This window comes from Electrona antarctica (assembly GCF_951216825.1).
Source record: "Electrona antarctica genome assembly, chromosome: 8".
NCBI classification, from domain to species: Eukaryota; Metazoa; Chordata; class Actinopteri; order Myctophiformes; family Myctophidae; genus Electrona; species Electrona antarctica.
The window spans coordinates 50,585,985-50,647,736 of NC_136789.1; the positions used below are offsets into that span (position 1 = coordinate 50,585,985).

The following is a 61,752-nucleotide window of genomic DNA, read 5'->3' on the forward strand; positions in this document are numbered from 1 at the left end:
TTGCAAAGCATTTATCTCTTGGAAAGATTAGATTAGAATGGCAATGGTTAATGGTCTCATTAGGGGAAAACATAGAAGTCACATCTTGGTCAACTAACCTACAAAAAGTATTCACAGAAGGATTAAATACAGGAGGAACTAGAAAAAGTGCCCTTCTGGGCACAGGTCTCCACCAGGAGGATAGGACTGTGTGAGATGTTTGGCAAAATGTTTAGGAGTAATATAAACATGTTTGCCTTTTATGGCAATTGGATGATTTGAGGCATTTTGTTCCAAAAATGTGTTTTGCAAAAATCAACCTGTTGGTGGCGCTATAACAGGCCAATGTGAAAAGGGTGGGACATATTCCTCAGCCTAGTAAGAAAATGTGTGAAAGATTTCACGTAAATTGCATGCTGCGTTCATGATTTGAGGCTTTTGTTCAAAACGGGGCAATCTTGCAAACTGTGAAAGCCAATTATAGCCAATTAGGATGGAATATGAAATATCGGACAGATCCGACTTGAGCACATGACCATAAGATACTGTGTAACGATTTGTGAGATTTTTGGACAGAATCTGGAGGAGTAATATCAAAAAATGTGTTTTACAAAAGTCGGCCTCCTGGTGGCGCTATAAAAGGCAGATGGGGAAAATGCAGGTCAAAGGTTTGTCCTTGGCCTCTAGGGAGTGTGCATGCAACGTTTCACGCAGATCGGTGCAGTTTTAGGTAAAGAATGTGAAAAGCTGCCTCATGGTGGCGCTATAACAGGCCGTTCTGGAAAATGCGGGGCAGAGGTTCATCGTTGGCATCCAGGGAGTGTGTGTGCAAAGTTTGGCATCGACCGGGTTAACGGTGCCGGAGATTAGCTGGTAACAGACGGACGGAAGGAAGGAAGGACGGACGGACACACACACGGACGGAGTGAAAAACATACTCTCTCCCCATGCCTTCGGCCTGGTGGAGACAAAAACGCACTTTTGGGCTTGAACTTCTTAGACGTGTAACCGTCTGTTGCAGGTTCCTCTGCTCTCCTTAGTTGTGGAGAGAGAGGTGGAATGTCTGTAGTACTATCTTTGTTGAAAAAAGCTTTAAGTTTAATCGTTCTGAACATTTTAAACAGTTCAACTTTAGTAGTGAAAGGGTTAGCCTTTTGTGACGGTACAAATGACAGCCCTTTTGAAAGGACAGACATTTCTTCGGCATTTAATTGCCTAGTAGATAAGTTAATAACGTTGGAGACAGTTAGGCTGTTTTTTTGGACCCGCCTGTGTCTCTTACCTCCCCGACGGGTCGGTCTTTTGTCTTTGATCTCGTTGTGTGTAGCGTTGACCAAAAGGACGCGGCCGGGTGGCTGCGCTCTCGGCTCCCGATTCTTCTGAAGATGTACCGCTAGGTGTGAATCCATCATTCTTGTAGTCGAATGTGTCACGCCGATATTTTCGGCAGTTTGATTTCCAATAGTTCTTTGTGGTAGCTCTCAAGTAAAGTCTGCTATTAATAGTTGCAAATGCGATTTGTGGCAGCGGTGGCCGAACGGATAGCGGAGCGGTCTTGATACCGGAAGGTCGCAAGTTCGAATCAGCTGTCCGACACGTTACAATTACCACCGCTGAAGTGCCCTTGAACAAGGCATTGAACCACTACGATGAAATGTGTTCTATGAGCAGGGCCTGGCTGGAAACAAGTTCTTGAGCTTAGCCCAGATACCCTGGGTAAATATAGTAATCATTTCATTTCATTTCAATGAAGAAATAACCACCACCCGAGAAGAAATTGTAAAAGTGGAGAAAGACATCAAGGCAAAGTATATGGAGCCCAACAACTAAAAGAAATAGACCAGAGGTGCGTCACTTTACTTGAGAGCTACCACAGAGAACTATTGGAAATCAAACTGAGAAAATATCGGCGTGACACATTCGACTATACAAGAATGACAAAGTGTACAAGTGGATGTCTGGAGGAGAATCAAATCATTCAGATCACAGCAGCGAGGAGCAGATGGATTCACACCTAGCGGTACATCTTCAGAAGAATCGGGAGCCGAGAGCGCACCCACCCGGCCGCGTCCTTTTGGTCAACGCTACACATAACGAGATCAAAGACAAAAGACCGACCCGTCGGGGAGGTAAGAGACACAGGCGGGTCCAAAAAAACAGCCAATTTAGACTCTAAATGAAGAATTGGTGTTAAACTGTTTTCTATGAATAACTGTTTTTGTAATGTGGATTCTGAAATGAGACATTGATTTCTTATAATAATATGTATGTTCACTACTATGTATGTCTTTCACTCATTCTTGAGATAAGGGACAAAACCTTTTTCAAATCAGATTTCTTTTAATTTTAAGAACCATTAAATGGATGAAATGGATGTATTTGTAGACACAGGTCTCAACTACCAATCTTGAGAAGGAACAGGTTTTTCGCATAACATTTATTTCTAAAATGGGACATTTATGCACTTTATAACTGATTTATGTCAACTCCATCAGACACACTAAAATCCCTTTATTTTAATTTGATAATTTCAACAATACTATAAAGTCCTCAGTTATCTTATAATGGCTTTTAGTAGTCAAGTTAAGTAATACAATTAATTTAATATTGTTTTATTCCAATATCACACTATTATGAAATATCCCATTTCTCAAATCCTTCATTTTCAACCTTTACTTTCAATATTATAGCATAAAAACCATGTTAAAGAAAATAAAAAGCATCATTAAGTAGTATTTCAGTTGGTGTTTCAATACATAAGCACAAAATATTTGACATTGAATCATCTATTTCTTTGGAAATTAACAAAAACATCATGTGACCAACGTCTGACAGAGTTGACGGACATCTGACGGAGTTGACAAGTTGAACTGATTTAGGTTCTAGTCCACCTAGGATCTTGATTCTGGTAACTAATCCCACATTTTCAAGGATGAGGAATACAGTGGTACTATTTAGATTTGCCCTGTGACCATGGCAGCCATTTTTCAAAATGGCCGCCACCTGCTGTTACTTTACAATAACTCAAGTTCTACACCACCTAGGATCTTGATTCTGGTGACTAATCATACATTTTCAAGGATGTGGGATACATTGGTACTATTTAGATTTGTCCTGTGACCATGGTAGACATTTTTTAAAATGGCCGCCAACTTTCTGTTATTTCCCAATAACTCAAGTTCTACACCACCTAGGATCTTGATTCTGGTGACTAATACTACATTGTCAAGGATGAGGAATACAGTAGTACTATTTAGATTTATCCTGTGACAATGGCAGCCATTTTCAAAAATGGCGGACCTGCTATTATTTTACCAATTAGCTCTTCGCTAAGTCCCACCCAAGCCCGTTCTTGGCCAATGCCACGTTAGCGACGGTTACTATGTTAGGATCCTGGTCACGCTTTCAATATGCTGGTCAAAATGTTTAAGCAGTGTCAATAAATATATTTGCTGTAGGCCTACGGCATGTGTGGACCTCAGAAAGAGGGTTTGTTTTCTTACCTTGTTGTGAGCAAACTAGTCCATTCCATGAATTATTTCGCTCCGTTGTGCAGTTTAATAGTACATATTAGAAATAAAAATAGGCTCTCATTGACTTCCATTGTAACGGGGAAACAGCTCTCAAAGTCACTCTTTTAGAACACTAAGCTGATTCTGACCGTTTATGACATCAGGAAAACTCATGCGGTTATATTTTTAATAAAAAATGTCAAGGTTGTCTTGTTTTTGTTTTGACTTCAGTGTTGCCACATTGTGTGAGAGAAATAAGCCAACCCACCTCCAAAAACAAGCCAACTCTTAAAGCCAAATCAAGAAAAACAAGCCAAAACAAACACAATATGACCATATATAATCATAATAAAAAGATTGTATGCATTTATCATTATAAATACTATGTAGGCATATGTCTATGATAATTCATGTTTTGGTAATGTATTACATACACTAATTATTAGCCTTAAGCCAAAAGTAGCGGGAAATAAGCAGACCTGGCAACCCTGACAAGTTTGTGTGGTAAGAAGTTCCGGTTTGCCTACAAAACGATCTGATTGGTCCAAATCTGTACACCCACTTCTGAAGTAGCCTCGGTCTCAGGCCGTTGGATGTAAACATTAAACAAATGTATTTGATCTCGTCCACTTGTCGCAAACACCATACACAATTTTGGACGTGTTTGAGGGAGACACTTTAGGAGAAATGTCTGGGACTGCAGCTGGGTGCATCTCAAACAGCATGGCGACTTGTTTACAAACGAGAGTTGGGAACACCAGAACCGCTTCACACCAAAATAGTTACTTTATAAATCTATCAAAAGACGAAAATAAAACGAGTTTTCCTGATGTCATAAACTGATTCATGGAATGGACTAGTTTGCTCATAACAAGGTAAGAAAACAAACCATCTTTCTGAGGTCCACACATGCTGTACAGCAAATATATTTATTGACACTGCTGAAACATTTTGACCAGCATTGAAAGCGTGACCAGGATCCTAACATAGTAACCGTCGCTAACGTGGTATTGGCCAAGAACGGGCTTGGGTGGGACTTAGCGAAGAGTGAATTAGTCAGGGAATATTGTCAGAATGTCATCTGGGAATACATTTCTTACCAAGAATTTTCTTGTTTGTAAAGGTGTCTACTAACATATCCCACATTGGTTTCTATTGAACCACCCTAGGGGAATTTTTGACAGCTGCTGAAAGTTGGGTACCATCAACAACCAATATAAGGCTAAATGTTCTAATTTTCATTGTGCTTTAAGTAGCATGTGGCATGTCAAACGAGGGGGTTTTCATGATTCTGAATCCATTCCAAGCATTAGTTTTGCACGAAAAACACTCCTTGGGCTAAAAACGGCCATAGCCATCATCACAGATGTGATGAGGTAAGCACATTTGGGCACATTTGGGCAAGTGGCTATGGCCAAACTAGGGGGTCTATGGCCAAACTAGGGGTCAAACTCCTTGGGCTAAATTCGGCCATATCCACTTGCCCAAATGTGCCCAAATGTGCTGACCTAATCACATTTGTGATGACGGCTATGGCCGTTTTCAGCCCAATGAGTGTTTTTCGTGCATAGCTAATGCTTGGAATGCATTCAGAATCATGAAAACCCCCTAGTTTGACATGTCACATGCTATAAGCATAATGAACATTTTGCCTTATATTGGTTGTTGATGGTACCCCAACTTTCAGCAGCTGTCAAAAGTTCCCCTAGGGTGGTTGAATATAAAGCAATGTGGGATATGTTAGTAGACACCCTTCCAAACACATTGGTGAAAATTCTTGGTAAGAAATTTATTACCAGATTTTATTAATATCCCCATACTAAATAACGTTCTAATAATGTTCTAGACCACCACCGGGTGACACATAAACAACAAGTTTGGACAGTCCCACGAATTAGTGTTACGGAAAATAGCAAGTGTCTTGGAGGCAGCCAACATCTGTCGAGGCGATGGGGTGGCCTTTGAGAAGTTTGCGCTTCAAGTACAGTCGCTGGTAGGCATGCTAACAACCCTAGGCCCAGAGGGAGACACAGCACTTAGATGCGGCTCACAAGTTGCACGACTCCTCAACAAGCTGCCACCAGAGATAAGAGTTGAATTCCGCCGCACAATGCTCTGCGGCCCAGGAGCAACCAACACCCTGTTGGAGTTCTCGGAGTGGTTGAAGCACGAGTCCTAGCCATATAGCCTGTGCAAAGGCAAACACCTTGAAGTCCTGCTTGAGGTGAACAGTGAGCGAAAGACTCTGCCTCAACGGAAAACCTGAAGATCTGCCTTCAGAACTATCAGGCAGGATGTGCAGACACTGAAGGCATCAGTGTCGTTCTGTGTCCCCAGCATGTCAACCAAAGCAATGTTACCAAATCAAAGGAGCCTTCACCTCAAGTCACCTGGGGCTGGGTGAGCAATCGTATCCTGTATCTAGCCTCACAACTAAATACAGACACTTGGCCAGACTGCCGCTTTGAAAGGGTCAAACCCCTCATCCTGATTGGGGAAGACCACCCCACCTAATCACACCAACCGAACAATTGAGGTTGGGGCCTCGAGGTGGGCCAGCAGCCATCTGCACAAGACTGGGCTGGACCCTGCAAGAAAGCAATCTCCAGCCAAGACAATGTAAGAGCCCCAGAACACAGAGCTCATGAGGACGGAGAAACACAGGCAGGAGGCCACCAAGATACAACGCCCAAGAGACCCAGAGTGTGCCACCGCTCGCAGTAAGGAGATCAACTGCTGCAGCAACGATGTCATGAAAGGCAAGTCTCTACCAAAAAAACCCTGAACCTAATCGGGGTGTCAAGAGACCAAAGTTTCTCCCCCACAGTTCCCTGCAGTGGCCAGTGAAGTCAAACTGTGCGTCTGTGCCTGAAAGGGACAAGTCAAAGGCCATAAAGCCCACCTACTGTAATGTCCTGTCAGTAGCAACTCAACCTGCACCTGAAATAAGCCCTGACCCCTCCCAGAGAAAGTTCATCCTTGAAAATGTAATGATTAGTCGCCAGATCCAAGATCCTTGGAGGTCTAAAACTTGAGTTATTGGTAAAATAACAGCAGGTTGGTGGCCATTTTGAGAAGGGAAAATCTAAATTGTACCACTGTATCCCTCATCCTTGAAAATGTAATATTAGTCACCAGAATCAAGATCCTAGGTGGTGTAGAACTTGAGTTATTGTAAAATAACATCAGGTGGCGGCCATTTTGGAAGATGGCTGCCATGGTCACCACGAGACAAATCTGTGATGGCCCTATAGCCAAAAATGTTCCTTAAGGCATGCTCTAACTGTCTGCCAAATTAGAATACTTCCCAAATTGAACTGGGGACCAACCAAATTGAACTGGGGACCAACCAAATTGAACTGGGGACCACCCAAATTGAACTAGGGACCACCCAAATTGAACTGGGGACCAACCAAATTGAACTGGGGACCACCCAAATTGAACTGGGGACCAACCAAATTGAACTGGGGAACACCCAAATTGAACTGGGGACCAACCAAATTGAACTGGGGACCACCCAAATTGAACTGGGGACCACCCAAATTGAACCGGGGACCACTCAAATTGAGAGCTCTACAGTGTTAACTACCTCCACACTCTCCTATCTAACATTAGGGTCTAGAGCTCTACTAGTGTTGTTAACTAAGCTGTCACACCTCAGTGCGTCTACATAGTCTACATATTTGGTGCATAGGTGGAGCCCCTCCTGGCTTTGCCCTGGGTTGGCTCCCATAGTGTCCATTTGCTTGCCTCTAGTTCTGTGTGCCTGACGCAGTGCCCTGCCTCATCCTTCTCTCTCTGACTTTGTCCGTGACCCGTGGTATGTCCCCATAGAGATCCACATTTCTGATGCGGTCCGTCCATGTGACACCTAGTGCCATTCGTAGCATTCTTGTATAGACTCCATCCAGGGCTCTTGTGCTGAAGGTCCATGTCTCGGCCCCACACAGCAGTACTGACTCCACTGTGAGGGTCCATGTCTCAGCCCCATACAGCAGTACTGACTCCACTGTGAGGGTCCATGTCTCAGCCCCATACAGCAGTACTGACTCCACTGTGAGGGTCCATGTCTCGGCCCCATACAGCAGTACTGACTCCACTGTGAGGGTCCATGTCTCGGCCCCATACAGCAGTACTGACTCCACTGTGAGGGCCCATGTCTCAGCCCCATACAGCAGTACTGACTCCACTGTGAGGGTCCATGTCTCAGCCCCATACAGCAGTACTGACTCCACTGTGAGGGTCCATGTCTCGGCCCCACACAGCAGTACTGACTCCACAGTGAGGGTCCATGTCTCAGCCCCATACAGCAGTACTGACTCCACTGTGAGGGTCCATGTCTCGGCCCCATACAGCAGTACTGACTCCACTGTGAGGGTCCATGTCTCGGCCCCATACAGCAGTACTGACTCCACTGTGAGGGTCCATGTCTCGGCCCCATACAGCAGTACTGACTCCACTGTGAGGGTCCATGTCTCGGCCCCATACAGCAGTACTGACTCCACTGTGAGGGTCCATGTCCCCGGCCCATACAGCAGTACTGACTCCACTGTGAGGGTCCATGTCTCGGCCCCATACAGCAGTACTGACTCCACTGTGAGGGTCCATGTCTCACCCCCATACAGCAGTACTGACTCCACTGTGAGGGTCCATGTCTCGGCCCCATACAGCAGTACTGACTCCACTGTGAGGGTCCATGTCTCAGCCCCATACAGCAGTACTGACTCCACTGTGAGGGTCCATGTCTCGGCCCCATACAGCAGTACTGACTCCACTGTGAGGGTCCATGTCTCGGCCCCATACAGCAGTACTGACTCCACTGTGAGGGTCCATGTCTCGGCCCCATACAGCAGTACTGACTCCACTGTGAGGGTCCATGTCTCTGCCCCATACAGCAGTACTGACTCCACTGTGAGGGTCCATGTCTCCGGCCCCATACAGCAGTACTGACTCCACTGTGAGGGTCCATGTCTCGGCCCCATACAGCAGTACTGACTCCACTGTGAGGGTCCATGTCTCACCCCCATACAGCAGTACTGACTCCACTGTGAGGGTCCATGTCTCAGCCCCATACAGCAGTACTGACTCCACTGTGAGGGTCCATGTCTCGGCCCCATACAGCAGTACTGACTCCACTGTGAGGGTCCATGTCTCGGCCCCATACAGCAGTACTGACTCCACTGTGAGGGTCCATGTCTGTTGTTCAACGCAAAATGCTGAGTTCAAGTTCAGGAGACTTCGGGGGAAAAAAAGCAATTCTCCTGAATGCTGCTTTACAATTTACAATTTAGGCATTTAGCAGACGCTCTTAATCCAGAGCGATTTACATTAAGCAAGAACAAAAAAGCATGGGAATACATCACACAAAGCATTTATCATGTGAAACATGCGTAAGCTAAGAACGTAACAGTGGAATATCTATGTAATGAAACTATACATATAAACTACTATGCTATACATTATGTACTATGACGTGCTATGACTACATACAATGCAATTATAGTGCTGTCTACATAACATGCTATAAGTCTGTATCAAATGCTGTCTAAGTCTACAAAAGTGCTATCTAAGGGGGTAGGGTAAGTGCTATGGGCCATGATGGAGTCTGAAAAGGTGGGTTTTCAGTATGCGGCGGAAGATTGGGAGTGATGCCGCAGTTCTGACTGCAACGGGAAGTGCATTCCACAGTTTTGGAGCCAGAAGGGAGAAGAGTTTGGGACGTGTGGAGCGTTGTCCACACGTCCCAAAACGCCTTCCGGCGTGGCATGGAAAGGAGTGGCATTTTGCATTTCTTTCACCATGTAGTAAGTGCTGCATCCGTGGATGCATCATGGAGAGGGCAGTTGTTTTACAGACGGGTAAAAGGGCAGGGGCTGAAGCCCCCTTTCAGTGGCGTGCACAGACATTTAGAGGGGCAGGTGCTCAAGTTAAAAAAGGGCACCTTGTGCAGCGCGTGGAACCGGCCGGTTGCCTTAATCTATTTTGGGCGGGAACCCCTTTTGGTGTTAGCATTATGTTATGCTTTAGCTATTGAAAAATAGCAGATCTACAAGCTCATAGCGCGCCACCGAGTGGCGCGCTATGAGCTTGTAGGTCTGCTATTTTTGAAAAATCAAAAAAAAAAAGAGAAAAAAATGTTTTTTTTTGTTTTTTTTTCAAAAGGGCACATTGCCAAAAGGGCAGGGGGTGCTCTAGCACCCCCTAGTGTCTATCTGTGCACGCCACTGGAAGCCCCCTTTGATGTCAATGTGTGCACGTCACTGGCACTGTGGTTCCCAAAAGTTTCAGGTGGAGACCCAAAAGAGAGAGTAGACGTTAACCCAAACTAAGTGAAAATAGCAGATCTACAAGCTCACTTTGCGGCGTATTGTGCGCTTGCAGATAGATGACTTGTGCTATTTTGAACTGAACTTTGTTTTTCTTCAGATCTACAAGCTCACAACGTGTCACTACTCCCTGTGTATGGCTGCTACTGTCGTACCAAAAGTGTGAAATAGCCAGAGTAGTAGTTACATTTGTATCAGCAGGGGGTGCACATGTATATGCAACCCATTCGACATGGCCAGTCGACCTATATTTGACGTGAAAATTAAGGTTTACTTGGCCTTTTTTTTTTTACTGTCTGACTACAAGACTGCACTGAAAATGACTGATTTAAGCCAGTTCTCAACCTTTTCAGGCTGTCTGTGATCCCTCAAAATATTCACATTTGAACTGGGGACCCCACCAAAATAATCATTTTTGAACTCAGGGACCACCCCAAAATAATCATATTTGAACTGCATATTTGAACTGGGGACCCCCAAAATGTATCATATTTGAACTGGGGACCACCCAAAAGGATAATATTTGAACTGGGGACCACCCAAATTGAACTGGGGACCACCCAAATTGAACTGGGGACCAACCAAATTGAACTGGGGACCACCCAAATTGAACTAGGGACCACCCAAATTGAACTGGGGACCAACCAAATTGAACTGGGGACCACCCAAATTGAACTGGGGACCAACCAAATTGAACTGGGGAACACCCAAATTGAACTGGGGACCAACCAAATTGAACTGGGGACCACCCAAATTGAACTGGGGACCACCCAAATTGAACCGGGGACCACCCAAATTGGGAGCTCTACAGTGTTAACTACCTCCACACTCTCCTATCTAACATTAGGGTCTAGAGCTCTACTAGTGTTGTTAACTAAGCTGTCACACCTCAGTGCGTCTACATAGTCTACATATTTGGTGCATAGGTGGAGCCCCTCCTGGCTTTGCCCTGGGTTGGCTCCCATAGTGTCCATTTGCTTGCCTCTAGTTCTGTGTGCCTGACGCAGTGCCCTGCCTCATCCTTCTCTCTCTGACTTTGTCCGTGACCCGTGGTATGTCCCCATAGAGATCCACATTTCTGATGCGGTCCGTCCATGTGACACCTAGTGCCATTCGTAGCATTCTTGTATAGACTCCATCCAGGGCTCTTGTGCTGAAGGTCCATGTCTCGGCCCCACACAGCAGTACTGACTCCACTGTGAGGGTCCATGTCTCAGCCCCATACAGCAGTACTGACTCCACTGTGAGGGTCCATGTCTCAGCCCCATACAGCAGTACTGACTCCACTGTGAGGGTCCATGTCTCGGCCCCATACAGCAGTACTGACTCCACTGTGAGGGTCCATGTCTCGGCCCCATACAGCAGTACTGACTCCACTGTGAGGGCCCATGTCTCAGCCCCATACAGCAGTACTGACTCCACTGTGAGGGTCCATGTCTCAGCCCCATACAGCAGTACTGACTCCACTGTGAGGGTCCATGTCTCGGCCCCACACAGCAGTACTGACTCCACAGTGAGGGTCCATGTCTCAGCCCCATACAGCAGTACTGACTCCACTGTGAGGGTCCATGTCTCGGCCCCATACAGCAGTACTGACTCCACTGTGAGGGTCCATGTCTCGGCCCCATACAGCAGTACTGACTCCACTGTGAGGGTCCATGTCTCGGCCCCATACAGCAGTACTGACTCCACTGTGAGGGTCCATGTCTCGGCCCCATACAGCAGTACTGACTCCACTGTGAGGGTCCATGTCCCCGGCCCATACAGCAGTACTGACTCCACTGTGAGGGTCCATGTATCGGCCCCATACAGCAGTACTGACTCCACTGTGAGGGTCCATGTCTCACCCCCATACAGCAGTACTGACTCCACTGTGAGGGTCCATGTCTCGGCCCCATACAGCAGTACTGACTCCACTGTGAGGGTCCATGTCTCAGCCCCATACAGCAGTACTGACTCCACTGTGAGGGTCCATGTCTCGGCCCCATACAGCAGTACTGACTCCACTGTGAGGGTCCATGTCTCGGCCCCATACAGCAGTACTGACTCCACTGTGAGGGTCCATGTCTCGGCCCCATACAGCAGTACTGACTCCACTGTGAGGGTCCATGTCTCGGCCCCCTACAGCAGTACTGACTCCACTGTGAGGGTCCATGTCTCCGGCCCCATACAGCAGTACTGACTCCACTGTGAGGGTCCATGTCTCGGCCCCATACAGCAGTACTGACTCCACTGTGAGGGTCCATGTCTCACCCCCATACAGCAGTACTGACTCCACTGTGAGGGTCCATGTCTCAGCCCCATACAGCAGTACTGACTCCACTGTGAGGGTCCATGTCTCGGCCCCATACAGCAGTACTGACTCCACTGTGAGGGTCCATGTCTCGGCCCCATACAGCAGTACTGACTCCACTGTGAGGGTCCATGTCTCGGCCCCATACAGCAGTACTGACTCCACTGTGAGGGTCCATGTCTCGGGCCCCATACAGCAGTACTGACTCCACTGTGAGGGTCCATGTCTCGGCCCCACACAGCAGTACTGACTCCACAGTGAGGGTCCATGTCTCAGCCCCATACAGCAGTACTGACTCCACTGTGAGGGTCCATGTCTCGGCCCCATACAGCAGTACTGACTCCACTGTGAGGGTCCATGTCTCGGCCCCATACAGCAGTACTGACTCCACTGTGAGGGTCCATGTCTCGGCCCCATACAGCAGTACTGACTCCACTGTGAGGGTCCATGTCTCGGGCCCCATACAGCAGTACTGACTCCACTGTGAGGGTCCATGTCTCGGCCCCATACAGCAGTACTGACTCCACTGTGAGGGTCCATGTCTCGGCCCCATACAGCAGTACTGACTCCACTGTGAGGGTCCATGTCTCGGCCCCATACAGCAGTACTGACTCCACTGTGAGGGTCCATGTCTCGGCCCCATACAGCAGTACTGACTCCACTGTGAGGGTCCATGTCTCGGGCCCCATACAGCAGTACTGACTCCACTGTGAGGGTCCATGTCTCGGCCCCATACAGCAGTACTGACTCCACTGTGAGGGTCCATGTCTCGGCCCTACACAGCAGTACTGACTCCACTGTGAGGGTCCATGTCTCGGCCCCACACAGCAGTACTGACTCCACTGTGAGGGTCCATGTCTCGGCCCCATACAGCAGTACTGACTCCACTGTGAGGGTCCATGTCTCGGCCCCATACAGCAGTACTGACTCCACTGTGAGGGTCCATGTCTCGGGCCCCATACAGCAGTACTGACTCCACTGTGAGGGTCCATGTCTCGGCCCCATACAGCAGTACTGACTCCACTGTGAGGGTCCATGTCTCGGCCCCACACAGCAGTACTGACTCCACTGTGAGGGTCCATGTCTCGGCCCCATACAGCAGTACTGACTCCACTGTGAGGGTCCATGTCTCGGCCCCATACAGCAGTACTGACTCCACTGTGAGGGTCCATGTCTCGGGCCCCATACAGCAGTACTGACTCCACTGTGAGGGTCCATGTCTCGGCCCCATACAGCAGTACTGACTCCACTGTGAGGGTCCATGTCTCGGCCCCATACAGCAGTACTGACTCCACTGTGAGGGTCCATGTCTCGGCCCCATACAGCAGTACTGACTCCACTGTGAGGGTCCATGTCTCTGGCCCCATACAGCAGTACTGACTCCACTGTGAGGGTCCATGTCTCTGCCCCATACAGCAGTACTGACTCCACTGTGAGGGTCCATGTCTCGGCCCCATACAGCAGTACTGACTCCACTGTGAGGGTCCATGTCTCGGCCCCACACAGCAGTACTGACTCCACTGTGAGGGTCCATGTCTCGGCCCCACACAGCAGTACTGACTCCACTGTGAGGGTCCATGTCTCGGCCTCATACAGCAGTACTGACTCCACTGTGAGGGTCCATGTCTCGGCCCCATACAGCAGTACTGACTCCACTGTGAGTGTCCATGTCTCGGCCCCATACAGCAGTACTGACTCCACTGTGAGGGTCCATGTCTCGGCCCCATACAGCAGTACTGACTCCACTGTGAGGGTCCATGTCTCGGCCCCATACAGCAGTACTGACTCCACTGTGAGGGTCCATGTCTCAGCCCCATACAGCAGTACTGACTCCACAGTGAGGGTCCATGTCTCAGCCCCATACAGCAGTACTGACTCCACTGTCACGTCACAATCTTCGCTCACTTTCCTCCACTGATCTTTCCTCTTCTGTTCTCTCTGCTCTCCCTGCCCCTGAATCCTTTGCTCTTCTATCCCCTGATACCGCCACAGATCTTCTTTTCTCTACTCTATCCTCTTCTCTCGACCATCTCTGTCCCCTCACCACCAGGCCTACACGCCAAACTCCACCTGCCCCCTGGTTGTCGGACTCAGTGCGGACTGAGAGACGGAGCCTGAGAGCGGCTGAGCGCAAATAGAGAAATGGCAACCTCCTGGAGGACCTTCTCACCTTCCAATCTCTCATTTCTACTTTTTCCTCCTCTCTATCAGCTGCTAAAGCTGCTTTTTTCTGCAATAAAATTCAGGCTTCTGCTTCCAACCCTAAAAAACTCTTTGAAACTTTCTCCTCTCTCCTACAACCACCACCCCCTCCTCCCTCCTCGTCCCTCCTCCCTGACGATTTCGCCAACTTCTTTGACAAGAAGGTGAACGATATCCGATCCTCCTTCCCTCCTCTCCCGGCTGGTGCCCTGCGCACTACCCACACCCGTCTGCCTGCCACCCCCCCCTCTCTACCTTCATCTACTCCTCTCCCCCCCCCCATCCCCTCTCTATCCCACTTCTCTCCCCTCTCCCCTAACGAGGTCCTTCTCCTTGTTACCTCTAGTCGCCCCACCTCATGCTCTCTGGACCCGGTCCCATCCACTCTGTTGCAGTCTATTGCACCTGAACTTCTTCCCTTCTTAACCCACCTTATTAACACCTCTCTGACATCTGGCTACTTTCCCTCTACTTTCAAGACTGCCAGAGTCACCCCCCTCCTGAAGAAACCGACACTTGACCCCTCTGAGATCAAGAACTACAGACCGGTTTCCCTTCTATCCTTCCTATCTAAAACTCTCGAACGTGCTGTCTTTAAACAACTGTCCTCCTATCTCCACCAGAACAACCTCCTGGACTCCAACCAGTCTGGGTTCAAAGTGGGTCACTCGACAGAGACTGCCCTGCTGGCAGTGACGGAGTCGCTCCATGCCGCTAGAGCGAACTCTCTCTCCTCCGTCCTGATACTCCTGGACCTGTCTGCAGCGTTCGACACGGTGAACCATCAGATCCTCCTCTCCACCCTCGAGGGGATGGGTGTCTCAGGCTCTGCACTCTCCCTGTTTGCATCCTACCTGACGGGTCGCTCCTACCAGGTGATGCTGAGAGGGTCTGTGTCAGAACCACACAGGCTCACAACTGGGGTTCCCCAAGGCTCGGTTCTGGGTCCTCTTCTTTTCTCTCTCTACACTACATCTCTGGGTGCTGTCATCCACTCCCATGGCTTTTCCTACCACTGCTATGCCGATGACACCCAGCTGATCCTCTCATTCCCCCCCTCTGATACCCAAGTGGAGGCACGCATTGCTGCTTGTCTGGCTGACATCTCGGCGTGGATGTCGACAAACCACCTGAAGCTCAACCTGGACAAGACCGAGCTGATGTTCCTCCCGGGGAAGGGCTGTCCGCACCGAGACATGGCCATCACCATTGATAATGCTGTGGTGACCTCAACTCGGACTGCGAAGAATCTGGGTGTGACCCTGGACGATCAACTGACGTTCTCGGCAAACATCGCATCAGTGACAAGGTCCTGCAGATTCCTCCTCTACAACATCAGGAGGATTCGCCCCTTCCTCACGGAGAAGGCAGCCCAGGTGCTCATCCAGGCTCTCGTCATCTTCCGCCTGGACTACTGCAACTCCCTCCTTGCTGGTGCTCCGGCATCTGCCATCAGACCTCTGGAGCTTGTTCAGAAAGCTGCGGCTCGTCTGGTGTTCAACCGCCCCAAGTTCTCCCACACAACCATCCTTCTCCGTTCTCTACACTGGCTCCCCGTAGCGGCTCGCATCCAGTTCAAAACCCTGGTGTTAGCCTATAGGGCAGTGAAAGGAACAGCTCCTTCCTACCTCCGGGCTATGGTCGATGCCTACACCCCTGCCCGACCACTTCGGTCTGCCACCTCGGGGCGACTGATTGCCTCGTCACTCAAGGGTCCTTCTGGCCGATCCACACGGTCACGACTCTTTTCTGTTCTGGCCCCACAGTGGTGGAATGAACTTCCCACTGATGTTAGGACAGCAGAGTCACTGCCCATATTTCGCCGCAGGTTGAAAACCCACCTCTTCAGGAAACACTACCCTTCCTCTCTGCCTGACCTACTTGTTGTTAACTAGTTGTACGAACGCTTGTTTTCTATTGTTGTATTGTTTATTGGATCTTGTTTAGTCGATACACTTAATTGTTTTAGCTCATGCTCATTTGATTTAGCTATTTTGTCTCATCTGTTTAAGGAAATAGGTAGCTGATATATTGCACTTTTACCTTAGCGCTAGGTATACTCTTGGTTGCTTGTTTTTGCAGAAAATGCACTAAAGACTTCTGGTGATTAGTAGTTTTTGTTCCCTACCTATGTTGAATACACTTATTGTAAGTCGCTTTGGATAAAAGCGTCTGCTAAATGACTGTAATGTAATGTAATGTGAGGGTCCATGTCTCGGCCCCATACAGCAGTACTGACTCCACTGTGAGGGTCCATGTCTCGGCCCCATACAGCAGTACTGACTCCACTGTGAGGGTCCATGTCTCGGGCCCCATACAGCAGTACTGACTCCACTGTGAGGGTCCATGTCTCGGCCCCATACAGCAGTACTGACTCCACTGTGAGGGTCCACACAGCAGTACTGTGTACTAGCTAGCTATGAACAGCCACGTACGTATTATTCCAAGTACTCTCCGGACCTTCAGGTCTTGTTCTGTTGTAGCAGTCGAGGCCCTGACGTGGCAATGGTTTTGTCCTCTGTGTTGACTGTCAGTATACCTTTTGTTTTCTTGAGGAATTATATTATAAAGGTCTTGAAAGTCTTTAAATTGTCACTCACAAAATAAATGTGACACTCAAACAAGAGGTGGATGCTGGCAAATACTGCGGCATGGTCATGCTGGACCTCCAAAAGGCTTTTGACACCGTGAACCACTCCATACTGGTTAACAAGCTAAAAGCAATTGGTTTCGATAGCACATCAGTGAGCTGGATGCAATCCTACCTGGAGGGGAGAGAACAGATGGTGGAAGTGAACGGAACACTGTCCCCCCCCCTCCCAGTGAGCTGTGGCGTTCCACAAGGAAGCATACTAGGGCCTCTACTGTTCCTAATATATGTAAACGACATGACTTCAGCTTGTGACTGCAACTTGTTCCTGTTCGCAGATGACTCGGCACTGCTGGTCTCGGACAGGGACAAACTGCAGGTTGAAAATGCCCTCAGCTCTGAACTCGGTAGAATCTGCACCTGGCTCGCTGATAACAAACTATCTTTACACCTGGGAAAAACTGAATCCATTCTCTTTGGATCTGATAGTAATCTCAGCAAGGCAAATGGCTTCTTGGTTAGAGTGGGTGACAATGTTATCACACGTAAAGATTACCTACCTAGGTTCCATCCTGGAGGTTAATCTTTCCGGTGATAAAATGGCCACCAACGTAATCAAAAAAGTCAACCAAAGAACAAGATTCCTTTACAGGATCTCCTCACTGGTCGACAAAAACACCTTGAAGACCTTAGCAGGAGCCCTCGTACAAGGCTTCTTTGACTATGCATGCACCTCCTGGTACCACAGCACCTCAAAGGCCCTTAAAACTAGGCTCCAGACTTCCCAAAACAAACTGGTCAGGCTCCTACTTGGCCTCACCCCCCGAACCCACCGAACCCCTGCCCACTTTGACAGACTGGCATGGCTCAGGGTCGACGACAGAGTACAGCATCTTGCAATGGGTCTGGTCCACAAGATTCGATACTCCACCAAGATACCCATGTACCTGTCTAGATACTTCCTTAATGTTAACGAAGTCCACACCCACAACACCAGAGGGAGTGCAACGAACCATGTACAACCCAGATTCGGCACAAACAAAGGACTAAATTATTTTCGCTCCTATGCCACCAAAATGTCATTAAGACATGCGAATCCCTTGACTCCTTCAAAACCGCTCTCAAAGGGCACCTACGGATGGCTGCAATTCGAAACTGGCCCCCGTAAAATCTGATTCCCCCCCCACCGACCCCCCCCCCCCCCCCCTTTTCCCCCTCACTGTATATGTTTCTTTTCCCTTTTTACCTCCATTATGATGAATTCCTGTTCTGTTCTTTGTCTATATAGAAGTGTCTATTTGTACGTCTCTAAATGTTTTGATGAATTGAACATGGTGGACCCTGTTGTAAACAAGTGTAATGCTTAATTGGGTCGTCCACTCACAGTTAACAGCCTTTGTATTGAGTTTGTGCTTGAAATGTACTGTAATTCTGCAAACTGTTAATACAATTTTCAATCAATCAATCAATCAATCAATCAATCAATCAATCAATCAATCAATGTTGCACATTCATCATCTGTGGATCCCTCTGAGCGTCCCGACCCACAGGGGGAGAACCAATGATTTGAGCTCCTTTGCAATGCTAATATTTAATTCAATTCGATAAATAATATAGTCTCCGTTCAGTTTTCCGTATTGGGTTATTGTTGGCGTATTAGTCACTGGCACGTTTGTAGGATCAGCTATTTTTTGCAACTTGTGTGCAACAATTTACAATTTAGGCATTTAGCAGACGCCCTTAATCCAGAGCGATTTACATTAAGCAAGAACAAAAAGCATGGCAATACATCATATAGGCTACATACAAAGTAATTACCATGAATCATACGTAAGCTAAGAAGATAACACAGTGGAATATACCTATAAAATGAAACTATGCATATATACTATATAGTGCTATGTTAACATAAAATGCTATAAGTCTACATAAACTGCCATCTAAGTCTACATAAAATGCTGTCTAAGTTACATAAGTTGAGCCTTTGCATACGCCTGTAGGAGGTTGAGGCTAGGGCAAGTACTACGGTTTTGATTGATTGATTGATTTATTAACAGTTTGCAGAATTACAGTACATTTCAAGTACAACTCAATACAAAAACTGTTAACAGTGAGTGGACGACACCATAAAGCATTACACTTGTTTAAAATAGGGCCCACCATTTTCAATTCATCAAAGGAACGGAAAGTGCTATGGGCTAAGATGGAGTCTGAAGAGGTGCGTTTTCAGACTGCGGTGGAAGACTGGGAGTGAATCTGTAGTTCTGATTGCAACGGGAAACTCTTGTACGGACAAAGTAGGACATTAAATGTATGAAAAATAGAGATGTCCCGATACTGATACCGGATCGGCCCTTATTTGTCATATCGGGTCATATCAGTATCAGCGAATATACCAGTCTAACCACAGATCCGACACAGGGGTAAGGGGTTGACACTATGGCAGGTAAATAAAATGTTGGGACATGTGGAGTTTGCTTTGGAGTTGCTAAAAATGCAAGTGGACATTTGAGTGAGGAATCTGCTATAAACACAACACAAGATATAGCTATAAACACAACATGAGATCACTACACTGGTATCGGTATTCGGTATCGGTATCGGCTAACACAGAAATGGAGGTATCGGAATTGGATCGGAAGTGAAAAAAGTGTATCCGGTCATCCCTAATGAAAAACAACAAAACAAACAAACAAAAACATGAAGAGCTGAAATGTGGAGATACAAGGTTTTTCTGCGCGACAGCAACCATAATGCTTTCTCAACAGGAAGCTCTTGGAACATCTTGTGATGTGCGTGTGAAACATTTGTGGCCTGCTGTTGCCTTACTGTAAGTTCCTTCTTAGGGAAGGAACTTGTTTGTGCTTTAGGTCAGGGGTTCTCAACCCGTGGGTCGCGACCCCTCGGGGGGTCGCCAAATAATTTTAGGGGGTCCCCAAATTATTTTCCAAAAACAAAAACAAAAAAAAAGATTTTTTTTAAATTTTATTTTCACGATTTTTCAAAAATAGCAGACCTACAAGCTCGTAGCGCGCCACTCGGTGGCGCGCTATGAGCTTGTAGATCTGCTATTTTTCAATAGCTAAATTATAACAATGCTTAAAACACCAAAAGGGGTTCCCGCCCAAAATGGTTTAAGGTTATTGTAGCAGTCAATTTATATTGGGGGTCGGGAGGGGGCGGGGCGGGGGTCCCGAGACATTGCCAAAGCATTTCCGGGGGTCCCTGGCCAAAAACGTTGAGAACCCCTGCTTTAGGTCAGAACTGCATGTGACTATTCTAGTGACATACCCTGCAGTTGTGGTTCGATTGATTGATTTGAAGTAGTATTGAATCTGGAGGCCCGTTTCAAGACCAAATATGAGGCCCCCCATAAACCTATGACATAATTATTCTGTTGATACAAATAGTTTGACAGTTCAATATCACACGCAACCATTACTCTCGACAATTATCAACAACAACACCTCTTCTCATTCTGTCGTCCCTTCACAATTTAAGTGTCTCCCCTTTACCTCCCAATGCTGCACATTTTACCCAGGTTATTAACATAAAATAGGTGTAACTTAACATTGTGGGAGAGAGCAAGGCAATGAATGAGCGAGATAGAGAGAGAGGGCCAAGAGTGGCGGGGGGTTTGACTGACGCCTGACGTTCAGTTGGAGCTTGGAGGCCCCCCTGAGGGTGGACGCCCGTTTCAATTGAAAACCATGCAAGGCACCAACCTCAAGGACACTTCGACACTGGCCCGGGTTCGAACTGGCAACCTTGCGGATCCGGTCACTCTATACCGACCACTCTACCCCTGAGCCACTGCCACACAAATGGAATCCATGTTGCACACCCTCCGATTTAAATTAACCTCAAATTAATCTTGGTCGGTGACCAACCAAGAGTCATTCAGTTTTTTCTTTTTTTTCATACAATGTTGGCAACAATGTCACTAGTAAAGAAGGAAAACGATATGCACGTCCCAGCTGGACCAAAAAAGTGACTAAATAAAGAAAAAAGTGGAATGTCCGCACACCATATAATTCTTGAGAAAGCCTGGCGGGGCGAAACGTTGTTGTATTGAAATAAAAAGGACGGGGAGCTGAATTATATCGTAGTGCGGTCATTCCACTTTTTTCTTCATTTAACAATGTCACTAACCATTGTCAAGCTGCCATCCCTATTTGGGGTATTTTTGCAAATGTTTTTTGGGGGATTTTAGAGTGTCTGAGTGTCTTTTGCTTTCACCCTGCCCCTCTGCATGTTTCCTGCCTTCACATGAACTCAAAGGACTCTCCTAGCGAGGGCATCTGATCAAAAGACAATCCTATCAAACAAGGAAATCAACGGGCTTTCTGCATGTACTGTACGTGTCATCGTTCCTGTTTAGACCACAAAGTGGTTCTCAAACCTTGTCATGTCGAGGACACTGGAGTACCGAGGAACTCTGTTGAGAATCCTCTCCTTTTGAGAGTTATTGAGAGGTTTCAACCAGTGTTGTTTTTGACGGAACATTTTGTTTTTTTGTCATCGTCTCTTGAATAGTTTTCATTTAGTTTTAGTCACATTTTAGTCACTCTGAATGTTTTAGAATGTTTCTGTTGTGACGAAAAGAGAGTTGAGCCAGAAGGCAAAGCTCTCTGTCTATACCGAGCAATCTTCGTTCCTACTCTCACCTATGGTCATGAAGTGTGGGTCATGACCGAAAGAATTAGGTCGCGAATACAAGTGGCCGAAATGAGTTTTCTTCGACGGGTGGCTGGCATCTCCCTTAGAGATAGGTTGAGAAGTTCAGTCACACGAGAGAGACTCGGAGTAGAGTCACTGCTTCTTCGCCTGGAGCCAGGTGGTTCGGGACATCTGGTTAGGATGCCTCTCGGGCGTCTCCCTAGGGAGGTCCTTAATGCTCGTCCCACTGGGAGGAGACCCCCGGGGCAGACCAAGGCGCAGTTGGAGGAAACACATCGACTCACTGGCCTTGGAACGTCTCGGGATCCCCCAGGAGGAAGTCACTAATGTTGCTCTGGAGAGGGAAGTCTGGACTCTGGAGCTCTCTGGTGGGGCTGTTGCCCCTGCGACCCGACTACGGATAAGCGGTTGAAGATGGATGGATGGATGAATGTTTTAGTGTTAGTCTAGTTTTAGTCGACTAATCTAATCTAATATCATGAGATTTTTGTAGATTTATTTTCTACAGGTGATTTAGTCGACTAAAATGTATTTCGGTGGGCCTTGATGCCGTCATAAAGGCTGATTTTACACTTGCTGAAAATAGCCGATCTACAAGCTCACAACGCGTCGCAGTGCGCGTCCCTTCCTAACATTTGAGTCTAGTTTTTATTTGTTGGCAAAATTGACAGCATGTGTAGTCATAGTTTTAGTCATCATGGCTTATAGTTTTCATTTAGTTTTCATGTAGTTTTTGTCAGTGAAAAAAGGTAGTCGACGAACATTTTTCGTCATAGTATAATTAGTCGACGAAATGAACACTGGTTTCAACTCGTTCTGGTTTGAACTCCATGAGCACCGAATAGAGTCAATAGACACACCTGAACGGAATTGATTAGCAATTTGATGGGGCACAGTGGGGCTTTAAAAGCAGTTTAGTGTGGTGGTTACCTATTGTGTTTAGAGTTTAGTTCCTTTTAACCCATTCCGGACGGGAACCCCTTTTGGTGTTTTAATGATCTTTAGAAGATGCCGAACACTTTCCTGTGGGTCTTTATGTGTGTAATATGTGGTTTATAGATATTTTAGATTTGAGCAGTGAGCCCAGTGTCTCTGATGTCATGGATACTGGACCCACTTACTTCCTGGACTACATGTTGTCTCAGTAAAGCCAAATTCCAATACCCAAAATCTCGGCCACTCGCTCACTCCCACTCGATCACTCGGGGTCATTCCAGCTTGACCCGGAAATGGTTAACGTTCCGATTGTTAAAGTGCTCCATCGAGGAGGAGAGTGGAGTCGAGTGGAGGAGCCGAGTGGGCTCTCCGAGACCACATAGAGCGAGTGTACATCAGGTGCAGGCTCGGTGGGGTATGTTGTCTCCTCGCTGCGGATTTCCGCATCACGTGTACATGTTTTTTTCCTTCTCCAGTGACATAAGTCCGCCTCCTCCACATGTGGCACAGAAAACACTGCTTGAAACCCGATACTATGCACCCCCCACCCCCCATCCACTAGCTGCCGGCCGCTGCGGCTGATGAGACACTGTCGCTGACCCAACACACACATGCACACACACACACACACACGCACACACATTAAACTAAAAAGCTTTGCTGTTTGTTGAAGAGACACATTTTCGCTGAATTAATAGAGCTTCAGAATGATACAGTAGCCTATAGCCTATGTGAAAGTGAAAGGACCACAACAAGCCACTGGCTTTATTGCGTTGTGTGATATAAGCATAATAAAAGTAGGCTATATTGTGCGCACCTCAAAAGCTATAGTTAATTTCTCTCTGTGCATGCCTGAATGCACAGACTGCTATGAATGACGGTGACAAAAATGTATTTATTTATATGTGGACTGAACTGAACTGAATATGTAAGTCAGAGAGACTACCTATAATTCCTGTTATAGTGTCCGTTATTTGCAAAGACCGTCGGAGGGACTGTCCGAGGAGGGGGGTTATTTATACGAGCAAAAAGGAACGCGGGCTGCGGGCAGGTCAGGAATTCCCTTCACATTCACAATCATATAATATAAAAGTGTGCGCATCCTGGCGCTTATTCACTATTTCAGGAATAAATAGCCTTGTTGCACATGTTACCAATACATACACATTGGCCTCGGTTACATGCACAAAAATGAATTGTCTATTCTGTAGACTGTACGGCTCTGGGTTCAGAGTTCCAGTGATCCAGCTGTGTGACACTGTATTGTTCCACCACTTTTGCTTTGGCAATGTAAACGTATGTTTTCCCATGCCAATAAAGCCCTTTGAATTGAATTGAATTGATTCACGTCATAAGTGATCGCGGAATGTGCCGTCGAAATGACAGCAGAGTACATTCCGATTCTAGAGGCAAATCCACTCCACCACTCTGTCCTCGCATCGAATCCTCTCCTCCTCCACTCCTCCTCGCTGGGGGCGGAGCCGAGGAGCGAGTGGAGGACGCGAGGGGAGTGAGCGAGTGTGAAAGTTGCGGTATTGGAATTTGGCTTAAGACAGCCCTCCCCCTATCCACAAGGATCCGGAGCAGTGCACCAAAGCATTATGGGAATTGTAGTCCAGGAAGGAAGTGAAGTGGCAACACCACCATGTAGAAAATCCTGTCAAACATCGACTGATGCATGAACTGAGGACACATCATCAGTGTTGTAAACCTGGTATCATTGGGTGTGTCATTGTGGGTCTTACAACAGACCTCCTCCAGGCGACCCGATCAAGGCTGATCAGACCCCGTCCTGTGTCCTAGTGACATGCTACACTACAGCCCCCACTGTCTCTGTCCTGTGTCCAAGTGGCATGCTACACAACAGCCCCCACTGTCTCTGTCCTGTGTCCTAGTGACATGATACACTACAGCCCCCACTGTCTCTGTCCTGTGTCCTAGTGGCATGCTACACTACAGCCCCCACTGTCTCCTTCCCTGTGTCCTAGTGGCATGCTACACTACAGCCCCCACTGTCTCTGTCCTGTGTCCAAGTGGCATGCTACACAACAGCCCCCACTGTCTCTGTCCTGTGTCCTAGTGACATGCTACACTACAGCCCCCACTGTCTCTGTCCTGTGTCCAAGTGGCATGCTACACTACAGCCCCCCACTGTCTCTGTCCTGTGTCCAAGTGGCATGCTACACTACAGCCCCCACTGTCTCTGTCCTGTGTCCAAGTGACATCCTACACTACAGCCCCCACTGTCTCCGTCCTGTGTCCAAGTGGCATGCTACACTACAGCCCCCACTGTCTCTGTCCTGTACCCTAGTGGCATGCTACAGCCCGCATTTAAATTGCATTGGCAGCTGAGCCTATAATAATACATCATAATAAATATCACCATACTGTAATTAACGATTTGTTTTATAAAAACTTAAATCTGCATAATAACTATAGTAGCTACAGCTGTCAAATTATTGTAGTGGATTTAGTAAGTGCAATATTTTTTTGTCTCCAAACTGCACTTACTGCAGTACAGTGCTTGAGTAAAGGTATACTTAGGTATACCAACGTGTGTGTGTGTGTATGTGCGTGCATGCGTGCGCGTGTGCGTGCGTGCGCTCATGTGGCCCATAGTCACTTCTTTCGGGCTTGTTTTCATATAGACCTGGGTTGCTTGTTGTAAATGTACTATTACTCAAGTACATTTAGATTTCCAGACTTTTACTTTTGTAACGGGTGTATTTCTACAATGCAGTATTCATGTGCGTGTACTTTTCCGACCATGCTGCTGCTAGCGAGGGTCTTATAGAGAGTATGCACATGCATGATTTTCCCATCAGGACACGCCCCCCTCATCTAGACTGAGCGGCAAAACATTGAGCAGCATGGAGTGTTGGAGTTTGGAAGCGCTCGTTGGAAATCACTCAACCGTCCTGCGTAACACCTGTTTCTAAATGTCACATAATGCAGGAGGCAGCAAAATGTTGTGTTATTGAAAACAAGCACTTCCAAACTCTGACACTTAGAAAAATAATCAAATGCAGGGCATTTCTTGACAGAAAGAAGCTCATAACGTTTCTATGGTGGATTTTTATGAAACAAAAACTTTGCAGATAGAAAGAGGATAATTCAAGCTTTTCGTACATGCTGCAATGTTGGTGAGTTTAACATTGTTTCATGCAATCAGACAGGACGTTTCTGTTTGGATGAATGGGCTGTCAAGGCCAGAAAGTAGCTTTTTGCCACTCAGTGGGCGTTCCCGCATGACTTCCAGGTACGATGATGTCACGCGCATACCCTCTATTCCTGTGAGCGAGGCGATGAGGAGGGGGGGAGGAGGAGGAGGAGGAGGGCGGATGTGGGCGGATGTGGTGAGGGCTTCAGTTTGAAAGAGGAAGCGTGTTAACCTCTTCCGTCTGCAGCACAAAGCTCTGTGTCGAACGACACTATTGTCTTACTGGTCACACTGTGAGACTGAGCTGAGAGGAGAGGAGAGGAGGAGAGGGGCCTTCACTGGAGGTAAAAAACAAAAACCACACACACACATGTCAAAATGTCATTCTCCTTGTGTGCTTCTTGCTTTTTGGTGGAGAGTTGAAAATGATGTAATAATTGCTTTCTATGGGGGGTGTCTATTGTGGTGTCGAAAGCAATATTTGTGTTTTATTTATTTTTTTATTTCTTATGATGTTGCTGAACTGTATGTTCCGGCTATAAGGAATGGAACATGAGGCTTAATTGGGGCGGTTTGAGTTGGGTGAGGCCGCAGACATTGAAGAACACTGAACAAATCCATTTCAAGAAGTATATAGTTCTATATAGACATGTCATGCCGTTGCAAGGCCTTCATCAGAGACGATGAATTGACCAGTGGTGGAAAAAGTACTCAATTGCTTTACTTAAAGTACCAATACTGCAATTTAGAAGTACTTCGTTAGAAGTAAAAGTACGGAATTGAAAATGTACTTGGGTGAAAGTACAAAAGCATCGGCATCAAAATTTACTTAAAGTAATAAAAGTAAAAGTACTCATATTGCAGAATGTCCCATTTCACAAGTTCAAAATGCGTTGCGACGCATTGTGAGCTTGTAGATCGGCTATTTTCAAATGGCCGAAATGTGTAGGGTTGAAGTGGTTAATGTATGTTTTCTAATCTAAATTAAAATCTCCAAAGTGACTAGTAACTAAGGTTTTCAAATGATTGTAGTGGAGTAGAAGTAAAAGTACTGGAAATTGGAAGTACTCAAGTAAAGTACAAATACCTCAAAATTGTACTTAAATACAGTACTTAAGTAAAAGTACTTAGTTACTTTCCACCACTGAAATTGACTGAAAGAGTGGTATCCAGTGGTCTGGTCTGTTCAAGCATAGATATTATAAGAAATAGATGCCCCATTTGCCGCTGCAGTTCATTGGAGCGACGTGTACCCCAATGAAGGCGGAAGTGCAGTGCTGAAGGCTTTTTTTTTTTTTAAACAAATCTTTATAACAGTCATGACAATATACATTACAATACAAAACAAGACAAACAAACAAACAAACACAAACAACAAAGTTATTAACAATACAACATCAGAGCCAGGGGGGGATTAGATTACTAACAGAAAACATTAAAGAGTGAACACAGAGCAACAGTTCTCCGCAGCTTTCTTATTTATAAGTGCTGAAGGCATTTGCTGAAGGCGACTGCATGCGTCGCTGCCCCAGTGACGTCACTCATGTGACTCCTCCATGTCTCTCGCTGTCGCTCAAGTGACTACTGGCCAATCACAGCGCGTCTTTTCCGGGACTTATGTTACGCACGCGGAAGCTTCCGCTAATGCTTTGCAAGGAATGTCGGGAAAATTGTGCCTTCAATGGTGACATATATGATATGATATAGTACTTTATTGTCAGTTCACACTGAAATTTGTCTTGCGACACAGCAGCCAAGTATGCAGAACACATATACGTACACACATTTGACATAACACAAAGAACAAGACAATTTACATACATAAAGACATGAAGACAAGAGCAATATCCACCGCTTAGATTATCCTGTGGCTACTACGACTCTTGATTAAGCCTCAAGGTCGACTGGTGGACAAAGGACCTCTTTAGTCTGACCTTATTGTATGCTGGTACACCATATCTCCTTCCTGAAGGTATAGCAACCTATATTCTCCATACAACACATGCTTAGTATTAGAGGTGATATTCCTTGCTAACCTTAGGATGCTGTTATCATACGTGGATGTATAAAGTTTCTGAAGTTGTTGTCCAACAATCTTTGAACAAATGTTCAGTTGTGTTCAAGTATATCACTGCTGCTGAAGTCATGTGACTATTAGTCATGTGACTAATGACAATTCATTAGTGTGACAACATTAAAACCACATTATACTTAGTTGGCCGCGTCCCACAGGGCTCTGTACTTGGTCAGCTGTAATTTTCCATCTCTACGTCAAATCTCGAAATAGTCTAAAATCTATACACGCTTCTACATGTGTTGTGAGCTTGTAGAACAGGCTATTGTCACTGAATGTTTCCCCCAGAGTAAAGTGTCACAGTCCCGCCCACCAGAATAATTAGGAAGGCAAAAAAAATCATTGCAGACAACTCTCACCCTGCACATTACCTCTTCAATCTCCTCCCATCAGGCAGGAGATATAGAAGCATCAAGAGCTCAACATCTCGCTTCAGAGATAGCACTTACCTCGTAGCCATTAGACATCTGAACTAGATGTATGTATATGTAGCAATATGCATAGTGCACTTTAAAAACAATGTAATTCCCTATGCTGCTGGTTTTTGTATTGTATTGTCCTTTTTGTTTTTGTATCTATGGTTGTCTGTATATGTTGAGTATGAACCAAGACAAATTCCTATCAACTTGTTGACATGGCAAATAAATTCTTGAATCTTCTTGAATCTTGAATCTTGAATCTATACTAGGACCCAGGAAATAATTCCCCGTTCATTTTCCCCATAGACATTTCAAAGAGTATTTATTGAAAGACCTTTTAAGCCTCGTACAAAGCCAACACAATGTTTTTGGGGCCGAACAAATAATTAGAAAGAAGGAAAAAAAACGGCAGGTTACGACACTTTTTTTGTTTTTGTTTTTCTTCTTTGTAATTATTTGTTCGGCATGATTTGTCACGATCCAAGTTGGCTTTGTCCGCGGCTTAAACGTCTTTAAAGAAATACTTTTTTGGAAAGCCTATGGGGGAAAATGAACGGGGAATTCACTTCTGAATTTCTGGGTCTCTCGTCGTCATGAGCGTCATGAGGGTCTCTATGTGTGCGTGCGTGCGTGCGTGCGTGCGTGCGTGCGTGTGTGTGTGCGTGCGTGCGTGCGTGCGCGCGCGACCCAGGGTTATTATTTAACATATTTTGAAAAAAATAAAATGTTAAAGTTTGAAGGATAAAGTTCAATTATGTACTGTATGCTTCACTTTGAATTCACATTGAATTAAATTGAATTCAGTTCAATTTAACTAAATTCAACAACTTTATTAATCCCACTAGTGCAGAGAAACACAGTAACATAACCATTAACCAACAGGCATTATCCAAGGCGCCATTGTCAAAGTCGTACGATTTGTCAAACACGTTGCCGCAGCCAAGGAGCGGCGAGCTGCAGCCGTGCCGCGCTGCAGGACCCCCCGCTCCAACCCTTTGATGCTGAGTGCCAAGCAGGGAGGCATTGGGTCCCATTTTTACAATCTTTGGTATGACCCGGCCGGGGATCGAACCCTCGGCCTCCCAGTTTCAGGGCGGACACTCTAACCACAATAATGTAATGTCAAATTCAGGTCAAATAATACAAATAATGAATGAATAAAAAAATTATTAAGTATTTAAACATTGCAGAGAGTATTAACAATATTGAATGTTTATAGTTCAATATATTGGAAGTTTAGTTCATGTGAGTAAAACACATCGACCGCACTATTCCTGTAGCATGACAATGTTTTATTGTTTTAAAAATAAATTGTTTGAATGGAGCAAAGCATTTAATCTTCTCTCATTCTCCTGTCACTATGACAGCTGAGAGAATCTCCAAACGGACTCATGGATGGTAAACTTTATACCAGTGGTTCTCATAGAGTGGACCTCTAGAGTGGGCCTGGGGACCCCCAGGGGTGCTTGACCCTAGATGTGTGAGGACGATTCTACAAATGTCTTCTACATCCTGACAGTTTCCTGAAAAACCCCATGTTTCTATGTCAGTGGTGCTCAAACATTTTCATGTCAAGGAGCCCCAAGAATTATGTGTAATTGGCCGCCGACCCCCCCATCTCAAAATATGTTGTTCCACTTTAACCCTGTTAGTAGGCTACACATTGGCTATTTTTTTTCTCGCTCGGGGCGCTGTGGGTGCTTGCGGTGTGTTTCCTCCTCCGCGTCATCAGTGCCCATACCAGAGGCGGGGTTGGCGAAAGGGCCTTTCTGTGTGGAGTTTGTATGTTCTCCCCGTGTCCCCTAGGGTAGGTACCCTCACAAAAAACATGCAGTAATCCTGGTCTCTAAACTGCCTCCCCTGGCCAGCCGGGGCGCCTGATGGAGGGGAAAGGAACTGGTTGGAATAACATGCTCCTTTCCACGCGCTACGTCCGACCAGGGAAGCTCTCCCGTCAGGTGAAAAGGAGCAACTTGGACACTCAGGCATGAAGGAAGCATGAGTTCGGCCCTTTCCCAATTCCTTTTTTAACCCTACCCCTCAGCCCTTGCCCCTTCCCCTTGCCCCTACATAATGAGTGTCAAGGGGTAGGGAGATAAATCATCCCCCTAGGAATTGGAACGTCCCTAAATAAATATTGAACGTCCCTTGTAGATATGTGATATATTGATATACAACCTGTTCTCAGAAAATAGCTGATCTGCAAACTCACTATAGGCCAGTGGTTCCCAAACGTTTTCATGTCAAGGACCCCCAAATTGACACTAATTAGCCGGCAGACCCCCATTTGAAGAGATATGCCAGGGACCCCATATATTTTTACGGCTCTAGCAGTGTCAAGGACCGCCAGTGTGACATGCATTAGTCCATGGACCCCCATTTGATGGCATTTCTGTCTCTGGGACCCCCAATTTATATTGTAAAATCAATGTCTCTGAGATCGTACAAATGGACCCTTATGGGTCCATTTGGTTCCAAACTATAATTTAGCTGGGGACCCCCTGGAAGTCTCTCAAGGACCCCTGGGGGTCCCCATAACCCACTTTGGAAACCACTGCTATAAGCTGTAGATCGGCTATTTTGGGAGAAGAGATGGAACGTAAATATAACATGGCTGTGGTTATGATGAAATAAATATATTGTAATTTTGTCTCATCTTGGTAGCCCACCAGAATGTAATTCAGCTAGATATAGCTCATTCTGACACCTGCTCAACAGTTGTACCTGATTCATTGATTATTGTATTAACAGTTTGTATAGAATGGGTACAGTTATAGCCTATCATATGGGTTAGAAAAAGGAAAAACAATTTACAGTATAGAAAGAAGGGGCTGTGGTCACTGTGTTCATTGTTTTTAATATCATTAAGAACAGTCATTTTCTATCATGTCCTATGACGAAGTCGTGGTATACTACATATGATATGAATGACAATCTTTCAAATTCAACAACATTTAGGACAATGAAAATGCCATTGTGATTCATCTCCATCCAATGTACAGGCTGTACAGCAGCTTGCAGTCTGTTCCATAGCTGGTTTGCCTGCATGGGGAAAAAAACAACACCATTGCTAATTAGTTATGTAACTTTTGCAACTTGTGGGGATTAGCATAACATTGGTCATGATAAAACCATACCAGCTATCACTGCAGCGAGTAGCCAACGTTATGCAGCGACAGCGTTATGTAGGTACAGTAGGCTATTTCACGGCTTTTAAGAGCTCCAAAACTGCAGAATGTTGACATATCGGGGTCTGGGGGGTCGGACTGATGCCTGCTAATCCGAGTTGTTCCACCGGGGCACCGGCGGTAAATAAAAAAGAATAAAGCGCCGATGCCAAATTAATGGGTAACGTTGTATGAATGCAACGCCGTAGCATATCGTTAGTTCACGTGAGGTAACGTTAACCTTTGCTAGAGATTGCGATGTTTTTGGCGATGCAGATTGTTAATACATTCAAATAATATTGGTTATTATCATATTCTTCCATAATAAAGGACAAAAAAGACTTCTTACCTCGTCCGCCTTTCGCCCTCTGTGATGTCCCTCCGTTTTAAGTCTGGTCGCGAAGTCCCTTCGTTTGAAGGGGATCCTAACCCTAACCCTTGGCCCTAACCCTCGCTCCAAAGAGAATTGAGAAAACCCTTCCTCCTCACGTGAACGCGCATCAGCAAGGGGAAGGGCTAAGGGCCATGGAGAAGGGGGGAATTGAGAAAGGGCCAAAGTCCGTTGCTCTCCCCATGTCCCCCATATGGGGACTAGGTTGGCGGAGGGTGTGTAGAGCCCAGGATCACATTAGATAATTGACACGGGTGAAAAATGGGTTACAAAAATCGTGGGATAAAAATGATAAAGTAAAAAAAAAAGAGAACCACTCACTTAATTATTACACCATTATAGCATAATGGTAAAGGATATGCAAATGCAAGTTGAGGTCGCAGTGTACCTGAAAGTGTCGGAAACATTTCAGTTTGACTTTGTGTTTTGGACAAAATGAATGTGGTTAGCCATGGAGCGTTGACAGGGGGAAAAAACAAAACCTATGCGAGGTTTCTTTGCTTACGTTGTTAGTCCATGTCACTGATGTCAGTGACAAACACAGTGTCACATCATAGAGGCTCTCTCTTGTTGTTTTTTGGGTTACTTGTGTACTTTAAGGGTGTGTACTTGTAGGGCTCCATTTCCGTCTAAGCTGCACTATGTAACTTTCCTCTTTTACCCCAGATTTGAACCTGGTTTTCAGGGCGCAAGTACTGACATTTGTACCATTGAGCTAATAGAGCCTGCCTGCTTGCTCGGGGGATAAATTTAATCCTGACCATCAGGTCAGAATTAGTGTCAGATCCTGTGTCTATAGGTGAGACATGAAGGCCGACGAAGCGGGCCGCTTCGAGCGCCATGGGGGAGGGGGGCGCCAGATTGCTCAGGACCGGCCCTGGACATGACCTTTGACACCATCCAAATGTCTCAATAGAAGAACAGGGAGACAAAATACAACCACCCCAATTGTATGTTGAGTTATATTGTCGTTTCGAGGAAGCAATCTGATTGGTTGAAACAGCCTTCTAGCCGTGGTTCAAACGAGCACCACTCCACACCTAATCAAAACAAAGAATTCAGCTGCTCTGTTTTCCCAGAGCGCAGCAAAATAATAATAATATAGTGCCGGTTTTTCTGTATTTTCTGATAGTGATCATTGCAGTAGAGTGTTTGTTCAGACATAGGGGTGCTCTTTGGTAAACAGAAAAATACATTTCCAGGTCAGGAGACCAGTTATATCCAATATAGCACTCATATGATACAGGGCATACAGTACTGTGCTATAACTCATTCAGGACGGGAACCCCTTTATATATTTTATATTTTGGAGCCACTATATTACACTCACTCCAGAGGGGTGTATGTTACTGTCGTAGGAAAAAATAGCCGATCTACAAGCTCAAAACGCGTCACACTGCGACACGTTTCGAGCTTGTAGATCAGCTATTTTTTTTGCTAATATTTGAATTGAAATCCTGAATTATTATTTTTTGCTCTTTTTGAATTGGAATCCCGAAAAGTAACCTTTTTTATTTAATTTCAAATCTATTTAGATATAGTTATGTTAACTTGTTAGTAATGTTATATGAACTAAATAGGACATTAAAAAGACACGTTTTTAATACTGCTCATTAAGCTTCTCATTTAGACTTAAGTAATAAAAGCGGGTCATGTTTACATGTTTGGAATTGTAACAGCTGAAATCAATAATATATCAGTATTCCGATATTAACCCATTCTGGACGGGAACCCCTTTTGGTGTTTTAACTAAGCATTATGTTATACTTTAGCTATTGAAAAATAGCAGATCTACAAGCTCATGAGCTTGTAGGTCTGCTATTTTTGAAAAATCGTAAAAATGCGGCACAAATCTTTGAATATATATTCTTTCAGAGCGAACGTTTTTCTTATTTCGACGTCAGGCCGATTAACCTGTGGGCCACATTAAGTGAAGGTGGGGACCGCATGTGGCCCCCGGGCCGCCAGTTGCCCCATGTATGATCTACACTGCAGTGGTTCCCAAACTGTGGTGCGTGCCCCCCTTGTGGTGCGCAGGCGCCTTCTAGGGGGTGCGCCGCGTGCGCGACATGAAAAAGGCTAATGGTGGTTTTATTTTAAATATATAACATATGGGCTCCATCTTGTGCCACCCAATTATCCCTAAACTTATTTGCCTTTTTTTTTGCTATTTTGAATATCATTTTAAAATAGTTCAACTAGCCCCATCTACATCTACACGTTGTGAGCCTGTAGATCAGCTATTTGAACTATTTTAAAAGGTTTTTTTAAAATAGTAAAAAAATTGTAAATACGTTTAGGGATAAGGGTTAAAGGAGAATTCCATGCTAGAAGGCTTTCTTACCTTTATTTGTAGTCGTTACGTTCCCAACAAAGAGGTCCAGGTGTTATTTTGTGCAAAAGTGCATTATTGGCTATTTCCCCTATAACCATAAGCCCTCAATGGGGGTTGGGTTTTTGTGCTAATTCGGTTAGTTCCATCGAAATAAGTAGTAAAGTGTGCCGCTCGGGATACTATTTACATTATGAAGAGAGTAAAATATAGATTTTTGAGTGATGGAAATAAGCAAATTAGCATAACACCCCATAGCCCCATTCAATTCAATGCAATTCATTGAGGGCTTATGGTAGGGGAAATAGCCAATAATGCGCTTTTGCACAAAATAACACCTGGACCTCTTTGGTGGGGACGTAACGACTACAAATAAAGGTAAGAAAGCCTTCTAGCATGGAATTCTGGGGTGGCGCAAGATATATCCCATTATGCCAAGAATATAGCCTATATGCTGCATATATGCCATATTCAGGTTCATATATGTGCATATACAGTATGTGGATAAATAGGAAATGTATTTCTATATAGCTTATGCAATTTATATTTCCATGTGTGGGGTTAGCTACAGTAGGTCGAGAGGTAACAGGGGGTGCACGGCCAAAAAGGTTTGGGAACTAATTAGCCTCAGTCCTAAATGGGATAAAAAAAAAAGTGAGATTGGAAGTGATGAAACAAAAACAAACAAAAAAAGTACCACTAATAAAAGTCTGGGGTTCTCCCTTCTGTTTGTGTACAATAAATTGTTCTCCTGGCCTGAAAACGTGTTTTCTGTCTATTAAAGGACCACTTCACCACTTTTCAACCTATCTTCATATAATAGGTCCTCACTAATAATCATGATAAAATGGCACGATTTTTTCCCAAAAATGTTTAGATTTTCATTATCGTGAGAACGATGGCTTCCATTTTCGCATTGCGACTTTTCAGGACTAGAAAGCCTGCAGTTTTTATTAGCTTGTATTCCCCATCGATGATGTCACTGGAAGACGGTTTCTAAACTGCCCACAGCCCTCCTATGAGACACAGACCGAGTAGAAAAAGTTTTTTTCATGATTATTAGTGAGGACCTATTATATGAAGATAGGTTGAAAAGTGGTGAAGTGGTCCTTTAAAGAGCTGGAGAGACCCCTGTTACCTGAACAAACACTCTACAGAAGTGGTTTTCAACCATTTTCATATATAAGGCCCATTATTTATTCGGGAATTTGAGCCACTATACGGACCACCATTTGATGAGCCTCTCAGACCAGAAACTAAAGAATATGTGGTTGTCGTTGAATAACATTGTGTCCACTTTCCATGCGGCCTATATTGATGTTGATATACCATTAGGAGATACTACCAACAGGCAAGCGTTGGATCAAAATAACAATTCTCAATTTCTACATGATGACGTCTTGTAAATTAAGTAATGCAGATGTTCAACAATAATGTAATGTAAAATGAAACCAAATGGACCCTTATAGTTCAAGATCTATATAAGGGTCTATTTAGTTACCAATTAGCTCATTTAGCGTTATGGGGACCACCTGGAACCTCCTCCCTCCTCAAGGACCGCTGGTTGAAAACCACTATACTATCACAATGTAGAGAAAAAACTCTCTTCCTCCTGCTTTTGTAATGTCCCCTGTGTACCGTATAACCGTTGTAAATAATGACTCAACTTCCTCTTGTGTGTTGTTGTAGGCACGACAGTATGACGGGCAGCGACATCACCGTGACCGCCGTCCTGACGGTGGTGTCTGTGCTCTCGTTCAGCGCGCTCACATTTCTGTGTCTGCGATGCAGAAAGAAAAGCAGTAAGTTTGAAGCAAGAAAAACAAACGGAAAAGTGTGTGGGGAGGGGGGGGGGGGTGTTTCGGGGACCGCCAAGGGGTCCTGCACGCATGCATGCGCACACACACACACGCATAATGGGCGTTCCACTTCATGTGGATAAGGACATTTTTTTATCCCATTTTGGGGGCGGGAACCCTTTTTGGTGTTTTAAGCATTATGTTATAATTTAGCTATTTAAAAATAGCAGACCTACAAGCTCGTAGCGCGGCACTCTGTGCCGCGCTACGAGCTTGTAGGTCTGCTATTTTTGAAAAATCGTGAAAATGTGGCGCAAATCCCGACAGAAAACTATCAGGATTTAATCTGGCCTAAATGGGTTATTTTAAAGACCCTTTTAAATGTATAGAATAATAGCTTCATGCAAAATTGCACATTTATACCCAGGTCCACTTTTTTTGTTTTTTGTTTTGTTTGTTCCAAACAGCACGGTTTTTAACCCATTTATGAGGCCGTTTCTAGAAACGCCTTGTAAATCATTTTAATCCATTGTTTGGGCAGGAACCCCTTTTGGTGTTTTAAGCATTATGTTATGCTTTAGCTATTGAAAAATAGCAGATCTACAAGCTCGCCGTGCGGCACCGAGTGCCGCGCTATGAGCTATGTAGATCTGCTATTTTTTTCAAAAGCTATAACATAATGCTTAAAACACCAAAAGGGGTTCCCGTCCTGAGTTAACCTCTGGCCTGGTTTGTTGAGGTGAAATGTTTTCCACTTGACTGAATGTGTAACCGTGTGATATCATTAGGTCATCATGCTGTGAGTGTGTACAGTTGGGTGCCACCGATATTGTCCCTTATCATTTGACCCATTTAGGCCTGACCTCAACATTTAAAAAAAATCCTTCTAAATCCTCCAGTTTTCTGAAATAAATATTTTCACGATTTTTAAAAAATAGCAGACCTACAAGCTCGTAGCGCGCCACTCGGTGGCGCGCTATGAGCTTGTAGATCGGCTATTTTTCAATAGCTAAATTATAACATAATGTTTAAAACACCAAAAGGGGTTCCCGCCCAAAATGGGTTAACTGTCCTTTTGCGCAGATCACGCAAACCTCAGCAAAAAGAAAAGGACAATATCGACGGCCTCCAACTGTACCTCTCTGACTGAATGTGTAACATCATGCAGTGCCATGCACACATAGACATCAAAGGGGGCTTCAGCCCCAGCTGCCCTTATACCCGTCTGTAAAACAACTGCCCTCTCCGGACCACGAATGCAGCATTTACTACATGGTGAAAGAAATGCAAATGCAACTCCTTTCCATCATGCCATGCCGGAAAGGCAGCCATTCAGGAGAATTGCTTTTTTTTTTTCCTTCAAAGTCTCCTGAACTTGAACACAGCATTTTTTTTTGCATTGCACAAATTTGTTTAGAATTTAAATCCATGTCGTTACACACCGCATCTGCACTATAGCTAAAGAGTGCTGGGTTGCGCCCGTTGCGACGCGTTGTGAGCGTGTAGATCTGCTATTTTCGCTATATATACTTTTGTCCAAAGGTTTCCCTCTCTTACGGGATTTCAGCACCTGTCCTCATGCTGTGTATACCTCTCCTCTCCTCTCCTCTCCTCTCCTCTCCTCTCCTCTCCTCTCCTCTCCTCTCCTCTCCTCTCCTCTCCTCTCCTCTCCTCTCCTCTCCTCCTACAGAGATCATACATGAAGAGAACCGCCTGTATGACCAGCAGACATTGTGAGTATAGATATTTCATTCAGCCTGCTGAGCCAGTTGGTGGAACGTATATAACGACAAGTACAAATTCTCAAGTCCTGCGTTAAAACCCATTTAGTGCCGCGCACCGAGTGCCGCGCTACGAGCTTGTAGGTCTGCTATTTTTGAAAAATCATGAAAATGTGGCGCGAATCTTTGAATATATATATTATTTTAGAGTGAACGTTGTCCCTGGAACAATATTATTGTCAGATGGGGGTCGGCGGCCAATTACATATATTTTTGGGGGTCCTTGACATGAAAAAGTTTGAGAACGACTGACATAGAAACATGAGGAAACATTTGTAGAATCGTCCTCAGGTCTAAATGGGTTAAATAATGCAGAATAAATAGTTGGGACCCACTGCTGTAGAGTGTAGAGGTGCATTGTGCTGGTTGTGGTATACAGTAGGACCACAATGGAAACAAGTCCCTATAGGACTTATTTGTGTTATCCGTTTAGCCTTAATCCATTTAGACCTGAGGACGATTCTACAAATTTCTTCTAAATCCTGACAGTTTTCAGAAAAACCCTATGTTTCTATATGTCAGTGGTGCTCAAACATTTATATCAGTGGTTCTCAAACTATTTCATGTCAAGGACCCCTAGAATTATATGTAATTGGCCACCGACCCCCATCTGAAAATATGTTGTTCCAGGGACCCCCCCCCCCCCCCCCAGAAGCAAAGATTTAAAGAGTTAAAAATGTTCACTCTGAAAGAATATATATTCAAAGATTTGCGCTACATCCCGTTTTTTCAAAAATAGCAGACCTACGAGCTTGTAGATCTGCTATTTTTCAATAGCTAAAGCATAACATAATGCTTAAAACACCAAAAGGGGTTCCCGCCCAGAATGGGTTAATCTTGTGCATGTTTACATTTCTGACTAAAGTATTCAATCAATCAAAAGTTAACATATAGCCTATACCTATCTCCTTATTTTAAGTGAGAAATGTACAAATATCGTTTCCACTTCACCACTTTTCAACCTATCTTCATATAATAGGTCCTCACTAATAATCATGATAAAATGGCACCATCTTTTTCCACTCAGTTTAGTCTGTGTCTCATAGCAGGGCTGTGGGCAGTTCAGAAACCCGTGTCCACCAGTGACATCATCGTTAGGCAACATTTATTTTACTAAAATGTTTAGATTTGTATTATCGTGAGAACGATGGCTTCCATTTTCGCATTGCAACTTTTCAGGACTAGAAAGCCTGCAGTTTCTATTAGCTTGGATTCCCCATCGATGATGTCACTGGTGGACGGGTTTCTGAACTGCCCACAGCCCTCCTATGAGACACAGACTGATTAGAAAAAAATGGTGCCATTTTATCATGATTATTAGTGAGGACCTAGTATATCAAGATAGGTTGAAAAGTGGTGAAGTGGTCCTTTAAACATATTTGCCCGTAAATGCTATACTTGCCACTCCTACTTCAATTCCTTCAAACTCATCATTAGTATACAGTGTAAGGGATTCACTTTTGTTCTATTAGAATTAGATTAGATTTATGATGATCATATTACGTGTATTTTTCAACTGACTTGAAGCACTATATGTTGACAGCCAACGCGAGGGGAGCAGGTTCGCTGTGATGCGCTCAAAAACAGGTAAACGTACACAATTATCATTATTTAATAAAACATAATTATGCAATTACAGATTATGTTGATTTGATCGTGTTCAATATAGAAATAGAAAGGTGAGGAAGCAAGATCAATACTAGGGATGCTCCGATCAGGTTTTTTGTTACGACCCGGCCTAGGGGTCACCAGGTGTAACACAAAAGTGGTCTCCCTCCTACCTAGTTCCCAAATATAACCAGCCAACACCAGTTGAAAAGCCAAAGTACAGTGGTTTATTGCATAAGTTACAGTGAAATCAAATACATGGGATAAATTACCTCAGGGTGGGCACCTGTACAGAACATTACAACACTAAAATAAAGCCTATGCTTTCCTACACAAAACAAACACAGGTATCTTACCTAACATCAACTAAAGAAACACATTAACAAGGAAACCAAAGGAAAGAACACCCACCCCTACATTACCGGGAGTAAACCATGTTGACAGTGAAACGTCCTAAAATACTGGTAATGGCTAGCTAAAAGCACTCAAACACCAGGCTGGTGTTGTTGGGAGACTGGCATGGAGGAAGACCCCTGAAGGTCTGATGGTAGGCAGCTTTATACTCCAGACAGGAAGCCAGGAGCCAATCACCTGTGAGGTTCCACCACTCAGCCAGTCACACTCAGCAACCACTCATTCACCATTCACACAAGCTGGTAATCACTCAGTCACTCACTCAGTTAGTCACACCCACACACACACCAAGAGGGAAGAAACCTACACATATGACCCATGGTCATATAACACCTCCCCCCTTAAGATCAAACATTTCTTCTAAAAAATATACATCAATAAATGTTTGATTTCACATTATCACAAAGCAAACAAAATGTAGACATTTCTCCACAATGGACTTAGTGTGAATATGCTCGAACACTTCACAAAAACATCAAAAATTAAACTAATTCAATTTAGTACGTCAGGATATATTTAAAATACCCCTTCCCATGTGTGAATTATTCTAATCAGGCACACTGAACACCATGTTAAGAGCATATACCCACACATACTGTACCACCAATGAGAAAAACAAACAAACAACCATTTCCATTTCCCTCTGGCCTGTATACCTGCACCCTTTCCTCCACACCTCAGCAACTAGTACTTGGAAGCAAATTAAGAGGAGGGAAAAAGAACCCAGGAAGTACATGGCCCAAGACAAAGAAAATGTTAACCCTCTCACACATGAATTAAGATTTGACGAGAAGTCACAAACCAATTCATTTTTATTACAAACACACAAAACATGTGATATTCTCTTCCTTCCTCCTAACGTCTCTATCGAGACCTCACTCAAAGTAACCCCTTCCTCCTATCGTCTCTATCGAGACCTCACTCAAAGTAACCCCTTCCTCCTATCGTCTCTATCGAGACCTCACTCAAAGTAACCCCTTCCTCCTATCGTCTCTATCGAGACCTCACTCAAAGTAACCCCTTCCTCCTATCGTCTCTATCGAGACCTCACTCAAAGTAACCCCTTCCTCCTATCGTCTCTATCGAGACCTCTTCCTATCTCCACTGAGATTCCCTCTCTCCTAGTGTCTCCACTGAGACCTCTTTCCCTGCTCCTATTCCTCACCCGAATAGCTAAAGCATTGAATCACAAAATGTCTCTATTCATCACCCGAATAGCTAAAACATTTAATCACAAAACAGTTTAAAACACCCTATATCGAAAGCACATTTTGTTGTGTGGTAAATGCCTTGCCAACTAACAACGAAAACCCAAACTACATTCAACTTTTGGTACATAACATAAGGTTATAAAATAACCTGTCACACTTTCAGAGCTAGTTTGAATTACACACCAACGGACCAAGAACGAGGTATAAAACCCCACTTTGTTTAACTAACCTCTACGGTTGTATGCACAACCACTAAATGTACCTGAGTCCAACATAGGACAACTTGAAAAAAAAACCCAAAAAACGCTACGAGATTTGACTGCTGCCGTGGGTGCCAGCCTCCGGAGTTTGCACACACCACAACACGGCCAAATAACATTTCCCTGCATTTCTTATCCACCCTCGTCCGTATAAGGTTATGGATTACAGAAATACGAACGATCGCAGCACCACTGCATCATATCAAAATTAGTGCGCTACCAGCACAACTGAACGGAGGGCAAAAGCAGCTATATGACTCGACTTTCTGCACCATTATTTAGTATCACAAGCTCCTCACGGGTTAAGCCAATCTTCCCATGGCAGCAACACATTCAACATAAACGTTGAAAAGCAGAATCCACTCTCACCCTCTCTGCAGCAAACGGGACCAAGGCAATCTCTGGGTGGTGGCCTTAGAGCAGGAGCATCGCGCTCCGGACCGGCATTTCTCTCCCATGGCTGGGTCATCTCATCAGGCCGGGGAGCAGGCGTCGCAGCCGGCGCCCTATCTGGACTCACCCCCCAAAGGGTTATCCCTAGTTCCCCAGAACCCCCCCAGCCTTTTTTTGGCAGGCCAGCACTCCTGGCGGCACCCAGGGAAGAATCTTCAGCCTCCGCTTCATCCTCCCCCCCTATCCAACCAGTTGCACTGACCGTCCGTCTCTCAGATGCCCCACTCAGAAAACCACATCGAATTAACAGCTCCGCCACCAACCTGGTCTATTTCGCCTCCCAGCAGCCCCCCCACAGAGATTCTAAGAAATTTGGCAATCTAACAGCTTTTAGTTTGTCCAAAACACCTATAGTAAACTAACCAAATTTAAGGTGCAAAAAATACGAGCAACATACCTACCACTGCCACTCCAGCCGATCAGACAGGACCGAAAAAAAAGAAAAACATCATGTTACTTTCTTTTTAACGAATGCAGCTTAACCAAACATCACCAAAAAAAAATCACCATATTGCAGTATGGGCTCAGTTTTAGCACCAACCAAACAAGAGACCAAACTTAACACAGTACAAGCTAAACTATTTTGAAAGAAAAAAAAAAAAACTTTTGGTACAGAAAAAAAGAAATCCCAATATTAACGGGGTCACTTTTAACGACCAAAAGAACGGACGAGCCCCCAATTATGTTACGACCCGGCCTAGGGGTCACCAGGTGTAACACAAAAGTGGTCTCCCTCCTACCTAGTTCCCAAATATAACCAGCCAACACCAGTTGAAAAGCCAAAGTACAGTGGTTTATTGCATAAGTTACAGTGAAATCAAATACATGGGATAAATTACCTCAGGGTGGGCACCTGTACAGAACATTACAACACTAAAATAAAGCCTATGCTTTCCTACACAAAACAAACACAGGTATCTTACCTAACATCAACTAAAGAAACACATTAACAAGGAAACCAAAGGAAAGAACACCCACCCCTACATTACCGGGAGTAAACCATGTTGACAGTGAAACGTCCTAAAATACTGGTAATGGCTAGCTAAAAGCACTCAAACACCAGGCTGGTGTTGTTGGGAGACTGGCATGGAGGAAGACCCCTGAAGGTCTGATGGTAGGCAGCTTTATACTCCAGACAGGAAGCCAGGAGCCAATCACCTGTGAGGTTCCACCACTCAGCCAGTCACACTCAGCAACCACTCATTCACCATTCACACAAGCTGGTAATCACTCAGTCACTCACTCAGTTAGTCACACCCACACACACACCAAGAGGGAAGAAACCTACACATATGACCCATGGTCATATAACACCGATCCCGATCACCGATTGTTTTTTCTCACGATCGGTCCAATACCGATACCGATCTTGGCAAATTTGAATATTTCCAAAATTATTATTGTGTCAAAACCCACGTCGAAACTGTTCCTGTGTGTGTGGGGGGATCGAGGAAGGGGAGAATGTTTAGCCCTGTCACAAAGATGAAAAATGATATTATACTATCTGATTGACATTGTGGTTCCCAAAGTGGTCCTTCAGGGAGTTCCACTGGTAACTGTAAAAGATCGGTTTTCCAGATTGCCGATCACAGATATAAGGGTAAATTCTCTGTTCTGTCGTTCCAGTCACCAAGCCCAATCAGATTACAAGACAGCTACCCACAGCCCCGGGGTGAGTACAGTGTAATAATACTATAGCAGCCTGTCTATACTGTAGCCTATACTGTACAAGTAAGACGCGCGAACGCGGGAGGCGAACGCAGCTCGTAAATTGCAAAAACAACAATTAGAATAAATTACGTAATTTTGTAAGGTTTTTTTTAAGTTCTCTTTTTTTGTGTTTAAGTTTTTTTCTTAAGTTAAGTTTTTTTTAAGTTTTTCTTTCCTTTTAAAGTTTTTCCTTTTTAAGTTTTTTTTTAAGTTAAGTTTTTTTTAAGTTAAGTTTTTTTTAAAGTTTTTCTTTCCTTTTAAAGTTTTTCCTTTTTAAGTTTTTTTTTTAAGTTAAGTTTTTTTTAAGTTTTTCTTTCCTTTTAAAGTTTTTCCTTTTTAAGTTTTTTTTTAAGTTAAGTTTTTTTTTAAGTTAAGTTTTTTTTAAGTTTTCCTTTTTAAGTTTTTTTTTAAGTTAAGTTTTTTTTAAGTTAAGTTTTTTTTAAGTTTTTCTTTCCTTTTAAAGTTTTTCGTTTTTAAGTTTTTTTTTTAAGTTAAGTTTTTTTTAAGTTAAGTTTTTTGTGTGTGTGCGTTTTTCCTTTAAGTTTTTTTTTTAAGTTAAGTTTTTTTTTAAGTTAAGTTTTGTGTGTGTGTGCGTTTTTCCTTTTAAGTTTTTTTTTTAAGTTAATTTTTTTTTTAAGTTAAGTTTTTTGTGTGTGCGTGCGTGCGTGCGTGCGTGCGTGCGTGCGTGCGTGCGTGCGTGCGTGCGTGCGTGCGTGCGTGCGTGCGTGCGTGCGTGCGTGCGTGTGTGTGTGTGTGTGCATGTGTGTGTGTGTGTGTGTGTGTTTTTGTGTGTGATACAGCTGCGCCCTCTGGTGGTGGGCGGGTGGTGTTACAGCGTGACACACACACAGACACACACACACACACACAGACGTGATCTGCTGGGTCTCATAGTAAATGCTCACTGCGTTCGCAATAATACTGACAGCCTCTAACTTTTTAACACGGGAAAGACTGAGGTGCTGGTCTTTGATTCATGCCCCAAGCTATCCCACCGCTTGACCGTCTTTGGCCCACTCTCAGTGCCAATACCTGTGCTCTTTGACAAATTTGAATTTGAATAGCAGATTATTAGTGCCGTGGTCAAAGCTTTTTCCAACTAAGGCTGCGGGCCAAGATCAAGGCCTATATCTACCTCCCTCTGACCTAGAGAGAGTTGTCCATCAGTGGCGTGCACAGATAGACACTAGGGGGTGCTAGAGCACCCCCTGCCCTTTTGGCAATGTGCCCTTTTGAAAAAAAAAACAAAAAAAAAAACACTTTTTTTTCTTTTTTTTTTTTGATTTTTCAAAAATAGCAGACCTACAAGCTCGTAGCGCGCCACTCGGTGGCGCGCTATGAGCTTGTAGATCTGCTATTTTTCAATAGCTAAAGCATAACATAATGCTAACACCAAAAGGGGTTCCCGCCCAAAATAGATTAAGGCAACCGGCCGGTTCCACGCGCTGCACAAGGTGCCCTTTTTTAACTTGAGCACCTGCCCCTCTAAATGTCTGTGCACGCCACTGTTGTCCATGCCTTCATTTCCTCGCGGCTTGACTACTTTAATGCTCTGTGTCTATAGGAATCGATCTATCTGCTATCAGGCACCTACAACTCGTCCAAAATGCTGCTGCTGCTCGATATGTTCCAGCCTTTATTGATAGAATTACAGTAGGTAGACAGAAAACGGGGAGAGAGACACACAGTAAAGGTCGTCGGGATCGGGACTCGAACCCGCGACACGCTGTCATGCTGGTTTACCAGCCAAGGTGCCTGGACCGCTCGCTAAGCGCTGCACCTGTCAGAGGGTATAGCGTTGGGCGGGAGGTGTAGGACGAAGGCCCTGCGTCCTCCCGGTGGGGGCTCCTCACTGGCAGGCGAGTCAGTGGGATACACCTCCCGGTGGGGGCTCCTCACTGGCAGGCGAGTCAGTGGGATACACCTCCCGGTGGGGGCTCCTCACTGGCAGGCGAGTCAGTGGGATACACCTCCCGGTGGGGGCTCCTCACTGGCAGGCGAGTCAGTGGGATACACCTCCCGGTGGGGGCTCCTCACTGGCAGGTGCAGTCAGTAGGATACGACAGCAGTGACCATAGATATATATAAAGTCTAGATGGCTTAAGGCGGAGTTTCTGATGTCATACTTCGGGGCTACAGTACAGTATGTTCAATGGCAGCTAAAACAAAAATAACTCATAACTCGCTCAAATCTTGACGGATTTACAAACGGGTTGGTTTATTACAAACGTTGTCAACGTGGCTATGATTCAGGACGCTTATCTACTTAATTTTGTTTTTTTATATGAACGTCGTATAAAAGCATATAAGTATGCGGACGTCTCTGACGTTTATAACAAACCAAACCGTTTGAAAATCGGTTGAAAATTTAGCAAGTTGTGGTTATTTAAGAGTACATGCCCCATAGACACAATGTTATGTGGCCCCGAGGTAAGATGGCCGCCACGTAGCAACGTCGCTCTCCATTGGCCAGAGCGCGGGTGAGCCATCTAGCTTTCTTATATATATCTATGGCAGTGACGACACACAAGTATGTGTGGGGAGGATGGCATTACATTGGGGGGAGGGGGAAAGGGTGTAAAAATGCATGTGTCTTTGTGGTGCGAATTTGTTTAGATCTAACAGACCTTAAAAGAAAATCTCGTCATGGCAAAACTCTGAATTTAAACAATCACAACAACCTTGCAGGGACGCTCCAGCGGTGGAACCTGTGCAGAACTCACCAGGTGAGCCCAGTTATGCCTAATTTCAGTGGCGTGCACAGATAGACACTAGGGGGTGCTAGAGCACCCCCTGCCCTTTTGGCAATGTGCCCTTTTGAAAAAAGAAAAAAAAAAAAACTTTCAAGTTCATAGCGCGCCACTCGGTGGCGCGCTATGAGCTTGTAGATCTGCTATTTTTCAATAGCTAAAGCATAACATAATGCTAACACCAAAAGGGGTTCCCGCCCAAAATGGATTAAGGCAACCGGCCGGTTCCACGCGCTGCACAAGGTGCCCTTTTTTAACTTGAGCACCTGCCCCTCTAAATGTCTGTGCACGCCACTGCCTAATTTACTCATGCTACACTTTATGCTCCTGAAATCGGCAGACCCTCAAGCTCACCGATGCGTCTCGATGATGTGTCTCCGTTGTACAACAGAGGATAAACGAGACTTTAGTTTGTCGTACGTTTTCAGCCGCACACAAAACATGTCACTAGTCAGCTCAACATGACAGCCCAGTTAAAGATGGAGTGCCGTGATTTTTGTACTTTTTCTGTTTTGCATGTGTCTATGGAGTTAACATTACTCTAATAGACCCCCAGGTGTGGTTTTCAAATATGTCTTCCCTGTGTATTTTTGGTCTCTTCCTGAAAGCTGAAAGCCTTTGAATCAAAAAGCCCAATCAAAATAATTTTAGTGACATCATAACCCTAACCCCTCCCCATTATCATACAACAACCAGGCATAGCCTACTTAATAAACTGGTAGGTGTGGCCACAACATAAAAACATAATTTTAACACTTTTAAAAAAAAATCTTCCTCCTATAGTATAATCGTAGTACCTGATGATCATGTTTTAGGAGGGGGACAAAATCACGGCACACTTTAATTAAGATAATGACATGTTTCATTTAAATTATAGAGATGAAGATAATTGCATGTCTTTATGAAAATCATCAATCGTCAATGTCGATTACAGTCATCATAATGATGTATTTAAAAATGCCAATGTACATGTAATTTAAGTAAATATTCTTCATGTTGATTACAGTCACACATAACGAGGAGGAGCAGCCTAATTATGCGAATGTCTCACGTCGTGGTAAGTACGACCTCTGTAGTTATTACCGTATTCGTTGCTGTCGGGAGGAAACCTCATAACTCAATTTTTGAGGTTTTAGATATTTTTTTTTGGCAAAAATCTGTGGTATTGAACACCCTTTACGTCTGTGTGTTGTTTCTAAAATATTGAACCAATGGAAAGTAGTAAAAAGTGCTTTGGACAAAACCTCTTAACTCCATTGGACCCTCAAAATTTCGGCTAAAGCAACTAACTCCACCACCTCTCCCCCTCTCATGGAAGTAATTGACAATATATAAAGTTACAACACCAACTTTGATGATGCTGTATTGCTTTGTTTAAAAAAAATATGTGGTTTTCTTAATTTCCTGAAAAATGTATATTTTTAATTTCCTGAAGAATGAACATTTTGGAGTTATGAGGTTTCCTCCCGACAGCAGAGATATGCATGTTGTACGGGGAAGAGTACCCATGGTCTAAAACTCTCTTTTTGTCTGATTTTTGTATCATTGTAGCTCAGAGAGGAAGTACTATGGAGGCGATGTATGTGTAAGTATAAAAAACACATCTTGTGTCATTCGGTTTGCACACCGAAAGGCTTGGAAATCGGAAATCGTCACATTATCTATTACATTTATTTTTGCAAATAAATATATGTTAATGACGTTAAGAAGATTTAGAACACTTTACTGGGGGTCTTTATTTGTGTATCATGTGGTTTTAGATATTTTAGCAGTGAGCCCAGTGTCTCTGATGTCATGGACACTGGGCTCACTTACTTCCCGAACTACATGTTGTCGGCTGAGCTCACACGGTTAATGCAGTGATTTTTGTTGTGAGTGTCATGGCCGCCCCCAATGCATTTCCAATGGAGGTCACATGGTCTGTTGTATGGCTTTCAGCTGTGTTTCGACTGCGCCCCTCCCCCTCACACAACACAATGTTGTGTCAAACCATGTGACTCCCATTGGAAATGCATTGGGGCGGCCATGACACTACCCAACGAGCATAGAGCATTGCATTAACCGTGTGAGCTCAGACATGGTTTGACACAACATTGTGTTGTGTGAGGGGGAGGGGCGCAGTCGAAACACAGCTGAAAGCCATACAACAGACCATGTGACCTCCATTGGAAATGCATTGGGGGCGGCCATGACACTCACAACAAAAATCACTGCATTAACCGTGTGAGCTCAGCCTAAGGCTGAGCTCACACCTTTCATGCAATTCTCGTGCTCGTTGGATGCTTGTTGTGTTGTGTCATGGCCGCCCAATGTATTTCCAATGGAGGTCACATGGTTTGACACAACATTGTGTTGTGTGAGGGGGAGGGGTGTTTCGACTGCGCCCCTCCCCCTCACACAACACAATGTTGTGTCAAACCATTGGAAATACATTGGGCGGCCATGATACTACACAGTATTGCATTTCCAATGAAGGACACATGGTTTGACACAACATAGGGGGAGGGGTCTGTTGTATGGCTTTCAGCTGTGTTTCGACTGCGCCCCTCCCCCTCACACAACACAATGTTGTGTCAAACCATGTGACCTCCATTGGAAATGCATTGGGCGGCCATGACACAACACAGCATTGATCCAACGAGCACAGAGAATTGCATTAAAGGTGTGAGTGCACCCATAGGCCTCACTCAGACCTTTACTGCATTGCTGTATGCTTGTTGGATGAATGTTGTGTAGTGTCATGGCCGCCCCAATGCATTTCCAATGGGAGTCACATGGTTTGACACAACATTTGTGTTGTATGAGGGGGAGGGGCGCAGTCGAAACACAGCCGAAAGCCATACAACAGCTTGTAGTCCAAAATGTGGACTACAAACCATGTGACTCCCATTGGAAATGCTTTGGGGCGGCCATGACACTACACAACATTCATCCAACAAGCATACAGCAATGCAGTAAAGGTCTGAGTGAGGCCTAGGGCTGAGCTCACACCTTTCATGCAATTCTCTGTGCTCGTTGGGTGTTGTGTCATGGCCGTGTTGTGTGAGGGGGAGGGGCGCAGTCGTGCGCCCCTCCCCCTCACACAACACAATGTTGTTGCATTGGGCCGCTGGGCGGCCATGACACAACACCCAACGAGCACAGAGAATTGCATGAACCGTGTGAGTGCACCCTAAGGCTGAGCTCACACCTTTCATGCAATTCTCTGTGCTCGTTGGGTGTTGTGTCATGGCCGCCCAGCGGCCCAATGCATTTCCAATGGAGGTCACATGGTTTGACCCAACATTGTGTTGTGTGAGGGGGAGGGGTGCAGTCGTCCGCCCAGCGGCCCAAATGCATTGGGCCGCTGGGCGGCCATGACACAACACCCAACGAGCACAGAGAATTGCATGAAAGGTGTGAGCTCAGCCTAAGGCTGAGCTCACACCTTTCATGCAATTCTGTGCTCGTTGGATGCTCGTTGGATGCTCGTTGGGTAGTGTCATGGCCGTCCCTCCCTAGATGCATCCATTTCCCACAAGGTTTTGCGGGAAGTGGGCGGTGCGCTAGAGCGGAATGCGGAAAACAACAGACCCACGTTTATCTGCGTGTAGTTTTTGGTGACCAATACGGCGATATGTGGAGTTGTACACTGTCATAATAAAACGGATGGCTTTTTACATACAGAATGGGGCACTGGCTTGCTAAATGAATCAAACTTTCTTCGAAAGACGTCATCCTCTTCTGAACAAGCCAACACACAGAATCAGTGCCTTTAAATCTGGTACTGATTGTTGAAATGACTGGAGACAGCCTCATTTCATCATCATCAGAACCTTCATTTAAGCATGGAGTACAATTTAGGGGCAGGCCCTCATTTTCAATGTAGCCGAAATACAAAATAACTATAATAGATAGATGAGAATTAATTAAAACAGTTACATTGTTGAACAAAAGTGCTAGAAATCACGGACTGAGATGGCTTATTTGAGGTCTCCAAGTTGCGCACGGGTGACGAGGCAAAACGGATATTTTCGTCCTCCGTTTTAGAAAAAATCCCTGGCCGACAGAGATATCTATGTCCACACCCAAACGCAGAAACGCATTGAACACAGGATAAAATCACTGCAGTAGCAGGTTTCAATTGTAGGCTATATTATACTTGCTTTTATATTTACACTTATGAGGTGCCAATCATATTTTTTAATGAAGGAATAAGTACCGCATTTTAAAAGCCACCTAAATTGTGAGTGGAAGTGGAACATGTTTCTTTCATTGTCTGTCAGCATGTCACACTATGTGCGTAAATCTCCAAATCCCGACTCTCGACTTTTCTCAATTTAAAAATGATAGACACTTTACCATTGCTCTGGCGACTTGGCAAGTCCTGCACATAAATTAATAGCAGAGTCAGACCTATAGAAGTAACAAGTTGTGAGCTTGTAGAGTGGCTATATTTTCGAGCTGTATAATAAATGTCACGTTATAATGTGTAGGCTGGCTAATACAAGTTCACGCGCGCACATTGTCAGCATGTAGGCACAGTGACATGCATTCAATGGTGCGCCCTTAATTACCTAAACATGAGAGAGATGTGCCATATACGCACGATGCGATTCCGTTCACACCTCTCTCTCTCTCTGCACCCTCTCTCTCTCTCTCCTCGCATGACCATGACCATGAAATGGAGAGCAAAATACAGCACGATATAGTTTCACATGCGGCTATGCACACACCACGCATAGACTTGTTGGTGTAGGCTACTGCGCAATGGCATTTGGCCTTGGTCCTTATTGGTAGGTTAATATCCACAGTTTATCCGTAGCGGTCCGCAATGAACCTATTGTTCAAGCTTCGCACTCCAATACAAATGAAACTATTTGAATAAAGGTTGTACACATCAGTGAAATTAACCTCTGGGAAAATCCCTAATTGAGAGAGTGTATAGGCCTATAAAGCGCACCACAGATCATATAGGCTGCATGGCTAACAGGACTTGGGCACTACCCATCTCTCTATATCATTTGCTAAAGGCATATTAAAAACATGACTTGTACACCCAATGAAAATATAAACTTCACAGAATATATACCACTTCGAATTATAACAATCGGTTGAAGATTATCTGAATATCACACAAGTAAAATCTCAACTTCTTTGCGCAACGGGCCATTGCGCTGAGGACTGGCAGTGTTTTATATACTTGAGGACCTCTGCTTGGAACGCGCTGCATGTGGACGCAACACTTGGAGCTTGTAGATACACGGAATGACGATAAACATTTCACAGAATATATACCACTTTGAATTAAAACAATCGGTTGTGCTTCCCACTCGGCACCAATACAAATGAAATCACCAGTCCGCACTGGACTAGTAGGCTGATATATTTATTATTGGATGCAGCAGAGCAGAGCCTTTACTCACTGCAGTTGATGCAACATAATACGTTTTAAAGTTGTTAACAGTGATATATAAACATGAACAATTGGATAGATATCTGTGTAGTTTCCATGCAGGCACAAGCTGCATTTCTCACCTAATTATAGTAAAAATGATATGCGCTAATAAGCGGTGACATTTTGCAAGATCCAGAGTGGTGTGGCCTGTCTGTCACTCTCCAGTCGGACTTTTCTGCGGGACTCAGGACTCAGGAAACTACAACTAAACTCCGCCCATTGGGATACAAAACAGCCCTTCTCTCCTATTGGTTGGTGGTTAACCCCACCCTCTGTGTTGGGTGGACGTTGGGTGGATGTTGCGCCTACAAGCTGTTGTATGCATAGATATATGGTTGTATGGCTTTCGGCTGTGTGTTGACTGCCCCCCCTCCCCCTCATACAACACAATGTTGTGTCAAAGCACGTGACTCCCATTGGTAATACATTGGGCGGCCATGACACAACACAACATGCATCCAACGAGCATCCAACGAGCACAGAATTGCATGAAAGGTGTGGCTGAGCTCACACCTTTCATGCAATTCTCTGCTCGTTGGATGCTCGTTGGATGCTCGTTGGGTAGTGTCATGGCCGCCCAATGTATTACCAATGGGAGTCACGTGCTTTGACCCAACATTGTGTTGTATGAGGGGGAGGGGGGGCAGTCAACACACAGCCAACCATATATCTATGCATACAACAGCTTGTAGGCGCAACATCCACCCAACGTCCACCCAACACAGAGGGTGGGGTTAACCACCAACCAATAGGAGAGAAGGGCTGTTTTGTATCCCAATGGGCGGAGTTTAGTTGTAGTCTCCTGAGCCCCGCAGAAAAGTCCGACTGGAGAGTGACAGAGCTTTTGAGAAATGATGATGTCACCGCTTATTAGCGCATATCATTTTTACTATAATTAGGTGAGAAATGCAGCTTGTGCCTGCATGGAAACTACACAGATATCTATCCAAGTGTTCATGTTTATATATCACTGTTAACAACTTTAAAACGTATTATGTTGCATCAACTGCAGTGAGCAAAGGCTCTGCTCTGCTGCATCCAATAATAAATATATCAGCCTACTAGTCCAGTGCGGACTATTTCATTTGCATTGGTGCCGAGTGCTAAGCACAACCGATTGTTTTAATTCAAAGTGGTATATATTCTGTGAAATGTTTATCGTCATTCCGTGTATCTACAAGCTCCAAGTGTTGCGTCCACATGCAGCGCGTTCCAAGCAGAGGTCCTCAAGTATATGTAAAACACTGCCAGTCCTCAGCGCAATGGCCCGTTGCGCAAAAAAGTTGATATTTTACTTGTGTGATATTCAGATAATCTTCAACCGATTGTTATAATTCGAAGTGGTATATATTCTGTGAAGTTTATATTTTCATTGGGTGTACAAGTCATGTTTTTAATATGCCTTTATCAAATGATATAGAGAGATGGGTAGTGCCCAAGTCCTGTTAGCCATGCAGCCTATATGATCTGTGGTGCAGGCCTATACACTCTCTCAATTAGGGATTTTCCCAGAGGTTAATTTCACTGATGTGTACAACCTTTATTCAAATAGTTTAATTTGTATTGGAGTGCGAAGCTTGAACAATAGGTTCATTGCGGACCGCTACGGATAAACTGTGGATATTAACCTACCAATAAGGACCCAGGCCAAATGCCATTGCGCAGTAGCCTACACCAACAAGTCTATGCGTGGTGTGTGCATAGCCGCATGTGAAACTATATCGTGCTGTATTTTGCTCTCCATTTCATGGTCATGGTCATGCGAGGAGAGAGAGAGAGAGAGAGAGGGTGCAGAGAGAGAGAGAGGTGTGAATGGAATCGCATCGTGCGTATATGGCACATCTCTCTCATGTTTAGGTAATTAAGGGCGCACCATTGAATGCATGTCACTGTGCCTACATGTTGACAATGTGCGCGCGTGAACTTGTATTAGCCAGCCTACACATTATAACGTGACATTTATTATACAGCTCGAAAATATAGCCACTCTACAAGCTCACAACTTGTTACTTCTATAGGTCTGACTCTGCTATTAATTTATGTGCAGGACTTGCCAAGTCGCCAGAGCAATGGTAAAGTGTCTATCATTTTTAAATTGAGAAAAGTCGAGAGTCGGGATTTTGCACATAGTGTGACATGCTGACAGACAATGAAAGAAACATGTTCCACTTCCACTCACAATTTAGGTGGCTTTTAAAATGCGGTACTTATTCCTTCATTAAAAAATATGATTGGCACCTCATAAGTGTAAATATAAAAGCAAGTATAATATAGCCTACAATTGAAACCTGCTACTGCAGTGATTTTATCCTGTGTTCAATGCGTTTCTGCGTTTGGGTGTGGACATGATGATGATGATGAAATGACGCACGGCTGTCTCCAGTCATTTCAACAATCAGTACCAGATTTAAAGGCACTGATTCTGTGTGTTGGCTTGTTCAGAAGAGGATGACGTCTATCGAAGAAAGTTTGATTCATTTAGCAAGCCAGTGCCCCATTCTGTATGTAAAAAGCCATCCGTTTTATTATGACAGTGTACAACTCCACATATCGCCGTATTGGTCACCAAAAACTACACGCAGATAAACGTGGGTCTGTTGTTTTCCGCATTCCGCTCTAGCGCACCGCCCACTTCCCACAAAGCCTTGTGGGAAATGGATGCATCTAGGGAGGGACGGCCATGACACTACCCAACGAGCATCCAACGAGCATCCAACGAGCAGAGAATTGCATGAAAGGTGTGAGCTCAGCCTAAGGGTGCACTCACACGGTTCATGCAATTCTCTGTGCTCGTTGGATGCTCGTTGGGTAGTGTCATGGCCGCCCAATGTATTTCCAATGGAGGTCACATGGTTTGACCCAACATTGTGTTGTGTGAGGGGGAGGGGCGCAGTCGTGCGCCCCTCCCCCTCACACAACACAATGTTGGGTCAAACCATGTGACCTCCATTGGAAATGCATTGGGCCGCTGGGCGGCCATGACACAACACCCAACGAGCACGAGAATTGCATGAAAGGTGTGAGCTCAGCCTAAGGCTGAGCTCACACCTTTCATGCAATTCTCGTGCTCGTTGGATGCTCGTTGGATGCATGTTGTGTTGTGTCATGGCCGCCCAATGTATTTCCAATGGAGGTCACATGGTTTGACCCAACATTGTGTTGTGTGAGGGGGAGGGGTGCAGTCGAATGCGCCCCTCCCCCTCACACAACACAATGTTGGGTCAAACCATGTGACCTCCATTGGAAATGCATTGGGCCGCTGGGCGGCCATGACACAACACCCAACGAGCACAGAGAATTGCATGAAAGGTGTGAGCTCAGCCTCAGACAGCCATCCACTGAGCTCACTGCTAAAAATCTAAAATATCTAAAACCACATGTTACACACATAGACCCCCAGGACAGTGTTCTGAATCTTCTAAACGTCATTAACATATATTATTTTAAGTGTCCCTTTAACGTCAGGGGTTATCAATATGTCTACTCTGTACGCGGACAAATTCCCTGTCCGTGAAAAGACTTGGCCTCGTCCATGGCAAATTCTAGATTTTGTGTTTACACACCATTATACTGTTCTTATTTGGATCATAAAACCCAATTGCAATGTCAAAGTCTCCAGGTTTTCTGATTTACTATGACACTATGGTACAGTTGGAGGCCATCAATATTGTCCTTTTCTTTTTGCTGAGGTTTGCGTGATCTGCGCAAAAGGACAGTTATAATTTAGCTATTGAAAAATAGCAGATCTACAAGCTCATAGCGCGCCACCGAGTGGCGCGCTACGAGCTTGTAGGTCTGCTATTTTTGAAAAATCGTGAAAATATTTATTTCAGAAAACTGGAGGATTTAGAAGGATTTTTTTAAATTTTGAGGTCAGGCCTAAATGGGTCAAATGATAAGGGACAATATCGGTGGCACCCAACTGTACGCTCTCAGAGTCACAGACATGCAATGGCCATTTTAGGGCTAGATCTTTATGTGTTTGTGTGCTCCCTTTTTGTGTGCATTGGGCATCTCATAAGCACGGATCTTCAACAGATTCACATAATGTTGTGACATATAACGGATCTAAAGGTTCGCACCGCTTTGGGAGCTATTTTCGCTGCACCGACACCATCACAGAACAAAGCAGTGGTGGAAAGTAACTAAGTACTTTTACTTAAGTACTGTACTTAAGTACATTTCTGAGGTATTTGTACTTTACTTGAGTATTTCCAATTTCCAGTACTTTTACTTCTACTCCACTACACCTCGGAGCCACAATTTGTACTTTTACTCCACTACAATTATTTGAAAACTTTAGTTACTATAGTTACTTTGCCGATTTTAATTTTGATTGGAAAACAAAACATACATTAACGACTTCAACCCTATACATTTCGGCCATTTGAAAATAACAGATCTACAAGCTCACAATGCGTCGCAACGCGATGCATTGTGAGCTTGTAGATCTGCTATTTTCAATAGACTTTGTACACATTTTGAACTTGTGAAATGGCACATTCTGCACAATGAGTACTTTTACTTGTAGTACTTTAAGTACATTTTGATGCCGATACTTTTGTACTTTTACTCAAGTACATTTTCAATTCCGTACTTTTACTTGTAACGGAGTAGTTCTAAATTGCAGTATTTATACTTTTACTTAAGTAAAACAATTGAGTACTTTTCCCACCACTGCAACAAAGTATAAAACATGGTTAAAAGAATATTATTTGCTTGCGTGCAAAAGCAACAGGCACACACACACACACACATTATATATATATATATATATATTGAAAACCAGAGACCTAATGCTTGGCACGTCTCCAATGATGTTTCTGCAGAAATCCACTCGCAGAATCAGATGTGTATCAAAATGTTGATGTGATTACAGAGACGGCACACTCACAAAACGGTACGTCTTACTTCCCGTTCATTAACATCTCTTAAAAAATGATGTTTTAAGTATTATGTTATACTTTAGCTATTGAAAAATAGCAGATCTACAAGCTCGTAAGCGCGCCACCGAGTGGCGCGCTTACGAGCTTGTAGGTCTGCTATTTTTGAAAAATCGTGAAAATGCGGCACAAATCTTTGAATGTATATTCTTTTTCAGAGCGAACATTTTCAACTCAAAATCTTTGCTTCTGAGGGGTTTCCTGGAATAACATATTTTCAGATGGAGGTCGGAGGCCAAATACAGTACATTTTTGAGTTCCTTGACATGGAATATTGAGCACCACTGACATAGAAACATATAGTATTTCAGAAAACTGTCAGAATTTAGAAGACTTTTTTTTTTTTTCAATTGACTTAAATTGCTGAAATCTCATATAAAGAGGGCACTTTTGGACAAAAATAAGCAAAGATTTAGCAGATCTACAAGCTCTCAACGTGTCACAGCTTGTAGATCAGCTATTTTCGGGGCGCAAACCCAGCACTCTTTAGCTAGCGGAGATGTATCGTGGTGTACGGCATGGATTTCTAAACAAATTTGTTCAACGCAAAATACGGTGTTCAAGTTCAGGAGATTTCGGAAAAAAAGCAATTCTCCTGGGCAGTTGTTTTTTTGTCACATTATATAATCGTTGATGTCGGGAGGAAACCTCATAACTCCATTTTTGAGGTTTTTGCCATAAATTAGTGCTATTGAACACCCTTTACGTCTGTGTGTTGTTTCGAAAATATTGAACCAATGGAAAGTAGTAAAAAGTGCTTTGGACAAAACCTCTTAACTCCACTGGACCCTCCAAATGTCTGCTGAAGCAACTAAATCCACCACCTCTCCCCCTCTCATGGAAGTAATTGACAATATATAAAGTTACAACACCAACTTTGATGAGGCAGTATTGCTTTGTTTTAAAATTAATTCATTTCCTAAAAAATGTATATTTTTCATTTCCTGAAAAAAATAATATTTTTCATTTCCTGAAAAAATCCCTGGAACAACATATTTTCAGATGGGGGTCGGAGGCCAAATACATTTTTGGGGTCCTTGACATGAAATATAGTTTGAGCACCACTGACATAGAAACATAGGTTAAACAGAAGGGAGTTCCAACCGTGCCTCTATAGCCTATATGGCAGGCCAGTCTGGTGCATCTCAGAGGCAAGGACGGCTTTATTACTTTGCACCCTGATAATAAAACAAGGGCTTAAACTGTCTTGAGTTGCTCCAGTGCCACCTTTTCTCATATAGGTTTTTCAGAAAACTGTCTGATTTAGAAGACATTTTGTATAGAGTCTTGCTCTGTGGGACACACATCGACATATTGCTGGCCTGGCCTGGAATCGTACACCTGGGACAACCAGGGGCTCTGAATCCCAAGCCCCTCAGTTATGGCGGCCCGATAAGCTGGCTATGTGTGAGACAAATACTCTGGGCTACAGTGCAGGAATATCGGATTGTGTGTATTTTCACATCACATGTATGTATTATACAGTATGAGGTTTCAAGCCTGACGATAATGTGGGTGATGGGTGGTGATATATGCGTAGGTCGTAGACTAGTGGAATAATCGCAACCGAAACTAACGTGCAGCACGAAAGAGGAAACTGACGGGGGAGCCATAAGTCACATCATATCCTTTCAGATAGCATTCGTTTCCAATACATGTATGTCTTGTCTCAGTGAAAAGCAGAAGTCAGTGAACACTTGCTGAGAACAATATTATTGAATCTCTTCTCGAGTATTTCCAGGACTTTGATGTTCTGTCTTACTATATTAAGAGGGTATAGGGATGCAGACAGGCAGGCAGGCAGGCAGGCAGGCAGACAGGCAGACAGACAGACAGACAGACAGACAGACAGACAGACAGACAGACAGACAGACAGACAGACAGACAGACAGACAGACATGGGGCTTATATCTTGCGCCAACTCTTACCCCACACCCACAGTGTGTTTTGGTAACTAATGCAGCTCTTCTCTGTGCTTTCTTTTTTCTCTCCTTTGTTCTTTTAGAAGAAGATAATAATCAGTACGATTACGAGAACATTTTTCCACCTTCTTTACCAGTCAGTGAAGGCAAGTCTATGTATGGGTTTATTTATTTTGGGGGGGGGGGTAAATTATTTCCAACACTTTGAATGGAGGGAATGTGTGATATCAATCACCTTTATTATAAACTAGGGATGTCCCGATACACTTTTTTCATTTCCGATCCGATTCCGATCCAACAATTTCTGTGTTAGCCGATACCGATACCGATACCGATACTGATACCAGAGTGCTTTTTTTAAAAAGTGTAAAGTACATGTACATACATTTTGGTTTAATACAGTGCATTATTGGCCCAGTCAGTTTAGAGTTTATTTGTCCAGTCTAACTTCGAAGAGAGGGGGAGAAAGAAAAACAACAAAAGATAGCCTATACTTGGCAGCCCTTGTGCAAGCAAATTTATGTTAGTCGCAAACTACAGCAAGCCGCCTTTGTTTTAAATTGTCCCCTATTCGCACGTCGGCAAAGCCGTTCACACCTACGGCTGGAGATGCGGGTTTTCAATACCGGCGGCCCCGTCTCACCGTGCTGCGCGCATCACGTGATTAAATAAAATGTGGTATCGGATTGGTGCGGGGCGTACTTGCCGATTCCGATATGACCAAATAAGGGCATATCGGAGGGCATTCCGATACAAGTATCGGTATCGGGACATGCCTATTAGAAACTAACTGGAATTAGACCATCTTTACCCGAGTGAAAAATCTACTTTAATTATTGATTGAACTCAATAACCTGTAATTGCAAACACCAAACAGATGGCGATGACTACGAGAACTCAGACTTCTTGGAGCAAGTGGCCAATCAGCAGAAAGAAGGTAAGACGTGTCATCATGAATAGATTAAACATCAATCCTCCTAAAGCCCAAACCACACCCAAATGGTTGAGTACTTTGACTCAAGTTCAGTGTTGTTTTTGGCAGCAAATTTTGATTTTAGTGTTAGTCGTATATAGTCTCTTGAGTAGTTTTTATTTTGTTTGAGTCACATTTTAGTCACCTGGAATGTTTTAGTGTTAGTCTAGTTTTAGTCGGCTAAATGTCAGAAGATTTTAGTCGACTAAAATGTATTTTGGAGGGCCATTGACTGATTTTACACTTGCTGAAGGGAACCAAGTGTAAAATGACTTATACTGGATCTCTTGTCCACTAGTCCCTTCCTAACATTTTAGTCTAGTATTTATCTGTTGACGAAATTGTCAATACATTTAGCCTTAGTTTTAGTCATCATAGCGTAGTTTTCATTTAGTTTCCATTTAGTTTTCGTCAGTGGAAAAAGTATATAGTATAGTATATAGGAGGAGAGACACAAATCTCTTAAATCTTAACAATCTGCGCTTTTTCCCCCCTCTCTCTTCCCAGAGGAAGATTATCCAGATTATGAGAATGCAGAGACACAACCTGACAATACCTGAGAGGACACTTTCTTCTTTGTATACTGTTCTTCACGATGCAGATTCAATATTCAGTTAGCTCTATTGAAACTGAAAGTTGACTTTTTAAAAAATATATATCTAGTTTCTTAATTTCTACAGCAAGTTTTGCTGGAACAGCAACAGAGGAGAATCTACATTCTAGACAGGCCGTCACTCTTTTTTGTTACCTGTGATGTTATTATGCTGCCATCTCTTGGTAGAGAAATGAATTACTGCAGTTGTTGAATTATGTAATTTCCTTTTATATGGTGAGAAATATTAGGCTAATGTTTTTCTTAGGTACTTTTGAATTATCGGAGTAGGAGTACTGTACGGGAGCGATTTTTAAAGCGCAAATGTGAAATGCATTAAAATGACGATACTATAGTTATGGAATTGAGATGTATTCTTTTTTTCTACTGGGAAAATGGGAGCGACAGTGCCAGCAAAGTCTGGCACAGAGGGAAACATTGATCATTCAATAACAATTGAAAACATTATAGTAGGCCTACTGTGACATTTTTATTTATTCTATTCTTTTTTGAGTGGTGCAAACCACTCCAACAACTGGCTTTGTTAGTACCTGTGTGTGTTTGTGCCTGTACGGGTGAGCATGGTTGCTAGTATGTGACGTCACTGACTATAACAATAAATGTGTAGTTGCACCACTCAGTTCACACGGGTGTGATTTTATTTACTAAGGTGGGCAATATAAGCTTCGGCTTCAGCCCTAACCTTTTGGGCCAAATAAGTCACTTTGTTGACTATGTTGTAGGCTACTGTATTGCTCAACAACTGTATTGTTTTCATTTTTTTTATGACAAAACAAAGAAAAGAACAGGTTAAAACGACACATTACAACTCAGATATTAAATCCGCCTCGGGGCATATGCATATGCAATAGGGGCGGGTTTAGTGTGGCTGCGCCAGGCTAACATCTCTCCAGCTCCTTAATAAAAACAGAAAATAAATGTTCAAGTGGGTGACAAAATGTCAGCCAATCCGGAGAGAGTACCCATTTATCAGCTTAATTTTGTATAGAGCGTCGCAGTCCCGCCCCCTTTCATGACCACGCCAGGCCCAGGAAATAATTGCCAATGCATTTCTCCCATAGACATTTAAAAAAGTATTTATTTAAAGACGTGTATGCCGCGGACAAAGCCAACTGGAGTTGTGACAAATCATGACAACAAACACAACATTTTGGGCCGAACAAATAATTACAAAGAAGAAAAACAACAACAAAAAGTGTTGTAACCTGCCTTTTTGAAATGTCTATGAGGAAAATGAACGGGGAATCATTTCCTGGGCCCTGGTAGGGGGCGGGACTGCGACGCTCTATAGTGTTCCAGTAGCAGTATTATTATCTACTCGTTTCTTTCTCTCATCACTTCCAATTTCACGTTGTTTAATATGTATCCTGTGTAAGTTCTCTGTACTGATTGGATACAATTGGTGTCCTGACCTGAAAATGCATGCATGTTCTGTTTAAAGGAGCATTCAGTGATTTGGGTGATTTGGAAAACCCCTGGTCCGCCTTGGTAACAAGATGTGCACATGCACGCACTACAGGACACATGCAACAGGTCAACAGCACGCACACCAAGGCCCGCCCCCGCTCGATCATGAAATAACCAACTGCACCACAACTCCCAAAACTATAGGTTAATTCAAAACTATATCCCTTGTGCGTTTCACTGCACTGCAGCCACATGTTTGTGTGTTTGTTTACTTGTTGGTTTTTGTTGTTGGAATGTCTCATATTATCATAATTTAGTCCCACTTCACTCTCATACATGGCCTCAATTTAATGTCCTGTTCTCTTGACTCCTATACCAAACTGTGTAGGCCTACAAAATAGCCTGTCTTT

The 61,752-nt window shown here is 44.2% G+C and overlaps 1 protein-coding gene across 2 annotated transcripts; it reads left to right on the forward strand.

Annotated features, from left to right (window-relative positions):
* Positions 1 to 3,969: 3,969 nt before the first annotated feature.
* Positions 3,970 to 60,269, forward strand: LOC306927558 (uncharacterized protein). Of its 2 annotated transcripts, none has more exons than XM_079507338.1 (12): positions 3,970 to 4,366; positions 35,751 to 35,863; positions 37,551 to 37,593; positions 39,185 to 39,228; positions 43,214 to 43,259; positions 45,986 to 46,023; positions 47,054 to 47,104; positions 47,599 to 47,632; positions 56,314 to 56,384; positions 58,433 to 58,495; positions 59,227 to 59,286; positions 59,830 to 60,269. In XM_079507338.1, exons 1-12 carry the CDS (start codon positions 4,338 to 4,340, stop codon positions 59,880 to 59,882), a joined length of 645 nt encoding a protein of 214 aa, XP_079363464.1. In that variant the 5' UTR covers positions 3,970 to 4,337; the 3' UTR covers positions 59,883 to 60,269. The 2 variants fall into 2 exon arrangements, with proteins under 2 accessions (XP_079363464.1, XP_079363465.1); XM_079507339.1 differs by lacking the exon at positions 3,970 to 4,366 and adding an exon at positions 25,943 to 26,022.
* Positions 60,270 to 61,752: the final 1,483 nt, after the last annotated feature.

Bases quoted from the DNA above. Each gene is read 5' to 3' on its own strand.
- LOC306927558 (XM_079507338.1), top strand. From the start codon at position 4,338: ATGGAATGGACTAGTTTGCTCATAACAAG. The intron at 43,260-45,985 runs GTGAGTACAGTG...ACAACCTTGCAG, and splicing joins CAGCTACCCACAGCCCCGGG to GGACGCTCCAGCGGTGGAAC. The intron at 56,385-58,432 runs GTACGTCTTACT...TTGTTCTTTTAG, and splicing joins GACGGCACACTCACAAAACG to AAGAAGATAATAATCAGTAC.